Below are 72,089 nucleotides of genomic sequence, written 5' to 3' on the forward strand. Positions count from 1 at the left end.
CAAGGTTGGTAAAATGAGAACCCAGCTCATGGGGGGTGTGTGGGATATGTAGCCTACATATTTAACTTGTAAACCACCCAGAGAGTGTTTTAAGTGTTATAGGGCGGTACATAAGTAGCATGCTTTTGCTTATAGGGTGATAATTCCTAGGGTTTGATCTAGCACCTTTCTCAGAGAAAGGTACTACAATGGCTTCAGCCCATTCTGAAGGGAATTTCCCAAACCTGTGTATAAAGGTAAATAAGGCAGCTAGCATTGAGACCCACCAGTGTGAGTAACTGTGAACTCTGGTGGGGTGCCATTCTTTCCTACCTCCTCACAGGTAACTGGGGCCCAGCAAGGTAATGCTTGGTCATCGCTTGCAAAGATGTACAAAGCATCTCATTAAAAACAAAAAACCAGGGAGCAGTAGTGTAGCTCCCATTCATGTGTGGAGATTGTTAGGTCAGTACAGGATTCGTTGGTGTGCCTTGTAGCTGCCATAAGTTGCCAAAATTTAGATCTGTCATTGCTTTCAAGAGCCTGTGCCAGTCCAGCCCGCGGCTGTCTGGTATACTTGAGCTTCTTTTCACTAATTAACTTTTTACAGTTTCTGCAGCATCATATTGTGCTGCGGTAAAGACACAGTATTGTTTTTCTTCAGGAATTTATGTTGTATTTTAATTTCCTTTTAAAATTGCTTGCAGTTACCACCCTAGGCCCAGCATGCCTTGGAACAGAATGGCTAAGGGAGGGTGAAACAAAGCCAGCAATAGGCAGAGCCAGTTATTTACTATTTTGTCCCCTTAGTAGCAGCTCTGGGCAAATGGGGTATGGCCCCTTTTAAGACGACTCCCACGCAGGTCACCTCCTTACCAGAGGTGAAGGATCAGGATTCTCTTGCTGAACTCCCATCTTCATCCCACTCTGGAGGTAAAGGGAGAGGAATAAAATTAGAATATACATGACACCTGAATGAAGATGTCAATCACCCAGTTTTGAAACCAGACAAAGAGGGAAGTGGAAGCAGCAACCAGAAAGTACATTTCTTGCTGGAAAAATATACCCTACTGGCCAGTATGTATATTTCTCCTCCTCAGCTCAATGGATAATTTGACTGATACCTGCCCACTTGCCTGTGTTTATGTGGATGTTTGCTTGCATGCTTCCATACGTATATGAATTTTCACTTTTACCATCTCATTGTTATCCTACCTTCCCCTTTACCTGCTGTGCTTTCGGCCTCATAAACTACAAAAAAACATAAGCTGCTCCTGTTACTTGTGATGACTCTGCAGTATTGTTCCTTGACATTTAACATCTAATTGATTTGATGTGTGCTTCTTATGTTGGTTCAGTATGTTCATTCTATCATGTATCTGTGGAGGGGAAAACATGCCACCTTATGGATTAGTTATAAGTAAGGGACAACTAGTAAATACAATTGAATCAAGAGGAGGAACTTGACATATAATATTCACTACGTAGCTAGAGAGCCAAAATACAAGGCCACAGCATCTTTATTACTTCGTGGGAAGGCTAATCTACAGACTGATGGCATTTGCCACTTCTTCACAAAACATCTACAGCACATTAAATTGACCTGATGTAACTTTTAGGAGCTTTGCAGACACCATGGATTTCCAGAAAGATAAACAAATAGGTTCTAGATCAAATCAAGTGCGAGCTCTTTGCAGAAGCAAAAAAGATGAAATGGGTTGTCAAACTTCAGGCAGATCATAAGAAGACAAGACTCACTGGAAAAGACAATTATGCTGGGAAAAACTGAAGGCAGCAGGAAAAGAGGAAGACCCAAAATGAGATCGATTGACTCCCTAAAGGAAGCTAAGGCCTTAAATTTACAAGAGCTGAGCAGGGCTGTTAATAATAAGACATTCTGGAGGGCATTCATTCATAGAGTCACCATAAATCCCAGACATCCTGCCCCATAATAACACCTCTCAGCTGCCCCGGAGGACGAGGCCTCCCTTGCCCACTTAAAGTACGGCTTGGGGGGGGGGCTTGGAGGGAGCGAGGGATCTCCCGCCGTGGCCCTGATGCCCGGTGGGCAAGGGATGAAGGGGGAGGAAGAAGCGCAGCGCCGGGCGCCAGGTGGCTCCCAGGCCGTTGCCCATTGGCTGCCGGCTGCCATCACCTGCCCGCGGCAGCCCCGGGCGAGCTCCCTGCGCCCAGCGCGGAGGGACAAAGTCCAAGCCAAGGCGAGGAGCCGCCGCAGGTGGTTCCGGGCCAGCGGCGAGAAAGAAAGAGAGAGACCGACCGAGAGAGAGAGAGAGAGAGAGAGAGAGAGACCCCGCGGAGTGGGCGAGCGGGCGAGGATGCCTCTGGGGCTGAGGGGCAAGAAGAAGAAGAAGCCAGGCAAGGAGAGCTCCACCTTGGTGGAAGGCGAGGCTCCCCCCGCGCGATGGCGAGGCGGCGAGGCGGCGGCGGCGGGGGGCCTCGGGGCTCGCGCCGACGATGCCCTCGCGCGCCCGGGGCCCCCCGTCCGGCCGGTGTTCCACACCCAGCTGGCGCACGGCAGCCCCACCGGGCGCGTGGAGGGCTTCGGCAGCGTCCGGGAGCTGTACGCCAAGATCGCCGACGCCTTCCACATCGCCCCGGACGAGGTGAGCACCGAGCGCGCCAGCCGGGCCGGGTGGGTGGGGGTGGCGGCAGCGGAGGGCGGACTTCCCTCCTCGAAGACCGAGGACGAAGGAAGGGCTGGGGCGAGGAGAGCTCCACCGCCGGCCAGACACAAACGCGGCGATCCCACGGGCTGGAGCCGGAGCCCTGCCTTGCTTGCTCCCTCCGGGTCCCTTAAATGCGCGAGTTTCCCCCTTTGAAGAGGGAGGTAACGTGCGATGCCCTCTTCCTCGACTCCAGAGCCGCGCTGCGCGCCTTTCTAAGGCTGCTTTCCTTTTCCTTGGTGGGCCGGGGTCTCCCTTGCGGGCATTTCATCTGCTGCACCTTCTCGGCCTCCTCTTTTTATCAGAGCTGGCAGGAAAGCTGGTTAAGGCGAGGGCGACCTCTCCCAGTGCAAACATCGAAGGAGTATGGGTTTTAAGGAGCGATCTCTGCGCGTATATAAAAAAGTGCATTTCTTTGTATTCTCCCGCAGTGGTCGTTTTGTTGCCCAGCTCCTAGTGCTCCCCTTAATACGTGTAGTTATGATTGACAAATAAAGAAATAAACAGCTCAGGGCGTTCTTAGCATATGCACAGGTATCACTGGTCAGAATAGTAAAACCAAACTCACCGAAACTCTGCTAGTGCGATTCTAACTGTTCTGCCTAGTTCAAGGGACACCTACTCGTAGGTAAACTTGCTTCAGGCTGTAGCCTTCCTTTCCCTCACTTTTTCGTGATACTGTTTATGTTCAGTGACATTGTTTAAGGCAGCCAGGTGTGTGTGTGTGTGTGTGTGTGTGTGTGTGTGTGTGTGTGTGTGTGTGTGTGTGTGTGTGTGTGTGTGTGTGTGTGTGTGTGTGTGTGTGTGTGTGTGTGTGTGTGTGTTAGAGAGAGAGAGAGAGAGAGAGAGAGAGAGAGAGAGACTTCTGGACTGGACTAAACGTAAGTTGGATGTCATGCTTCTGTATGTCCTCATCTTGTTGTATGTGCTTATGTGAGAAGGAACTATTTAAAAGTGGTTAAAATATGGATGTCTTTGTATTCTTTTAGTATATGTGCATGTATGAAATATGTATTCAAAGTGCACTGGGAATCCTATTCTAAAATGGCAATAATACTGTGTGCATTATTTAAAAGTAGAATTTACACGTTCAGTGGTAATGCAAATGGCATCAAACATGTCAGACCGATAAATAACAGAGCACAGTAGTAAAAGCATAATGTAGCAACACCTTTTCAAAATATAATAATGCTGTTAATGGCACCTTAATATCTCTCTCATGAAATGGGTGCTTTATGATACCTAAAAAATGCAGTTATTTTTTTTAAATGAAGGGAATGTATTTATAACGTTTGATAGAGTTACTTAAACTACTTAGACTTTACTGTTTCGGAAGTACCCTATTTTTCCGTGTATAAGACACCCCCATGTATAAGATCCCCCCCCCCACTTTTCTAACCTAAAATTAAGAAATCTAAGTGGGGCTTAGCAAATGTAGGGTGAAAAAGATTAAAGCCCTGCAAGATCACATTGATCCCTGCTTTCCCCTCCACTTGTTTTTTTTCTCTTCAGCTTACTTCTGTGTGTAAGAAAATCCTCAATTTTTAGTCTAAAGATTTTAGACAAAAGTATAGTCTTATACAAAGGAAAAATATGGTACTTCAGCCAAGGTTGCAAACTTTTCTTCATTTATCTGAGCTGTTGGCTTGTTTGTGTAGTTCTGAGCACTGAAAAAGAAGCAAGTTTGAATACATGTAATTATACTCCTGGGTACAGGGATCGTTTTTCCTTGGCATTGAAGTTTGTCACAATAGTATCTCTTCTTTATTATCATGAAGAACAATAAGACTTTTGAAAGACAGTGAAGTTCTTGCCAGTGACAAAGAACTGCACAATTTATTTCACACCAAACATGGTTGTGAGCATTGCACACTATTGGAGGAACAGCTTTTTGCACACAGCATGGGACAGCTCTTATCATTCCCTTTTCTGCTTAGCACAATTGAATTGGACCAGTAACTGGCAATGTAGTTATTTATGAATTCTGAATAGGCTTGGGTAGTTTTATTAAAATGCATCTAGTTGTTGTGCAACAATAATTCTGTGTTTCATGCCTAAAAGCTAAAGAACAACACTGGAGAAAATTAAATTATAAATATACTAAACTCTTTTTCTAGAGTTCTCACAACATGGACACCACCCTTCAAAAATTGGAACATGTTCAGAGGAGGGTGACAAGGATGATCAGGGGGCTGGAAACCAAGCCTTATGAGGAAAGGCTGAAATAACTGGGCATGTTTAGCCTGGAGAAAAGAAGACTGAGGGGAGATATGATAGCATTTTTGAAATATTTGAAAGGCTGTCATTCAGAGGAGGGACAAGATCTGTTTTCGATCATCCCAGAGTGTGGGACAGGCAACAATGGACTCAAGTTAAAGGAAGCCAGTTTTCAGTTGAATATCAGGAAAAACTTCCTAACTGTTAGAGCAGTATGACAGTGGAACCAGTTACCTTGGGAGTTGATGAGTGCTCCAACGCCAGAGGCATTTAAAAAAAAACATGGACAATCACCTGGCAGATATGCTTTGATTGTATTCCTGCACTGAGCAGGGGGTTGGGCTTGATGGCCTTGTAGGCACCTTCCAACCTCACTTTTCTATGATTCTATGCATGGATTTGACTACTCTGGGTCAAAATTTCTTTCCTTATACCATTGGGTTGGATAATAAAGTTGCGTTAAATAAAGCTCTCTCAATCAGTTATGAAGGAATTAATATCTTTGAGTGACTATGGAAATATATTAACAGAAGCTGGACAAAAATCCCTACCTGATCATTCGTTACTTGGTTTAACTTAAATTAATTGTAGTGTTAAATCATTTTGCTTTTGTTTATAATTAGTACAGTGTTTTCCACATTGTTTCCACATCAGGGGAAAGGAGGGCTTAGTGTCTCTGAAGGAAGAAGCTTGCTAGTGTTATGCATTAATACTTGTGGGTATGTAATATTATAAATTATACTTTTAAAATAAACTAAATAATAAAACTAATAAACTAATAAAACTAATACAATTCTGGTGGCTTGTTTGCTTCTTCTTGATAAAGCAATTGTAACAATTTGTTTAGAATATTTTGAAAGATTGATTGATTGATTGATTGATTGATTGATTGATTGATTGATTTATTTATTTATTTATTTATTTATTTATTTATTTATTTATTTATTTATTTAATATTTATTTATTTAGTATAAGGTAGAGGTTGTGGGTGGCTCTAAGTTCTTTAAATGCCCTTTTCTCTGTATGTGCTGCATTATGCACATAACAATGTTGGTGAATCTTAAAGGAGAATGTGACAAAGGTTACTAAGGGCAAGACAGACTTGAGAATGATAATTCTCTGCAATTATGTGAAGCCACAGAACTGTTCCAGTCATGTAGATGGGGAAGCGGAAGGGTTAGCAGCAAAAGGAGCATTACACAGACTTCTCAGGAGATGTGCATGAGAAATGCAGAACTGATCCCATCATCTATGCTTTGCACTTCAGCCAACAAATAATAATGGGCTATAAGCAAAGGTGTCTGCCAGTAGAAGGGGACCCTGCTGGCTAAATAGCTCAGGGAGCTGAGTGAAGGTTGGGAGATTGATTCCACACTCTGCCTCCAGGAGGAACAGCCGACCTATGTACGTAGTTTTGGGTAGGCTGCCTAGTCCCAGGGCACCGTGAGAACAAGGAGCGGTAAACCACTTCTTGAGTGCTCTGTTCTTGGAAGACTCTGCAAAGAGTTGATACAAGTTAGAACTGACTTGATGGCACATAATTATTGAGGACCCTGCTGGAGAAGGGTTTACCCGTCTTCCTATTGCACACATCCCAGATAACTGATCTTGAATGTTGGAAATGCCTTGAAGCATATTTGAGGGTAGAGGATGATGTGGAAAAGGAGAGGAAGGGGAAGTACTGTTGCATGAATGAAAACCTGCTTGTGTAGTATTGAATGTAGCCTTCTGAAACTATTATCAATTGGGCAAAAAGCCCTTGAGGATAAAGGGCTTTGAGGAGGGTTCAGTCAGCGACAGCATACCTTGCCCCACCCTTTTGAACCTGATGGTGCCAATTCCATATTTGAACACAACATGATTATAACTATCATATCTAATCTAGCGCTGAGAATGTATGTGAAGTATTTGAACACTCCCAACGCAACAGTACTTTCCCTTCCTCTAGTCTAGGAAATTGCTAAAACTATTCTGTTTTACGGTAATATGATGAAGTGTTAGTACCATGGCTGACTTGTATATTTTTGTTCTCTCTGTTTCTCCCTCTCTCCCTCTCTCTCTCTCTCTCTCTCTCTCACTCACTCACTCACTCACTCACTCACTCACTCACTCACTCACACACACACACACACACACACACACACACACACACACACACACACACAAGACAGTCCTTGTAGAAAATAAACACTCTTGCTGTAGCAAGTACCATCCTGCATTTCTAAATATATGAATCATTCCACCAAAATCCTAGCCGAGAGTATGATACACACACTTGGTTTCTTCATGTCTTCTGAAGTTTGGGTCTGCAAAGCAAATGCAATGAGCAAATTACTGTATGTGATGGAATTTTTACAGTTACCTTTCATCATTTAAGAACTGTGAAGTATGATTAAACTGAAAGAGTAACAAATGGCTTACAGATAAGGTGCAAACTTAGAACATTAATCACACAGTAGACCTTTACATGAGAGAGAGAGAAATAAGTCAAAATGATGTGATGTCATAGTACCGAATACTGAAGAGTTGTTTTAATTTAATAATGAGAGGATCTCCAGTTAGACTTATCAGAGATGCTGTCAGCTATTGTACTGTGATTTCAGACAATGGATCTGCTAAATATATAGGTGCTGACAGCTCAGTTTCCAGTAAGAAAAATTATTTATAAAAAACCTTCATACTAACAAATGTTTCTGGTTTTGATTAACAAGAGACCCCTGTTTGGTGCAACTTCAGAATGATTTGTTTCTAATATGGCTTGCATGTGTTTGTAAATCAACTTCTTTCCTGAAGAACAGTGACCTCTTTCCTTCATTTGTGTTTTTATTACAAACCAAAGCACAAGTTATACTAGTCTGATTCCTTATTGCTATAGATGAAGTAAACCTTGCCATTTATTATGTCATTTATGAACATGTCACTAACTCTAAAGGTGAGAGTGGACATATTGTGAAAAACAATCCACCTCGTTACTCAGTTCCATTAGATAATTAAGCAGTATTGTTTCCATTCCTCTACAACACCAGTCGTCACCTTCTCTGTTTCTTGTTGAACTGCTGTCCGTGTCCTTTCACTCTGGTGATTATCTATCTGTATTTCATGGGATTTATTTCTGAATTTGCCACAAAGAGCTTCTGCTGGCTGCACTTCATCCTGTCTCCTGTTTGATCAGCACTTCACTTCTTTTTTTTTTTCTTTTAAGACTAGAAATCATTATTAAAGTGCACAGAATAAAAATGTAAACAAACCCTCTTTTCATTTCACGTCTAAATGTTAAAATCTGATATTATGCTGCAGTTTATATGTGGGTTAGAGGTTTCACAGTGCTTTATAGTACAGTATAGCTAAAATGTATTAATAGACACACAATAAAAGGTGATTTATGCCTATAATCTAAAAATAGTTTGTACCTCCAGTTACAGGTAGGGGAATTGCTTAATCCAAGAGTGTCAACATGATTTTTCTTCATGGGGGCAAAGCTGCATAGTGTTATGATGGCACAATTATTGCATATAGTGGATGCCACCACCATGCATCTGTCTATATACTCTGAAATAATAAATGTAGGATTCACAGGAGTACCATCTATTGTTCCTGCCATGGGCACTGATGCCTTGATCTAGGAATAACTCTTTCTATGCTAATTAGTGTTGATATGCTTTCAGTGATTGGGTCATGGTGAATTTAAATGATTAGTGATCCATTGAGGCAATAGGTTCAGTTCAGAGTCTCATCTTTATATAATAATAAACATTACTTGACTTCTTTCAAACGATGTCATCCAGTTCTGCTAGGTTTGGGGGCTGTCCTCTTCATTTTGCCTAGTGACACCCCTCCTATTTCCCCCCTTCAAAGTCCTCCCTAATAGCTTTGCCATAGTGAACTAGACTTTAGCTATGGGCAAGTAGCAAAAAAGCCAGACCCTTCTTCTTGACAATAATTATTGAAGTAGATCTCTCAAAGATGCTTATTTTTTAAATGATGCTGGGTTTATTATCCCTCCCTGATCAAACTATACCACTTCCGTTTTCACACTCACTGTATCATCCTGAACACCAGTATGTTCCTTGGGGATTCTCTACTAGAGAGAGCAGCAAAGAGAGGGAGCAGTGTAGAGTAAGTAGAAATTCCTTTGGAGGCCTTTCAACAAGGCATGCAATGTGTTCCCATTCCGTCAGTCTTTTGTAATACCAAAAAGAGGATCTAAAAAGGATGCAAATTAAAGATGGAGTTTATTTGTTTTCCATAAAGAGAAGTATGTGACGAGTTCCCCAAAACAGTGCTAGACTTAACCTCTTTAATTCTTTCAACAGGGTTTTGAGACAAGAAAGCATACTGAATTTCATATGAAAAAGAACACTTGCAGAAAATCAGTTGCCCATGATATTACAAAAAGCTGTACCATCCTATGCAAGGACATAATACGAAAGTTAGCTCAATTGGATTGCCTGTGTCATTGGTTTTTGTGGGTTTTTCGGGCTCTTTGGCTGTGTTCTGAAGGTTGTTCTTCCTAACGTTTCACCAGTCTCTGTGGCCAGCATCTTCAGAGGACAGCACTCTGTGCTTTGGTATAGTTGGCTTGGGAGTGCAGTATTATGGCTGTGAGATAGGCTTTTGTCTTTTTCTGTAGATGGGTGATTAGTGTGTCTTGTTGTGGGTGTATTGTTGTGCTAAGGAGAAGAGATTATCTGTCACTGTGGTTGATGGGTGTCATTAGCTGGTTTTTTGTGTATAGTGATCCCCTGTCCCTGTGGCTGGGTGGAGCTCATTGACCTTTTGCACGCTGTATTTTTGAGAGCTGGGAGCCAAGTTTTGTTGAGCTTCACACTTTCCTCTTTTTTGTTGAAGTTTGTTGCTGGTGCTTGTGGATTTCAATGGCTTCCCTGTGCAGTCTAATGTAATAATTGCTGGTGTTGTCCAGTATTTCAGTATTTTGAAATAGAATTTCGTGTCCAGTTTGTTTTAGGGCATGTTCAGCTACTGCAGATTTTTCTGGTTGTTTTAGTCTGCAGTGTCTCTCATGTTCTTTGATTCTGGTGTGGATGCTTCGTTTTGTGGTTCCAATATATACCTGGCCTATGTCATTGTTTCCCAACTCAGTTCAAGGCACCACTGCATACTCTTAAGACCATAAATGATATGAGGTCCATGTATATATGTTTTATGTTGGGAAAATAAAATTTATAATAGTATAGGCATCCTTCAGTCTCAAGAGACTATGGTAACATGCTCTGAATTGAGGAGTGTCCTCTCCAGAGCACGAAGTCTGGGTAAAGTAATATGGAGGATAAGCTGTTACCCAAGCAGCAGATCCCCCCTCTCTACATTGCTGAAATGGTCCAATGGAAAGGCAAGAGCCAATACAACTGGTTCCAGCAACGTCGCAGGAGTTGGCAGAACAACATGAGCTGCCTTTGGGACTCCAGCTCCGGATTTTGCCTCGAGGTTAACTCCTGAAGCCTTTTCCATGAGTGGATATAGCCACAAGGCAGTGGAGGTTTGAAATCGGAGTTTCCCTTCTCCTAGGGAAAATTTATAATAATACACTGCATAAATGGTATGAGGTTACTTGGAATAATTTATCTCATATATTTTCCCCTGTTATGGATCTCGATGTACAACAGCCAGTACAGTCTGAGTCCAATAAGGTTTACGAGGATATTGATGAGGACCAACCCCCACACTCCACATGGGGTTTATTCTATCTTTGCTCAAATTGATTAAACAATCGGGCTAAACTATCTTCTGTGCCACAAATCGCCAGACGAGTTAAAAATTTATACAAGAGTCATGGAGAAAGTACAGCTTTTCTATCCAAGCATCCATCTCCGAACTTGGTCATAATCGATGCAACTCAAAACAGGGCAAAGAATTGGTCTGACACCACACTGAATAATAAGGAAGGCTGGAAACTCTACATCACTGGTATATTCCCTAGCATCCTTCACATACAAAGCATCCTTGCAGCCATGGGTGTGCACCACCGTTTCTTATGGAACAAAGCACTTCTTTCTCTTCAATTGGCTCAGGGCGAATAAAAATCTAGAGGCCTCACCTTTCATCAAGAGGCCATCGCTGTCGCGCACCAGGAGTGCATCACAGCGAGGCATGTAAGGCACATGGCCACAGCCGTTGCTCTTCGAAGACATGCTCAGCTCCACTCAGCCCATATCTCTGATTATTCTCACATGCGGATTGAGAACCTACCATTTGAGATGGTCTTTTCGACACTAAGCCCGATGAGATCCTTGATAATCTCTAAAAAATGAGGAAAACTGCAAGATCTTACAATACTCAACCTTATTACAAGCCTCAGCGCTACCAATGGTGTCGCCCATATCCTTACCAGCAATACAGATCCTTTTCTGATAAACAGAGATACTTACCACAGGCTACATCCACTTTCCAGACTCGCCATGCCGCTCAGCGTCAACATCCCCGTCAGTCCTTTCATTGACCTGACAAGAAACCAAAGCAAAATATTTTCAAGTAACTTTCAAGTAACCCAGTCTTCCCCCTCCACTTACCGCATCCTCATCAAACTTGCCTCGCCACCCATGTTTCATCCTGGGCTGCCATCACCACCGACAAGTGGGTCCTCACTATCATTGCCACCTTTATGCCATAGAATTCGCCATCCTCCCACCACTGAGAGAGTCCTCACCTCACCATCCCATGTTCTCAGCCTAGAATTCCAGTCCCTTCTCTCAAAGGATGCTATTTTACTTGTCACCTCACCAGACACTGACCTTGGGTTTTTCTCCAGATACAGTGGACCCTCTACTTGAGGAATTAATCCGTATTGGAATGGTGGCTGCAAGTCGAAAAGTCTGTAAGTCGAATCTCCATTGACCTACAATGCACTGAAAACCGATTAATCCCATAACCAGTGGTTTTTATTCTATTTTTATTCCATTTTGGTTTTTTTCTGGTCTGTAAGTCGATTCTCTGGCTGCAAGTCGAATCTAAATTTTGCAGGCAGAGAAGTCTGTAACTCGAAAAGTCTGTAAGTCAAGCCGTCTGTAAGTCGAGGGTCCACTGTACTTCATAGTACTCAAGTGAGATGGTGGTTTCTGCCCTATCCTTGACCTACGGGACCTAAATTATTACATCTTTCAGCAATGCTTCTGCATGGTTACTCTAGAATGCATCTTATCTCTTCTCCAGGGTGACATTTGGTTCGCTGTCATCGACCTAACCAACGCCTATTTTCACATCAATATCTGCCAGGATCACAGAAAGTTTCTCAGGTTCTCTTTCCACAATACTGTCTGTGAATTCAAGACCCTTCCCTTCGGCCTTTCTACTGCTCCCCGCATCTTCACGAAGTGCATGGCCCCAGTAGCAGCTTATCTCCACACTCAGGGAACTTCCATCTTCCCATACATCGACGACTGGCTACTGGTAGCCCCCTCCCATCTTCAAGCACTAAGCGACGTGAATTTCACTCTTTCCCTCCTCAAGAACGTGGGATTACAGGTCAACAGGGCCAAATCCACCCTTACACCTTCATAGCAAGTGAACTATATAGGCACAGTTCTAGATTCCCACAAAGTGCGAGCCTACCTTTCCCAAGACAGTGCTACAAAGATTCATGCTGCCCTTCAGTACTTCAAGCCACATGCATTAGTCATTGTGCTTCAGACCCAACGCCTCCTCAGACTCATTGTGTCTACAACATCTGTCATCCAACACGCCCACCTGAAAATGCACTCCCTTCAGCCTTGGTACCTGTCCCTCTTCAATCCCATGTTGGACCCACCTTCCGTGTTATTAAGGGTTACACCCGAACTTGCAGCACAGCTCCAGTGGTGGAAGATGCCAGCCAATTTTTCCATGGGCAGACCCTTTGCACCTCTCCAACTTACCATACAGATAACAACCGACGCAAGCCCGACCGGATGGGGTGCTCACTACAACAGACTGCACGTTCACACTCTATGGTCTCCCTCTGAGAAACTACTTCATATAAACAACCTAGAATTTCTAGCCATCTTCAAGGCTCTCCGCGCATTCGAACTGTTGGTCACCGGCACTGCCATTCAAATTATAACCGATAACACCATGACCCTCTTTTATCTCAACAAACAGGGTGGGACACATTCTCTTCCCTTGCTTTACCTTATGTCCAGGGAGTGGTGTCTCAAGCACTACATATTCCCAATAGCTGTTCATATCTCCACTCACCACAGTCATATAGCAGACTCTCTCAGCAGACTCAGTTCACAGATGCACAAATGGTCTCTCGACGACTCCATCTTTTGTCAACTGACCACTCTATGGTGACAACCACACATGGACATTTTTGCATCAACAGAAAATGCAAAATGCCCTCTCTATTGTTGGCATCCAACCAATGGAAGCAAGATGACCTCTCTATTGTTCCAGGGCAGGGATGGGCCCCCGGCTCCATTGGAAACACTCTAATGACACCATGGACATCAGGTCTAGTTTACCTCTTCCCTCCAATCCCTCTGCTCCTAAGGACTATTGTGAAACTGTGTCAGGAGTGGTCCAATGCAATCCTCATTGCTCCGTGGTGTCCGAGACAACCGTGGTTCAGCATGCTCCGCTCCATTTCCATAGACTTCATCCGTCTTCTCCCCCATACCCCACCTTCTCACCCAGAATCTTCTCGCACTCCACCTCACAGTGTGGAGAATTCACCCTCGATAGATGCCATCCTAGTACAGGCTAGAAAACTTGCTACCATGCAGGTGTGCTCATATAAATGGGCTGCTTTTCTTAAATTTGTAGATCAACGCCACCTCCCTGCTGCGCCTACAACTCTTCACACCATGCTACAGTTCCCTACCTTTTTGGCAAGCATCTGTCCTTGTCTATTATTAATGTCTATCTCTCCACTATAGTAGCTCATCAGCCACGTGACTCTGAAGCCTCTTCACTTTTTTGTCACCCTGAGATAAAACAATTTCTTAAAGGGGTCTCCAATCTACAATCCACCAAACCACACCTCCTTCCGCAATGGTCACTACATACTGTTCTATGATGCCTAATGGCACCGCCTTTTGAACCTCTCACCACAATGCCCCAATCGCCTTCTTGCCTACAAGACCCTCTTCCTTGTGGCCATTACTTCTGCTCGTAGACCCTCAGAACTTGCTATGCTCAGAGTCAACCCTCCTTTTCTCCAATTTTACCCAGACAAGGTCACTCTTTATCCTGATGTTTCTTTTCTTTCAAAGGTTATTTCTGAATTCCACCTTAAGCAACCCTCATTTTACCTACCTTTTTTCCATTGCCTGTTACTGACTTGGAGTGTTCTCTCAACCTCTTAGACGTTAGGCGAGCATTGTCCTTCTATGTTTTAAGGACCGCTTCTTTCTGCAAATCCAAGAGACTTTTTATTTCTCCTCACTTACCACACAGAGGATATTTTATCTCCTCCCAAACCATCTCTAAGTGGCTTGTATCAATCATTCGCCTGGCATATCATCTGGCTAAGAAACCTCTTCCAGTTGGAATTAAGGCTGATTCTACAAGGGCAGTGGCTACTTCTGCAGCATTCCTTAGAGATATTTCTGTCCCTGATATCTGCAGGGCTGCTACGTGGTCCACACTGTCTACCTTTGCCTCTCATTACCACTTGGACTTCTGGGCTAAGTTGGATGCTGCATTTGGATGAGTGGTCTTGTCATCTGTTCTTCCGTGATGTCCCTCCTCTGGACAGGTAACTTTGTTAATCACCCATTAGTGTGCATTCACAGAGACCACGAAGAAGAAAGAGAGGTTAATTACCTGTAACTCTGGTTCTTTGAGTGGTCATCTGTGAATTCACACTTCCCATCCGTCCTCCCCTCTGTCCATCACATCTGTTATATTTTATTCAGCAGTGGGCAGTTTGGGAACTGAGGCACTAACCAGGAAGGGTGGACCATGTGTACTAGGGGGGCGGTCCTGGTGAACGAGCAGCTCTAGAAGATTCCAGAAACTTCTGCACAAGCACAGATTAAACCCATTAGTGTGAATTCACAGATGGCCACTCAAAGAACCAGAGTTACAGGTAAGTAACCTCTCTTTTTCAGCCTGCTCATAAATGACCTGGAGACAGGGATAAGTAGTGAGGTGGCCAAGTTTGCAGATGACACAAAACTTTTCCAGATGGTGAAGACCAGAAGGGATTGTGAAGCGCTCCAGAAGGATCTCTCCAAACTGGGAGAATGGGCAGCAAAATGGCAAATGTGTTTCAATAAAAGCAAATGTAAAGTAATGTACATTGGGGCAAAAAAAAAAAAATCAAAACTTTAGTTATCACCTAATGGGTTCTGATCTGTCTGTTACGGATCAGGAAAGAGATCTTGGTGTGCTAGTGGACAACTTAATGAAGGTGTCAACTCAGTGTGTGGCAGCAGTGAAGAAGAACAATTCCATGTTAGGTATCATTATAAAGGGGATTGAAAATAAAACAGCCGACATTATTATGCCATTGTACAAAACACTGCATACAGCTCTGGTCACCGCACCTTTAAAAAGAGACAGTGGAAGTGGAAAAGGTGCAGAAGCGAGCGACTAAAATGATGACTGGGCTGGGGTGCCTCTTTATTAGGAAAGGCTAAAGCGTTTGGGGCTCTTTAGTCTAGAGAAAAGGTGCCTGAGGGGGGTACATGACTGAGACGTATAAAATCATGCAGGAGATGGATAAAGCGGATAGAGGGGAGCTCTTTTTCCTCTCATGCAATACCAGAACCAGGGGACCTCCACTCAAATTGAGTGTTGGGAGAGTGATAACAGACAAAAAAATCGTTCTTTACCCAGTGTGTTGTTAGTCTGTGGAACCCCTTATCACAGGATGTAGTGATGGCATCTGGCCTAGATACCTTTAAGAGGAGATTTTTGGAGGAAAAGTCCATTGCAGGTTACAAGCTGTGATGAGGGTGTATAATCTCCAGGCTTAAAAGGAAGGTACTTCAAAATGCCAGATGCAGGGGAGGGGTATCTGGAGACAGGTATCTAGTTGTTTCGTGTGCTCCCAGAGGCATCTGGTGGGGCCACTGTGAGATATATGAAGCTGGACTAGATGGGCTATTGGCCTGATCCAGCAGGGCACATCTTATGTTCTTATGTACTAGATGTACTAGGCATGGGATTTTAGGAACAACCCCCCCCCCCCCCCAATTGCAACTAACACACTTAACCAGGAGTTCTCCCAGCCAGAATTCTTGTAGCCAAGAAATCAGAATCTGTAGCAAAAAAGCCTCTAGAACACACAGGCCAAGCATGTTCTTTTCTGTGGTCATTCCAAAGAGAAAGAATAGGTGGGGCTTGCTAAGTTCCATGAGATCTACAAGGGGTTGTGGGGCTTACCGTTTCTCTGCTCATTAGGTAAAGGTAAAGGTTCCCCTTGACAATTTTTGTCCAATTGTGTCCGACTCTAGGGGGCGGCGCTCATCCCGCTCTTCAAGCCATAGAGCCAGCGTTTGTCCGAAGACAATCTTTCCGTGGTCACATGGCCAGTGTGATTTAGACACGTAACGCTGTTTACCTTCCCACCGAGGTGGTCCCTATTTATCTACTTGCATTTGCATGCTTTCGAACCGCTAGGTTGGCGGGAGCTGGGACAAGCGACAGGTGCTCATTCCGTTGCGTGGATTCGATCTTACGACTGCCGGATCTTCTGACCCTGCAGCACAGGCTTCTGCGGTTTAGCCCACAGCGCCACCACCATTAGGTTCTGTACAATGACCCCTTGAAGGTTGCTTATCAAAACCAGGCCTCAAACCCAATAGCAATAGGGGCAAATGACCAGTATCCTTGGGAAATGCTTGAGGTCCATTGTCCTTTGTTCCTTGGGGAAATTCAGACCCAAGGCCAGCAAATAAAGGTTTACCAGGGTGTAAAATAAACTAGGTGCAAGATGTTGAGAGCTAGAGTCCAGAACAGTCCAAGTCAAGCCAGTCCAGAAATCAGAAAAAGGTGGGTCAAAAGGTCACATAACGCAAAGAATCAACAATGTTAGGGTATGAATCAAGATCAGGACACCCCCTCCCCTCCCAAAAAACCCAACAACATTCAGGGAAGGCTTTTTAAAATAGCTGGACTGCTAGAACTCAGATGTAGGTGTTTGGGCGGATGGGGGGGGGAAGAATCATGGGGTTTGGCCCATGGGTCTCCAGGGAGGAAAAGCCTCCTCCTAAGGAGACCATCTATCCCTGGTAGACTCTTTCTCTTGAGGAGCCCTTCCCTCCAGCTGAGCACTTTGCCTTGGGGCTTTGGGCGGGCCTCATGTGGTTTCATGCCAGCAGGGCAAGGCTCCCTTCTCTTTCTCTGACTCAGACCGCCCGCCCCCATCCAAGCTCCTGCTTCCACTGGTTGGATGCCAAACTCACTTAAAAAAGAATTATTCCTTGAGGTCAGTTTTCTTTTTCTTTTTCTGGCTTTGCAAACCTTGTACCCAAATAGATACTAAGAAAGGAGGGAGCCAAATGAATAATCGATGTCCTAGTTTGACTGATATTCTTTCCAGAGGGAGGTGGCATAAAACTGGCTCATGCGGAGGTTGCAGTCTGTTTGTGTTGCCCAGTTGCTGTTCTAAATTGAGCTACATCGTCTCATGTTTCTATATATCACATTTCTTCTCTCTTTCCAGTTTTATCTAATCAAAGGTGTGAAGCCAGTTATGAAATGTTTACTTATGTTGTCAAGGTCAAACTTTTAAAGAATATTTTTTTATAAAAAAATGCCCTTTATTTTATGGAAAGAAACTCCAATGTAGTGATTTTATCAGCAGGAACTGAGCTGAGAAACACCAATATTTGAAGAGCTTCAGTATGGTTAAAGCCTTTAGCCCAGCCTTTATCTCAACCTTGGGTCCCCAGATGTTCTTGGACTACAACTCCCAGAAATCCTAGCCAGCACAGCTAGTGGTCAAGGCTTCTGGAAGTTTTGGGTACCAGTGCTCTAGCCTTTCAGTCACTGGAATGAAACAGTGTTTAATTAAGGCTGGAGAACCATTTACAATTTACGGTTACCAGAATGTGGGTGCAAAGCTTCAGCCACCTGAAAACTTCAACTGATCTACCAATTAAGTAAAGATTAAAATTTCTGAGAAAGAAACATGCATTCCACCTGCAAGCCACACAGAGGTATGCTGGCTTGTACCAAATGAACATGATTTGCAATAACTTTTCGTTCTAGTTTCTGGCTGGTCAGTGTTGGAGGTGAATATTTTGCATTTAAGAATGAAATTACTATGGCTTTGTTCTAGAACAATCTCTTTATTATGACAGGCAAGATATTTACTTGAGAAGAAAAACAACATACTTTTTATTAAAAAGAGCAGTAAAATAATTTCATTTTTAGCTAGCCATTCTTAACCTGGCCACAGTCATTTGAAGTAAACATGTTCGAATTTTAGATCTTCTACAGTAATGGTAACATCTGATAAATTGTTCATGTTTGATGTTATCCATGATTTCCTTTGTCAACTTGATGGGAGATAATATAGGTTACATAATTCCAGTATAATGGAAAATAAAATATCAGATGTGGTCATTCCTTCTAAAAACATTCCTTTAGTTTGATAATTAAATTGGATGTATGTGCTTTTAGAGGAACACTAATATTCTCCTCCCATTCTATCTGTTCTTTTCTGTAATTACACACTGATACAATGCTAAGCAAATTTTCAGCGAATTCTGTCACTGTACATGATGCAAGAGCTGGTGCAATTTGAAAGTAGTGTCAATGCACACTTTTTACAAATCATACCAGGGTTTCCATCGCTTGTCAGTCAGTGTTGGGAGGCTGACTGCATCTGGATCAAATTTAAACATGTAGCAAAAACTGAACTGCTGGAGCTGTCCCTGAGGCAAGACCAGTGGTGTTGCCAAGCCAGTTCTCGAGGGCTCCCCAGCCACCTTGGCACTGGCTGGCTGCTGATGTTCTAGTGGCTGCATTTTTGCAACATGTCAAACAGGTAAGCTGCTCCCCCAATTCCAGTGCAATTGGTAGTGGCAGTCTGGCAACTATTTGATGCCCTACTTTAATATGAGGAATTGCATTAAAGCAAGATGTGCGAAATGGGTGGTTTTGTGCCTGTTTTTAAATAACCTGCAGTAAAAAGCTTACTGTGGGTTATCTGAAATGTGTCGTTCCCTCCAAGGACACTGGTCTTTTGTGTGTAGTGATCACTGGTCCTTGTGGCTGGGTAGAGTTCATCAACCTTTTGCAGGCTGTACTTTTCAGTGCTGGGATCCAAGTTTTGTTGAGTTTTAAACTTTGTTGAGTTTTTAACTGTTGAGGTCAACAAACTCCACCCATCCAAAAGGACCAGTGATCACTACACACAAAAGACCAGCTGACAACACCCATCAATCACAGTGACAAATAATCTCTCCTCATCACAACAATACACCCACAACAAAAACACACTGATCACCATAATCACCCATTTCCTGAAAAGGACAACAACCGATCCCACAGCTATAAATTCTCAACTCCCAAACAAACTGCACCAGAGTACAGAGTGCTACTCCAATCTTCTGAAGATGCCGGCCACAGAGACTGGTGAAACGTTAGGAAGAACAACCTTCAGAACATGGCCAAAGAGCCCGAAAAACCCACAACAACTGCAAAGAGGAATGTTCAGAGCTCTACATTAGAGAAACCAAACAGCTACTAAACAGGAGAATGGCCCAGCACAGGAGGGACATTGGCTCAGGACCACAATCATCAGTGTTTCTTCATTTGAAAGATAAAGGACACTCAATTTGATGACCAAGATGCCATTTTGGACTGAGGAGATAGGTGGTTTGAGAGGAGTCAGGGAGGCCATACATGTGCATATAGAAAATCCCTCACTCAACATGGGTGGAGGCCTTAGATATAATCTGTCTCCTATTTATCATGCTACCCTTTCACCTGTCCCCAGAAAGATCAGGACCACACCCACCAGAAAGGCCACTGTTAACTACCCATGACCTGTGTCCTTCTAACAAAGACCAGGTGGAAATGAGATCAATGTGGAGTATATATCAGGGATCTTCTACCAACTCTCCTCAGACGAAGAAGCTACTTGGATGAGTAGTGAAACATTTCAGCCTAACAAGAAAGAAGTCCAGTTGCCATCACTCAGCTTCCAGATAACCTTACCTGGCTGACTGAAAATCTTCACAAAGAAATGGCAATGTTCAAAAACCAGCATGAAAACAATCCAATCCAACAGTGTTATGTCATTGCCCTTAAAATGGCCATTATACACACAACTATTGAGCTGGAATTTAGAATGTAAGAAGAGATGCACTGGATCAGAAATAAGACCTGTTTGATCTACAGTGGACCCTCTACTTACGGAATTAATCCGTATTGGAATGGTGTCTGCAAGTCGAAAAGTCTGTAGGTCAAATCTCCATTGACCTACAATGCATTGAAAACCGATTAATCCCATAACCAGCGGTTTTTATTCTATTTTTGTTCCATTTTGGTTTTTTTCTGGTCTGTAAGTCGATTCTCCGGCTGCAAGTCGAATCTAAATTTTGCAGGCAGAGAAGTCTGTAACTCGAAAAGTCTGTAAGTCGAGCCGTCTGTAAGTCAAGGGTCCACTGTATCATTATCTTCACACAGTGGCCAGCTGAAAGACCACAAACAAGACTAGAGTGGGCCAGCTTCCTGCCACTTCTGTTTCTCACCAACTATTATACTGGGAACTCCTGGCTTGCAACAGCTTGCTTTACAGCCCCCTATCCAATTTTTACAGCCATTATAAGATTATCTAATCCCCACCTGCACCTGAAGTGAGGGGTGTGTGTGGAAAATCAGAAGACTGTAGATGTTTCATTTATAAGACATGACAATTCTCCAGGAACCATATCCTTTTATAAATATAGCCTAAAGAGAAAAATGTGTTTAAATAAGGATCTAGTTTCTTTATATATATATATCATTACTACTATTAAATCCTCAAGGATCTAGTTTCTGGAGAATTGTCATGCCTTATAAATGTGCCTCCCAGAAGAACCAGCCTGTGTGGCCTTTGGCAAACTGCACAGTCCCAAGATGCTCCCAGAAGAAGTGAATGGTAAACCTCTTCTGAGTACCCTCTACCTAGAAAACCATGAAAGAGGTAGCCATATGTCAGAATTGATTTGATGGGATGCAGTTTTATTCATTATAAGGAGAAAGCAGGATTTGACCTACAATGGTGTGTTTTTACAACTGCTGGCAGAGAATTGAGAGGGTTGCAGAGATGTATACATTGCACCGTGCAATTTTGCATTGGTTTAATAATAATAATGTATAATTTATTGTCATTGTAAGTATAATCAGTACATGGTATACCCATTCAATGAAATTCACATAGGCACCCAGAGACCAGACCCACATGCACACACATAAAAATTTCCCAAACACTCCCCACCCACTAAAAATCCCCCACTAAGAATACAAACATCTACACCACAGGCTAAGTAACACAGTCCAACTAACTGTTCACTACTGGTGGTCTTTAAGCTCATTATTAAGTGCAATTATAGCTCTGGGATAAAAACTGTTCAGAAAACGTGTGGTCCGAGTCTTAATTGTTCTATATCTTCTGCCAGATGGCAACAGATCAAAAAATTGTAAGCAGGATGGGAAGAGTCAGGATGTTGTGTGACTTCCGCAGACAGCGGGATGTGAAGATGTTCATCCAGGGTTGGTAGTTGGAGCCCAATGATATTCTGGGCAATTTTAATGGTTCTCTGTAGAGCTTTTTTGTCCGCTACAGAGCTACTCCCAAACCATGCATGTTTTGCCACTGTGTGCACAGCTTTATTCTCATTTACATTTATTTTCCTTTTTTTTTTAAATAGGAAGAGATTCTTTTGGGTCTGTGAAAGTAAAGTCCAAAGCAAGTCTCACAGTCTTATTTATGGGTTACTCCAGGAAGTACAAAGTTAATTGCAGACTGAAGTTCTTAGTCAAAGAATTTCTTTGAAAGACAAGTTCAAGCTTTGTAGCAGCACTTTTTAGCAGAATTTGGTGACTTCCTTTTAAGAAGAATACATATCATCATATGCTGAAGTGGAAGGTCCCAGAGCATTATCGTATCATTCCTTAACCTTTCCTATTTTCTCTGACTCTTCTACATTCTTCTAATTCCCTGGGGGTTAATGCATACCAGGAGTCAAATTCTTTTCTTAATGTTGGCTTGAACTGAGACTCTTCATCACCATATATGTGTTAATCTGCTAATCTATGCTTGGATGTACTCGTCATCTGCTAATGATTGTTGAATGATTTTCTCTGTCTATAATTAAGAAACTGGTACTTTTGGCATTTCTGTTGTGATCTACACGTAACATCTTTTTGCTTACTGTGGTAATACTCCATGTACCTGGTGAGATGGGTTATAGTCCATGAAAACCTTGGCCAATGTTTATATCTGCATACTAACGATAAATTATCTGCAATGTACGTCTGGATATTAACACTTTTCAATACACACTGAGTTTCATTTAGTACATTCATATATTGGTGTGTGTATGTATTGTATAATTTTTCTAGTCTTCCCACGGTAGAGTTTGTTAGTACGATATGCGATTTTAGTGGTTGAAGGTGTTCCTACAATTACATTGCAGGCATAGCACACACACACACATACCACAAGAGCAGCCGCAATGCCAAATGGTGGCAGGTATTTTGTTATGACAGTAAACAGACGCTACAAGGACTGTAAAGGAAGAAGCTGAAAGAGAGAACTGTGCATCCTTCTTGCATACTAAAATACGGAAGAAATTTGAAATGAATAAGGTCGTACACACAGAGAATAAGGATGTACGTACATGGTTGTATTACTGCTCTGTATTAATGCAAATAATATTGTGAATAATTCATTGCTCAGAAAAAGAATATGAGAGAGGGCGCCTGCTTTAAATGTTTGAGTACAGAACTATGAGCATTTCACAGAAGTTTAATGGAGCACACTGGGGTTTGCCTTCAATAACATTTATTCATTATTTTCAAAAAATTTTGTTAGGGCCATTTGGTGGATTTTTGGTCATTTTTCTACTTTTAAATATTAAAGAGAAGAACTTTGAAAGGTTAGAGAAAGGGTAGCCGCATGAAGATAATACATTACTTCTAAAAGAATGACTAATGGTAATATGGATATTAATAGAGTGCTTGACCCTTTTTGTAGTTCAAAATCCATGTATTACTCCTATGCCCCTCCAACATAACTAAAAAGCATAAGCAGTTAATTATCTCTCTCTCTCTCTCTCTCTCTCTCTCTCTCTCTCTCTCACACACACACACACACACACACACACACACACACACACACACACACACACACACACCCTGCCCCATGTCAGTCTCCTGGGATGCCTCAGGACTCTCCCTGGGTACCATGTGGAGCTGCCACAACAGGAGAGGGGGCTGGCTGGACTGCTGCCATTAGACCAGGGGCTCCTACTCTGTCAACAACAGGGCTCTTGGGGAAGGGCAAGACACCCTTTCCAGACCACTTCCTGGAGATGAATAGCAGTACAGTATTTATTAAATACAGTAGGAACCCTGTATCTGCAGAATCAGTATCCACTGATTCACTTATCCACAGTCTGAAAATATTAAAAGAAATACAGTATTCTAGAAATAGATATTTCTAAAGATGAAGTTACTAGAACTGGCCACTAGAGGTAGGCAGAGGCCATGCTATATTTCGCTATTACAGTAGCATTCATTGTAATCTGTTTTTCAGCATCGGGGGTGGTGGTGGTGGTGGAACTGATCTGCAGATACAGGGGTCCTTCTTTATTTATTTTTTGAATATTGATTGATTAATTGAAATATTTGTTTATTGAAAAAACATCCATGTAGAACCAATGCTGCTCAAACCTGTGCGATTCAAGAGAGAAGCGCAGTTTAAAATAATGGCTACAGGATCTGCCCAGTACCCTTGAAGGACCTCTTCTGGCCAAAATCCTGTTGTTTAGCTTAGTGAATCACATTAGAGTAGGTCCATTGAATCTGTAAGGATTTGATGACTCAACTCTTCCATAAATTCCAATGCTTCAAACTAGTCTACTTTAGCTGTACAGTAAGTTGCAGTTAGGCTCCTTCAAGTTCATGGAGCGTATGGAGGAGTTATCTCACCAAATCTTCATTGATTCAATGGACCTAGTCTAGATTATCTACTATGCTAAGCAACAGGATTTTGGCCGCTGTGTTGACATTTGCTTTAAGGTTTGGGATTTCTGCCGTTTAAACTTCCCACTATCATCTAGATTGTGAGAATGATTGTGGGTCAAATAAGTCCTGAAATGAAACTGGAAAAATACTGCTCTTCTTCTAGATTAATCATTCCCAAACTTGGGTCCCCAGATGTTCTTGGACTATAACTTCCAGAAATCCTGGTTAGCAGAGCTGGTGATGAGGGCATCTTGGAATTTGTCCAGGAACGTTTGGGAATCCAAGGTAGGGAATCATTGTTCTAGCTGTATCTATATCTCTTATCTCCATAAACAGTTGTAGTTGAGCCACTATTTATCGGCCTTTTTCACGTAATTCCTTTGGGGTGAGCAGCTTCTATAAATTGATTCTTCTTTCTATTGTCTAGAGATCACAGATACCAGAATTAATTAAGCCTGTACAGGCCCTCAATTGCCTTTTTTGGGACCCACATTGCTCTACTTAATGCAAAATATATGTTCTTTCAAAGCTAGGCTGTATCATCCATTCTTATTTCCTTGTGATGTTGTTCTTGCAGTAAATTTAGGAGGTCATTGTAAAACATGGCTTCGATGTTTGTTGCATAATTTTGATTTTTTGCTTCTGTGGGTTAGATCCTATATTGGTTGAAACCCTGCTCTGTGTGTTGTGCTGCATAAGGTTGATAACGTCACCAGCCACAGTGGTTTTTCAGAAATACAACATTTCATATTTCCCTCCAAGGTTCAGGGGCTCTCATGGAATCCTTTTAGTTGTGGGGGAGCCTGTGGGGGAGCTGTGAAAGTGTGTGTGTGTAAAAGTCTTTAATTTCTTAAAAATCACTGTTTCTGGTAGAGTCATCCCAGCAGCAGAGATTTTTGAAGATTAAAGACTCCCCCCCATGGCTTCCCTACAATGAGAGAGATTCCATGGGAGTCTCAGGATCTTCATGGAGGGGGGGGGGGATTGGAGGTGTTTCATTTCTGAAATATTCACTGCAGCTGATGATATTCTCAGCCTTACACAAAGCATTTTTGTTGCATGGAGGTGGCACAGCCTTTTGTTTTTCTTCATAAAATGGCTTTTGTAATCAGTCTGTGTTTTGATAAAGGGAGCATGTACTTGAAACAAAAGAAACATTATAGAAAATACTGCGTAAAATACAAGGCACTGTGGCTTCCTTCTTCCACCGTGGGATGAGTGCATGCACCATCTTGCTATGTCAGGAGCATTTCCCCGGGCCTTTTTTTTTTTCTAAAACGTTAATGAAATGCATTTCCTTTTCTTCCCTTGTAGATAATGTTTTGCACTTTAAATACACACAAAATTGATATGGACAAGCTGTTAGGAGTGCAGATTGGTCTTGAAGACTTCATATTTGCTCATATAAAAGGAATAAAAAAGGAGGTAGAAGTTTTCAAGTCTGAAGATTCACTGGGCCTTACAATTACTGATAACGGAAATGGATATGCCTTCATTAAGGTAAGGACAATGGAGTGAACCGAGAAATTAGTGAAACAGCATCAAAAAAGTTGATGACTGAATGTGGGATATTGAAGCCATTTCATGAATGCAGAGTTTCTTGCACCATATTTAAAAGAAATAGGCTAAAACTTTATATGCTAAATCCCTTTTTAGTTTCAGCTAGAATAGACCCATTCCCAGTGTGGTATGGTGGATAGAGTGACGGACTAGGACTCTGGAGAACAATGTTCAAATTCCCATTTAGCCATGGAAACTCATTGGAGGAGTAGAACTGGTAAAATCACTCCTTAAATATCTCACTTACCTTGAAAGCCCTAATGGGGATGCTATGAGTAGGTTCTGACTTGACAGCACAGAACACACACACATAGAGTAAAAAGGTAAAGGTTCCCCTTGACAATTTTTGTCCAGTCGTGTTCGACTCTAGGGGGCGGTGCTCATCCCCGTTTCCAAGCCATAGAGCCAGTGTTTTGTCCGAAGACAATCTTCCGTGGTCACATGGCCAGTGCAACTTAGACACAGAACGCTGTTACCTTCCCACCGAGGTGGTCCCTATTTATCTACTTTCATTTGCATGCTTTCAAACCGCTAGGTTGGCAGGAGCACACATAGAGTAGACCCACTGAAATCAATGGGACCTATGACAAATAGGTTACAATTTTTTCAGTGGATCTCCCCTAATGGGAACTAAAGTTGGATTTTGTTGTTTAGTCGTTTAGTCGTGTCCAACTCTTTGTGACCCCATGGACCAGAGCATGCCAGGCCCTCCTGTCTTCCACTGCCTGCCAGAGTTGGGTCAAATTCATATTGGTAGCTTTGATGACACTGTCCAACCATCTCATCCTCTGTCGTCCCCTTCTCCTCTTGCCGTCACACTTTCCCAACATCAGTGTCTTTTCCAGGGAATCTTCTCTCTGGTAATGTGACTAAAATTTGGATTTAGTCACATGTAATTTGAAAGAGTGCTTCACTCAGCATAGTTACTTAACTTCTTACATGTGATAAATTCATTGCATATTGGATGATACATATTGATAGTATAATTTTGTATTTTATATATTTTTGATTGTCTTATGCTGCAATTTTAAAAATGGGCATTGCAGCATAAGACATATATATGTGTGTGTGTGTGTATGTATATATATATATGTGTGTATGTATGTATGTATATATGTATATGTATATATATATGTATACATGTATATATAAAATTATATATTATATATAAAAATTTAATTTTTAAATATATTAAAATTTATTTAGAATTTAATTAAATTAAAAATTTAATTTTTAAATATATATATATATATATATATATATATATATATATATATATATATATATATATATATATATATATATATATATATATATATATATATATATATATATATATATATATATATATATATATAAAAGCTCAAAATGTGGGCAAAATTTGTGCTCTTATTCAGAAAGCAGACAGGGTAGACTACATGTTTTACTGTTTTATTTCCATATGTTACAGTTGAAAAGAGGGACACTAAAGTGCATTTTTTACTTCTGGTGTAATAGAATAGGAGACTTGGAGGTCGTGTTGTCCACCACTCTGATCCTTATATGATCTTTAACATGAGAGGTGATGTAGCCTCTACTAAAATGCCTTTTGGTGAAGGATAGTTTACCACTTACCTGCACAGTTGTATCCTCTATCATATAGTTATTACCACAGTATGGTGAAAATCTGCTTCTTTGTAGTGTTGAATCTATTAGTGCTCACCATTCCTTTGAGAGCAACACGCACAGATGGTTGAATATTTGGTTGAGGCAACCTCTTTTCCTAGTTCATGAGCCACCCCAGCAAGGAGAGAATAGCTTTTCCCATCTTCAGCATGATAATGTGTCAGATACTTGAAGATAGCTATCATGTTTCATAGGTGACTGGAATGCAAAGTAGAGAATAAAGCAGAACATAAATACTCTATTCCTTTGCACTGGTTATTGTAATACTTCTCTGTGTCTTTATGTGACAATCACTGAAAAACTGCATTCAGGGCTCTGGGCCCTATTTATCACCTTTTACTTTTGCTTCCTGCCCGTCTTTTACAATTTTAGTGTTTCTTCTGTCATCCATCTGACAGTTTTAAATATGGGTGGGTGAAGATTAAGGCAACTCAACTTTTTGTATACTTGACCTGGCTCTAAAAGTGAGATCTCTGTGTTTCCATACTTGGCCCAGCAAATAACCCTGCAGATAAGTCTCTTTCTTCTTGCATTCATTACAACTAACTGTTTTTTTTAATTCAACAGAGAATTAAAGAAGGCAGCCTTATCGACCAAATAAAAGTGATATGTGTTGGTGATCATGTAGAATCTATAAATGGAAAAAGTGTAGTAGGCTGTCGTCATTATGAAGTTGCTAAGCATTTAAAGGACTTGGAGAAGGGCCAGACAATTATGCTAAAATTGGTAGAGCCAATGAAATCATTTGGTGAGTGATACATACCGTATCTATAGTATGTGAATCTGCAGTTTCCTTTTATGTATGATCCCAGATAGAGTAAAATGCAAAAGAAGCTATGCTGCATGAAGCATAAGGCTTAAAACAGGCCTGCCATTCAGTTAATGGCAACTACTAAACATGGTGCAGCGATCTGGGCTCAATAACATCCCCTCCCCTGGCACCAACATATGTGGGTGTTCAAAACTGGTGGGTTATTGAAGATGGCACAGCTGGTAGGATGTGGTTCTAGGCAACTTGGTTTAAAATAAAGTAGAAAAAAAAAACACCAAGAACATAGTGCATAAATGACAGGGAACAATATTTTTAAATAGTTTTTCTTCTCATAGGCTTGTTTTTCATCTGTCATCTGGGGTTTTCTAATTCATACGACAAAACTTGTAGACCAAAGACTATGTGATAGGTCTTGCTACAGTGCTGTGAAATGCAACTTCTTAATGTTTGTTTGTTTGCCTACAAGTTTCCACTCTCCCCTATGCTTCTTGCACTTGCCCACAAAATCTTGTATGATATACAGTGGTGCCTCACTTAACGACGTTAATTCGTTCCAGCGAAATCGCTGTAGAGCGAAAACATCATAAAGCGAAATAAAAAAGCCCATTGAAACACATTGAAAACCGTTCAATGCATTCCAATGGGCTGAAAAACTCACTGTCCAGCGATGATGCTCCATAGGGGCGGCCATTTTTTGTGCCTGTAGAGCGAGGAATCCATCTAAAAACACAGCAGGGAGCCATTTTGAGCACCCGGTGGCCATTTTGAAAACCCGACGATCAGCTGTTTTGATCGTCATAATGGGAAGAATCAGTTCCCGAAGCAGGGAACTGATCTTCGCAAAGCGAAGCGGAAAAAAAACCCATTTAAATCGTGAAGCGGATTCGTCGTTATACGGAGTAATCGTTAAACAGGGCACGACTGTACATTCGTGAATAGCTGGGACTTCTTGTGAAAAGATCTGACAGTCAAGATTAACATCTTCATGTATAGTAGAACCCCATGTACAGTAGCACATGATCAGTTCCACACACCCCAAGGATGCCAAAACCGATGAATGGTAAATCTTATACATAGCATGATCTCTGGCTTCCTTTAGTGGACAGTTCTGGTAATTACATCATAGAACTATGTATTTCTGGTTTTTTTTTTTAATATTTTTAATATTTTCAGATGAGGATAAGTAAAACCATGGATACTGATCCCACAGATATAAGAGTTTTGCTATAACAATTGGAGTGTAAGTGCTGTACATAACAGCAGCAGTCACTGAAGCACTTAGGGCCCAGAGTCTCACCTCATATTCTTAATTCTGTTTTGCCTTGACAGAATGTGTGAGTTTGCAGCATTCCTCAACACTTTGACTATGAGCTCATTTACATGTGCAATACGGAGATTTAAGTGCCTTTGTTATAACAATTATTTATTTCAGTCTTTTAAAGAAAGCAGTAAATGGATCAATATACCTTTTGTGACTAAGTTTACAACTGTGGTGACCCAGAGTGACACAAAGTACTCAGTTCAGCTATTCTAGAAATGTATAACCCTACAAGGTAACATGTTAGGCCAAAGCAAAAGACTTCAGCAGCCCCCGATGGCAAAAGCAGTCCCAAGAATAAATCCGGGTTAAGATGTTCTTGTTGTCAGATTGCCAAATGCTGTCATATTGCACAATGAACCCTAGTTTTGACTTTCCTTTCAACAATATCTCAAACAAAAATAATCATATTTGGATTAAAACTCCCAATTATGTAAGTGCTATGTCTATTACAGAAATGATTGAACCAAGGTCAAAAGTTGGAAGTCTTACAGAAGAAAGTTTTACAGAAGGAAAAATTTCCAGAGGGAGAGAGACTCTTCGACTGAGATCCAAGGGCCCTGCTACTATAGAGGAAATGGTGAGTTTCTGCTATAGGATTCTGCCTCATTGAGATAAGGGATAGAACTTTTGGGATGGATGAATTCTTTAAAGCAGCTTCAAGGCTTAAGATTCAGATATCATGGCTAGCAGCTTGGAAGGATCAATGTCCACTATAGCTGCTTTCATATCTTCCCCCAAGGATAGTCCAAACATGCAGGAACATGGATTGATCCATACCAAGAAAGGAAGAAGTCTTTTGTAAAGTTAGTGGCTCATAATTGCCCACTGGAGAACAAAGGACTTTCAAATTCGTTGCATCAGGGACAGCTTGCAACAATACACCATTCCTAGGAAAATCAGTTTCTCCCCCAGCTACTGTGAGGACTGCATTAAAATTCAAAAGAAACAGGAATGGATGGGGAGGAGTGCCAGTGATAATGTCATAGTCCTTGTTAACTCTGAAAGTTCCAGGGGCGTTGATCCTGTGAGCTTTTGCTCCACTACACCACTGATCATGGGAACAGTTTTATGAATCACAAAAACATGACATGTAGTGTGGTTTAAAAAACTAGTATTGAGAAACTGCAATAAAGGTGACCTTGACAAGAAAGGGACAGGTAAATGGCCACACTGTTCATTTCCAGACCTGTGAAAAATGCCATATTTGACCCAGTTCAGTTGCATTAGTAAATGTTAATGTATAAGGATAGAAAACTGGGACAAATCAATACAGCAGGACCCCCTTATCCATGGGATCAGTATCCAATGAGTCACTTATTCATGGTATGCAAATATTAAAAATACTAAAAGAAGCCCAATATATATGAAGTTTCCAGAACTGGCTACTAGTATAGCATTCACTATTATAATAGTGTTCTCTATTATCCATGTTTTTCAGCATCTTCCGGGGGTGGGGCTTTGAATCAATCCTCCATGGATATGGGGGTCCTGCTGTATTACAAACGGGGCTATTTGCATTTCTGTAGTTATATAGAAAAGCTTCCTGGTATGATAGTTACAATTCCAAATACAGTCAGAGGTGAAATGAAGATTTGGGATAACAATCTAGGCATTTTAAGTATTCCTTATATGGTGTTGGATAACTACAGTGGTGCCTCGCTTAAGAACGATAATCCGTTCCAGGAAAATCACCGTTAAGCCAAAACATCATAAAGCGAAATAAAAAAAACCATTGAAACGCATTGAAACCCGTTCAAAGTGTTCCAGTGGGGTAAAAACTCACCGTCCAGCGAAGATCCTCCATATGGCAGCCATTTTCACTGCCTGTATAGCGAGAAATCCGTCCCTAAAAACAGCGGGGAGCCATTTTAATTACCCGGTGGCCATTTTGAAACCGCAGACTAGCTGTTAGAAAAGCATCATTTTGTGAAGAATTGGTTCCCGAAGCAGGAAACCGATCATCGCAAAGCAAAATTCCCCCATTTAGACTATCGTTTTGCGATCACAATTGCAATCGCAAAAAGATCGTCGTAAAGCAGATTCATCATAATGCAGGGCAGTCGTAAAGCGAGGCACCACTGTAATTGGGTTAGCCTGCTATAAAGTGAAGAAAACGTGTAGGGCATGCACAGAATGGATAAATGAGAGAAAAAGAAACACAGTAGTGTCCCAGATACTATGTAGAATAGAATCAATAACTGGACTAATTCTAGTAAGAAAATCAGTGATACACTCTACATTGAGGAGGGGAAAATAGAACCTGTGGGTCCCCAGGCCTTCTCAGACCATCTCAATCTTTATCCCAGTCACCAGGGGAGAAAGGCTTAAAACAGGAGGAAGCAAAATTGTGTTTAAATCACAAATTAAAGCTGCAGTCTAGAGGCTCTTTGAGTACAATTTACATTTTTTGGGGGGGATACTTTTTCCTCCAGGGTGTTAAGGAATGCAGTATTGAAATGCATTTAATTAAAAGTGGATTTAATTTACAACATTGCACATAAATTACAGTGGTGCCCCGCATAGCGAGCGCCCCGTTTAACAACAAATCCACATAGTGATGCTTTTTTTGCGATCGCATTGCGATGTTCTCAATGGCCAAAAATCGCATTGCGATGATCGGTAAGCGTTTCGCTTACCGATCTTCGCATTGCGATGTTTTAAAAACAGCTGATCGGCGGTTCCAAAATGGCCACCAAAAAAATGGCCACCCGCAGCGTTTTCGCGTGGTTTCCCTTGCATACCGGGCAGCGAAAATGGTGGCCGTATGGAGGATTTCCACATAGTGGTGAGTTTCCCCCCATAGGAACGCATTAAACGTGTTTTAATGCGTTCCTATGGGGTTTTTAGTCCCACATAGTGACGAATCCGGATAGTGACGATTTTTTCAGAACGGATTATTGTCGCTTTGCGGGGCACCGCTGTACCTTGTTGTAAGGTAATTTATGTGCAATATTGTAAATGTAATAAATGTCTGTTTTCTTTTATTTTTTTACATACAATTATTTTCAGATGACCTTTAAGTGCAGTAGTCTCCTAACCTAGTATATTCAGAAGCAAGGCATACTGACTTCATTGAGATGTATTCCCAAATAAATGTATATAGCATTGCAGCTTTAAATGTTTGGATTTTAGCTGATATTTTCACTAGATTAAAACTTTGCATAGGTTGAAATGTAAAATGTCCAGAAAAGGTCACATTTTAGACATTTGGATATACTAGGCAAAAAAATGAACAATCTGAAATCATAGGGGGATGTAGACTTAATTAATTACATTTATGGTATAACAGTTTAATGTATGCAATGGAGCTACTGCCTAAACCCTGCTGAGCAAGGACCAAAATAAAAATTATACATAACCTGTCACTAGAACGCTTAAGGGCTGATGGTGTGTGATGATCAGAGCAAGCGCTTTTCTCTCCTCTGTAATTTGCTTAAAATAAAACTTAGTTTATTTTATGATTGACATATAGGTCATAAGCCTTCCTCCTTTGCAAATCTGGTCTCCCAGATACAAGACTATCTCAGTCACAATTCTTGAATACTAATATGGTTTAACTTCTAATGATAGGTTATCTCTAAGGTGTAGGCCGAAATCCTGTTTCGCAGGTGCATGGACAGTGTCAGTTTTAGACATGAATTACCATTAATTAAGAAATCTCTGTAGGCATTACTTGTTTCCCACTGAATTGCCTTGCTCAGTATGCAACTGATAATGTCTACAGAGCTTTCTTAACACAGCAGTTCACATCTAAAAGTAGCACGGTTTGTGTAACTGCGCCTGAGGATTTCACCTGTAGTGTGGCCAGACTGTATAGTAGACGGGGACTTCTTATTACTCCTTTTTTTGGTCATTTTCCTACCCTCCCGGCCCAATCTCCTACCCTTATTGCGGACAGTAATCACTATTATGAAATTTACGATTATCAGTCCCAGGCCTTCTCTGAGGGGCCTGAGATGGGAAGAAAAAAGTTAACTTTTTAAACTTTTTTTTTTAAACTTTTTTTTTTTGTAGTGGTGTTGTCCAGTTTTACCTTGGGGAAGAGCACCTCATTTCGTTGCACCCACTTGTGAGTGCAATGACAAATAAATTTCTTATGTCTTATGTCTTATGTACGTCCCTCAGCTTCCCTAAAGACCCTACCAAAAGACGACATTTCCTCCTTTCCCATAGGACATCTGTGCTCACAAAGCTTTCCCCAGGCAAATATAGGAACCCTCACATGCTAATAGAAGTATAAAACGACAGACAACCTCTGAGCATCCAAGGGCTATTTCTGCACTCCCCTATTATTCAAGTTCTAGTTAAAAGGCTTTTTTTAAAAAAAATCCATGTGTTTCTTTCTTTTGGTGAAGCCTTCAGATGTTGAAGAAAAAGCTATTAAAAAAGTGGATGATCTTCTTGAAATGTACATGGGAATAAGAGACCTCGAATTAGGTGAGCATTCATATAATTAAGTCTTGTTCCTAGTTGCATTCAAATTCTGCTCATAACCTGAGTATGGACATCTTTTGCAAGGGGGACAAAAAATTCTGCCCCTTTTGGTGGTCAGGATATGGGGGAGGGAAAGAATTTTAAGTGTGTGTGTGTGTGTGTGTGTGTGTGTGTGTGTGTGTGAGAGAGAGAGAGAGAGAGAGAGAGAGAGAGAGAGAGAGAGAGAGAGAGAGAGAGAGAGAGAGAGAGAGAGAGAGAGATTAAATGCCTTATTAAATATTTGGTATATTTGGAATGTACTCAGTCAGCTAAAATGCAGTTGTGGTTGCTATGTATTGTTAGCTAGTTTCTGACTAGAGATGGGCATGAGCCACAGTTTGGTGATTTGGCCAAGTTCACCACTGCAACTACACAGGTGTTATGCGGGTGCCACACATTCCCCTCTCCTGCCTCCTCTGCATACTTTCCCATTCCTTGGTCAATGTGTGCCTCCATCCCTGCCTCCCCAAGCATGACTGCCCACTCCACGGATTGCAGTGCATGCTTCTCTCCTATGCCTCCTCTGATGGTTGCCCACTCAGATGAGGAGATGGGGCAGGGAAGCCCACAGTATGTCCTTTGAGTGGGCAGCTGCTGGAGGAGGCAGAGGAGAGAAGCACATGATACAATCTGTGAGTGGGCAGTTATGCTTGAGAGGCAAGGAAGGAAGCATGCATCTCCCAGAGAAGAGGCAAGTGCAAAGAGGAGGCAGGAAAGTGCAGTGTGTGTAGCATTATCATAACACCTGTGTGGGTGCTGCACCGAACTCGGCCAAACCGTCAAACTGTGGTTCATGCCCATCTCTATTTCTGATTCATGCCATGAGACCCTATGAATGGAAAACTCCTAAAAGGTCCTGTAATAATGAATAGCCTGCCTAGGCCTTGCAGCCTACAGGTTGTGACTTCCTTTCTTGAATCAATCTATCTCATGGTTTGCATTTCTGATTTCCTACTGCCTTTCAATTCTCCTAGCATTTTTAGTCCCGTTCCCCCCTCGCAAGTCTTATCAATTTTCATTTGGACTGCTAAAAAAATGACTAGAAAACTAATTTCAGCTTACAGCCCTGTTTCCCAAACAAGCTAAATACCATATGAAGGTACCTTTTGCAAACCAGCAAAGGGAGATGAGCAAGGGAATCTTTCATCCTGTTTCCGTTTCCATATGCACTAAACATAGAGCTTAGACTAAATGCATTTTAAAATTAATTGTGCTAAACTTTAATTTTTACCCTAATGTCAGCAAAATGCAATGAGAATGGTGACTTAATTTAATTAGATCCCAATTAATTTAAAATTCAAGGTTAAGAATTAAAATATAAAGGCATGGAGAAAGGTTGAGCATCAGGGATAGAGAAGAGGCACAGCTGAGCATGGCAACAGCAGCAGTGAGGATGGGGCACAGATTGCAAAATACAGTGGTGCCTCGCACAACAAGGTTAATCCGTTCCGGATTAACCCTCGCTGTGTGAAAACATTGCTGTACGGATCAAAAAAAGCCATTGGAACGCATTAAACTTAGTTTAATGCGTTCCAATAGCAGCTTTACTCACCATAAAGCGATGTTTCTCCGATGGCCGGCAGCCATTTTCGCGCCCTCCCCTCGCTTAACGAGGGCATGAAAACGCTGCGCGCGGCCATTTTGTGGCTTCCGGTGGCCATTTTGAAGCCGCCTAACAGCTGATCGGCGGGTCGCAAAGCGAAGGTCGGTAAGCGAACCGCTTACCGACCTTCGCTCTGCGATTTTCGCCCTACGCAGGCACCGTTTTGTGATCGCATTTGCGATTGCAAAACCGGCCTCGTAGAGCGAATTCATCGCTCTATGAGGTGCCCGTTGTGCGAGGCACCACAGTACATGCATGTGTGTGTAAAAGAGGGAGAGACAAAGGATGTAGCTTAATTGGTGACAGCCCAGTCTTCCCCAGCAATAGAACCAAGGGGATACACAAGTATGGGCCAATTGGAATAGCGTACAATTGTCCGTTGATTTGGAGATGCCTGGAATTATAGTTTTGGGTCTCAGCACAACAATATAGGGATCCTCGTGGAACAGTGGTTAAACTGCAGTACTGCACTGAAGATTCTGCTCATGAGCTGAGTTTGATCCTGGGCTGGCTTGAGGTTCACTCAGCCTTCCGTATTTGTGAGGTCAGTAAATTGAGTATCCTCAATAGTAGCTTGCTAGTGGAAGGGAATGTGTAGCCTGCATAATTAAATTGTAAACCATCCAGAGAGACCTTTAAACATTATGGGGTGGTTTATAAGCAGCATGCTTTGCTTTTTTTGCTTTGGCATTTGTAAGTAAAATATGTGTCCTATTATTCATCTTTAGAGACCACTCGTCGTGATTCTGGTTGGGTGGAGAGACAGAGGATGCAGTTTTTCAGTAGTGCACAGAAATATTTTGCTTATGCTGCAAAAATTTCTGATTTAAATATTCTCTCCACCTTTGACTAATCTTTAAAACCACTTATTGTTGCACTTCAGTCTTATATGGGTGCAGGGTCTCCTAACTCAAATGAAGATTTTCAAGTCCAGACAAACGATCTAGTACTTGACGGGTGAGTAAACAACTTAATTATTGCTGGCCCTGGAGATGGGGTAAGAAAAGGTAAGGGAGATGCAAATCAGCAATGAATTGAGATCAGCACATTATAGGGCAGCTGTCTCCAGCCCGGCCCTTTCCTGATACACTGGAGCACAAATTGTACTATTCCTGGCATGCAGCTGAATCAAGGGACTGAACTCCAAGGCATTTGGGAAATGCCAGGGTGGGGAAGCCAACTTAAACTTCAGAAAAGAGAGAGAGGCAACTGGAAGGCGTAAACAACAAAATGCCACTTGGGGAAACAGTCTCAACTACAAGAGATGTCATTTTCTTTTTTAAATTACTGACTTGACATTTAGTGTCATCTTTTACTTGTTTAATTAAAAATTTTTACCCACTAATGTGAATCAAAATTCAATTAGGTTTTGCATCCTCTAATTAAAATGTTAATCACTTAGGCCTTTTGCAGAAATTTGCCAAGCTTGGACAAAACAGTGGTGTACTGTGTTAAAATCTGCAGCATGTTAATTTAATTTAATGTGTGACAGATGATGGCAGGATTCACTCATAGGTATGTATCGTTCATAGATGGCTCATTCGGTTAGATTTGTAAACATAAACTGTTGGGGTGGGATTGGGTTTGACCAGACTGAGGTTCAGTCCTGTCTACTCAGAATTAAGTTCCATTGAGTCAAATGGGATTTATGTAAGGCTGAGTGGTTACAGGATTGTACCCCAAATCTATGCCTCTCTTCTTGTCCTTCCATGGACTGGCACTGGGAGAGCTGACTCCATTGAGAACACCCATGGTGGCTATGTGCAAACATGCTGAACTGAGGACAATGCACATGCTTACCACTATTGCACATCCATTTCACAGCCATTTTCTTCTTTTGTTAGGACCAATTATCTAAGCACCATCTAAACATGCTGTGAATGGAACCAGTCCATTATTTCCACATAACCAAGATTATAAAGCAGGGCAGCAAAATGAGCATATTTTGTTACAGATAAGAAGTCTTCAGTCTCCCATCTCAGAGATGTAAATGAGATGGAGACTTATTTGTTACTTAGCATGATTTCAATTACGATGTAATGTCATACCATGATTCCAGTTGTGATCAATCACCCATGAAAATGAAATGTGAAAAATCAATTCATTCTGATATGTCCAATTACTGTTTGGTTAGGAATTTCATTTTTATTACTCATGCTAGATTAGCCTAATCATCATGAGTGAGAGGTGCACTCAGCAGAGAGGAGATGAACATGGCCCCCCTCCCACAGGATTCTGTTCAGAAAAGGGTTTCACTCTTAGATAACGTAGCACATTAACACTGATAACTTCCATAACATCAGTTCCTGCAAAGTAATTTTAAGTCTAGATGTTTAACACATAACTAACAAATGAGTGATGACTCTTTAATATTTGAGTAGCTCAGTTCACATGAGAATGAAGCATGAATCAAATTAAGAATATGATTTGGGTATTACATTGATTACCGTAAGTGGCTGCAAATGATTAAAATTAATTGCAATGTTACTTGAACTGATTAGTTTGATGGACTAGACTTTAAACAGCCCAAGGGCTATAAGAAACCTAGTTTCTCTGACTTCCAAAATAATTTCCTGGCTGAGATTTAAAGTGACATGGGTAACTTCCTGGTTGTCCACCTGAATGTTACTACCAAGTCACCCCCTCCACCATCAGCAGGGAGGTGACAGTACAGAGAGACAAGAAAGAAAAACCACCATCGAACAATCTTATCAGACATCAGTAGGGGAATGGGGGTGGCAGCACAACTGTACTCTTCCAAATTGCTTTGTTGAATGACGTTGGTGCAGGCAAGGCAGATCCAAATGTCCTTGCTTGCGAACCTTATTATCGCATTGACTAAACAGGGACAACCCAGTCCAGCTAGGAACTCTCTGGCTGGGGTGGGGGCAAACATAATTAATTACAAAGAATTCTAGTCCCAGAAGACGTCTCAGTAACCATCCTGACTTACCTCATCCAGTTCACCTTCTGCCTAGGCCAAATCTCAAAGCCAAACAAATATCCGAAAAAAACCTCAGAAGCAGAGGATCTCTGCTGAACCCTCAGAACTCACGGGCCATACAAAGATGTCCCTCCAGCCAAGAAGTGAGCACCCCAGCAAGTGCCATTTGGCACCCACCACCCCTACACCAGGCTACCAGCTGATCAGTGCCACCCCTAGTGCTCATGGAGCAAAAGTAGGGTGCCAGCACTCGCTCACCTAACAAGAATCAAATCAAGCCGATGAGGAAAAAGAAAAACACAACAGCACCTGCACATAACACAGAGAGCACAAAAGCAAGGAAGAATTCTGCCCCCACCCTGACAGCCCCACTGAAGGATACGGAGACAGAACACACTCAAAGATAAAATATTTCTTAAAGAAAATCACGTTTTAAAAGGGAATTAACTACTACAAGTATACAAATAATTACCAGCCAAATAAAAGATTGAATGTAAGCAACAGATCTGGAAAGAACCTCCTTCCCTTAAAATAATTTCAATCAGGAAAAAACAAACCACCAGTAATATAGCAAAATAATTAAAGCAATCCAACTTGAAACAGGCAAGCAGCTAAATGGTCAGAGGATCCTCAAGCATTTAGATCACGAGAATCCCAAATTATTCAACAGGAGAAAATTAAAAAGCAATAAGGCAAGAGCAAGAAATACAGTCAAATATTATAAAATCTCACACACCAAACCCCTAACCCCTAGCCTAGAATATGGGACTGAGGATTTTACACCCCACCATTACGTGGGTGAATGATGATGTTGACAGTGTCAGTGATGCCACAGTCCAGCAGCAAAATGTCCACAGTAAGTGAAAAACTGAGCAACGTACAGGACAAAAATGGAATGGGAGAAAGTTCCCCTGAAAAAAATAAAATGGGCCAAAAATGAAAGTTACAGTTATCAGAAACAGGCAAACAAACAAACAAACAATAAAGGGATAAATCCAATTCCAAACTGAACATGAGGCAAAGCAGGCATTGATGAGCAGAGAGGAAAAAGAATACTTGAACAAGGTAATTGTAATCCATAAATGGAGGAGAGGTAGCAGGATAGTTGCATGAAGCTCAGTTGGAAAGCCAAGCCTAGGAATTCAGTGAGCAGCAAAATCCCACAAGGAACTACCAGCAGCAAAGAGCACCCAGCCTTGTTTTGCAAAATCCTTTAACAATTCAAACGTCCCTCCCCCTTCCCCCAATCCTCCAGGATCCTCCGAGGGGCGTCTTGACAGCCCCTGTCCCAAGAATCATGACATTACTGGTTAGAACAGCCAGTGAGGTGGCTGTGCATGCAGAGGGTGAAATGAAGGTGACAAATGACAGAAAACACAGATGGTGATCTGCATGCATCTCATTTGTCGTAATGGATCATTCATTTTTAAGAGCCTCTCTTCCTGAAAGCAACGGAAGATGGTGAAAATGAATTGAGAGCTGCCTCTTCTGTGTTTGTTTTCATTCATCCTCTCCTGAAAGTCCCATCCGCCACCAATTGTATTTCTAGTTAAACTGCATCGCATTTCAACGTTAGTAAAGTACATTCAAGTTAAACGGCTGCTGCATGGAGGCCATCAAAAGTTTTTCATCTGTTGTATAAATGCAGCAGTAAAACAGGAAGACCAGTTATGAGATGAACTGACTCCATGAAGGAAGCCACAGGGTTGAGTTTCCAAAATCTGAGCAGGTCTATTGAGGACAGGACATTTTGGAGGTCCTTCATTCATTGGGTCATCGTAAGTCAGAGGTGATTTGATGGCATGTAACAACGACATAAGTGCATGTAGTGTTCATATCCCTATTGTAACAGAGGTGGAAATGTTTTTCACTGGTGTAGAGATGCTGCATGCATTTGAGTGGATGGATAGAATAGGTTTTTATAAAAAGATTGCAGTCATTTTATGGAGTGTTTACAGGCAATAATATTTTTTAAAACAACAAAATTAAGTCAGTCTCCAACTATGTGAGATATAACGAACTTATTTAAAGGGTTTTCTATATATTGAAATATATAAACCAGTGTTTGTTCTTATGATGTGTGTGTACCATAATAATGTAACTTGGAAAAGATATTCGTTTAACTAAAACCTTCTAAAACATAGTAGCCATCAAAACATATCGCAATTTTTGAAAATAACCACTAGAGGACAGTATCTGACCATTGTATATCAGCATAATTGCTGGGATCAACCTTTTGTGTTATAAAATATAAGGGCACAATTTAAGGTCTGTGACTGAGATGTATCTTAATAAGGGCATATTTTATACTTTCTTTAGAAAGGTTTACTCATAAATGTGCAATTTTTCTGAGATGTTGGACTGCCGTCTTCTTAACAGAAATGAGTGCCCTATGTCCAAGTCAAATACCTTACATTAACAATGTTATTGCTGGCATGGTTTGAACGTTATATTTGAATATTAGATATACTGCATTAATTTTCTTTATGGCATAGTTCATTCTCTCTTGTACACACTGAGGTGGATCTGAAGAACCATAAGCAGAAGGCAAAAATATTAGTGGTGTTCTATGAAGTCTTATGGGACGGCTAATAAAAGGCACCTGGTCAATTACCTGACAGCTCTGTTACAGCCTGAGAAGCGTCTTGCCTGCAGTAGATGCATGTTGTGACATATAATATCTCTTTCTTACATGACATCAAGTCACTTCCAAATTACAGCCATCCGAGCCCAATACTCTATTCATTACATCACCCTCGCTCTCTATATAAGCTGTTCTAGATTTTGTTCCCACCTCATTTTATGACCTGCTAGAGGACAGATATAATGATGAAGATGATGATGATGATGAAGAAGAAGAAGAAGAAGAAGAAGAAGAATTGGGAAAACTTAACAAAAACTAGAGACCTGGCAATCAAAATATCTTGCTTGTGGATTAAATACACTTCAGTGGTCCCCGTAGTCATCGGAGCTTCAGGAACAATATCAAAAAATTTCATGCAGTATTATAAGCAGTTGTACATCTCAGAAATAACACCATCAGACCCACAAAAATGGCAGTTTAGGAATAGCATTCATGCTGTGCCAATATTTAACAGCTACTTAGGTTTTTGATTAAAATTTGTATCTGTTATATAATACCAGTCCATATTTTTATAAGTTTGATTAACTGTGCCTGGTGTTTTTACCCCAAAAACCCAGAGGCCGTGGATCACTGCAAACACTAGAGGTAGTAGAGAAGGAAAATAGAAGCCTAAATTAATATATGAGTACAAGCAGAGAAAAAATTCTTAAGGAAAATGGAGAATATTTTGAAAATGACCAAAACAAAGGCTCAATATAAGAAACAACAATTTGAAAATAAATTAATTAGCTGGAAAAATAAACCACTACATGGAGAATGCCCAAGAAATATTGCTGGAAAGCGTAATCATAATTCATAATGCACACAGCTAAAACTGGGAACTCTTAAGAAAGAATCTGAAGGCTTGATTTTTGCTGCATAAGTACTGTACAAGCACTGCAAACCAACGTGATGAAAGCTAGGATCCAAGGAATTAGCGCTAACAGCAAATGTCAACTCTGCCAAGAAAAAGATGAAACCATGCCACACTGCATCTGTGAATGTTCAAAGATTGCATAAACAGATTACAAAGGTAGATATGATAGAGTGGCAAAATGAGTGCACTGGTCATTATGCAAAAAATATAACTTGCCAGCCTCCAAAAACCCATGGGAACATCAGGTAGAAAAGGTGTCAGAAAATGAGGAAGTCAAGATCTTGTGGGACTTCCGGATCCAAATGGATAGGCATCTTGAACATAACACAGCAGACATAGTAGTAATAGGATGAAGAAATGTCTGGATCATTGACATTGCAATTCCGGGTGTGCCAGAATTTAAAATAAAGAATTGGAAAAACTACCAGAGACCTGGCAATTGAAACATCTTGCCTCTGAAAGAAACACACTTCAGTGGTCCCCCGTAGTCATTGGGAACAATATCAAGAAATTATACACTGTACTATAAGCAGTTGCAGATCTCAGAAATCACACCATACAAAAACTGGCATACATACTGCCTTGATATTTAACAGATACCTAGGTTTTTGGTTAAAACATGTATCTGTTATATAATACCAGTCAATGTTTTTAAAAACATTGTGTTTCTGAATAATAATAATAATAATAATAATAATAATAATAATAATAATAATAATAATAATAATAATAATAATAATAATAATAATAATAATAATAATAATAATAATAATAATAATAATAATAATAATAATAATAATAATAATAATAATAATAATATATCATTACTTAATTGAAAACTCCCTATACCCAACTGAACAGATAGGGAACAAGAGTCACGAAAGATCAGCTGCTTGTAGGTCAAATTATACTGAAGAATACAAAAAAGACAAAAAACAAACCTTAACATGGATAAACTATAAAAAGGGATTTAACTTATTGCCGCACAGCTGGATTAACACCTGCCTAAAATGTTTCGGATTTGTAAAAACATTCAGAAGTTCCTCAAGAAAAAACATGAAAAAATGGAAAACTCTCCTAATGGCCTATGGTGAAGAAAGTTGGCAAGTTAGCATCAAAAGAGGAATATTTCAAGGGGATGCTTTGTCACCACTGCTGTTTAACATCTCACTTAATCCCCCATGTCAATAATTTTAAAACTTGATAGGTCTACCATATTTCAGAACAAGCAGGAAAAAATCAATCATCTCTTTATACATGGATGACCTAAAACTATATGCAAAAAGTTCCACAGAGATAGAATCACTGCTAAACACAGTGCTAATATTTAGTGAAGATTTCCAAATGAAATTTGGAATTGACAAATGTGCAACTCTGTCTGTACACCGTGGCAAGATCCAAAAACTAGATGGAATAGAGTTTTAAAAATGGCTATTTTATAAAATCATTCTCAAGTGATGAAAATCATACATACCTTGGAATACCAGAAGCAGATAACATCGTGCACACAAAAATTAAAGAACTGACAGAAAGGGAATATATCAAAAGACTGTGGAAAAATCTTAAAATCAAAATTAAATGGGGAAAATACAATCAAAGCCATAAACACATGGGTAGTTCCAATGATTAGATACTCAGCTGGAATAATAGATTGGATTCAAATTGAATTAGAAGAACTGAATTGAAAAACATGGAAACTAATGAACATGCGTCACACCCTACATCCAAAAAGTGATGTGGACAGATTATATTTACCACCACCACCACTACAACAACAACAATATACTGTTGTATATAGCTGGCAATTCTGACTTTATAGTGACCTTTTTTTCAGAGTTCCATGTACAAAATAGAAGTGGTTTGTCCTTCCCTTTTTCTGGAGATATCCTGGGACTGTGCAGCTTGCCCAAGGCCACACAGGCTGGCCATTTTCCCAGGAGACACAGTGGAGCATCAAACTCTCAACTTCCAGCTCCACAGCCTGATACCCAAACCACTGAGCTATCCAGCCACTAGCATATACCTAGGGGACCATTTAAAAAAAAAAAAAAGAGAGAGAGAGAGAGAGAGAGCAAAATCTAGTACAGTTTGCTTATGTTGGTGGAAAAGCATCTTTTGATTTGGACTAACTTTTTTCACATAGTGCTGTTTCACTAGGCTAAGCACAATGCGTTTGCGAATGAAAGAGGCTTTTTAACTGGCAGGGTAACTTGAGATCCAAACTTTATTCTATGTTATCAAGCTCACCAGCTGCAAACAGTATAAAAAGAAGTAGGTGACTGGCATAGGTGGCTTCCATGCTGTGTGCATGTGATTTCTTGTCTTTTGTGGAAAATAAAGAATGCTTTACAGCTTGCTTTTGCTATTTACCCTAATTTGTTGAAGACTGATTTAGCATTTGTGGTAGAAACAAATTAAGTTCCACAGTTTAATTAGCATAGCAACCCTATATGGTGAGACAAAGAGATAAATGTTGCTGATATGAAAATGGTGACAGAGACCACATTAACCTGATTTCCCACAAATCAGACAAGAAACACTGTGCTTACTTGGATATATCAGTAAATCAGACTTCTTTTGAATTCCCCCTACAAATAAGAACAACTGAACAAATCATTAGCTTTTCATCCATGTTTTTTTGTTGTGAGGTCCAGAACACACTCTCTGGTGTGTGTCTCCCTTGACAAGACAGAGTAATTGACCAGGAACCAGTGTGATAAGACAGAATTCTGAGTAATTCTAGGGTACTGCTTCCATGCTGTCAGTGTTGGGTATTAACAACGTTTTACCCTACTTTTGGCTTTCCTGTGTCAGAGGATGGAAATCTACTAGGATACCTGAAAGCCAAGTTCACTTTTGCCCTTCAGCGAGAGCCAGCAGATGGACTCTGGCCAATTTATGGGACTGTATCAGCAATGGACAACTGGTTTTGAATTTTTGAACACTTTCAGGGGTCTTGGGTTGTTTCATTTGTATAAAGGGAATCTGTTGCCACATCTGGTCATACAAATGTTCCATGGACCTTCACTACAATGTATGTTTAGAAGTCATTAGCAACTTTATGAATATTTCCCCCTTAGTTTTTATAATTTACACTTAGGCCAGATGCACATTTTCCAATAGATGAAATACAAGTACAGTCTAAATAACCTCTAGGTTTCACACTGGAGCCTCTGAAATGTACCAGTTAACTTCTCTTCTTTTTCTTCTTCTACTTCTAGCTGCAACCATGGTAGAAGCCGGAAAAGGCAAGAATAATCCTGATGAGTTTGCAATTGCCCTCGATGAAGCTTTAGGAGACTTTGCATTTCCAGATGAGTTTGTCTTTGATGTGTGGGGAGCCATAGGAGATGCAATGCAAGGACGCTTTTAAAGAGAATGTCAGCTGGAAGTAGAACAGAACAGCTATCGACATGGCATGGGATTTCAGACTTGTCTACCAAGCAGAAGGTTTTGAATATTCAGAAGCTTGGGTAAATAATGATATTTGTTTGCTGGCAATGCAAAGACTTTCAAAATAAAGCTGGCTTCAGGAACATACTTGTGAAGCTTTCAGGCTCATGTAGCACTTAACTGAAAATATTCCCTTGAAATATTTGTAAAACTGCATTATTTGGGTACATATCTAGCATATTTAACATGTAGAGGTTATGTTGACAGCCCCATGAAAACATACTGTATGTCTTGATCATGAAGGCAATACTTTCAGGAGCTGATAAAGCCGAGAAAAAAATCACTGAAAAATTATATTGCTTTTTCATCCTCTCCCCAGAATTACTGTGGTGTTTATGGTATTCTGTTTTCAGCACTTCCTTCCTTTGAAACAGTACTTTGTGTTTAGGATTTTGTCAGGATTAAGAAAGCCATAGTTAAGAGGTGAGGTCATAGATCTTCAGTGTTAGAGATTGAATATGCTTTGAATACATGAAAGTCTTTGGTACGGTCATTCCTTGATCTTAGGAAAAGGTGGGGGTGTATAAGATGCTGTAATCTGCAGCCAATCACTTTGCAGAGATAAAATAAATATTAGCTTAAATTGGTATGCCTTGGCAACATCTTATTTTTATATTGGTATCTTAATTGTGTAGCACTCAAGAGAAATTCTGAGTTGTCTTTTATGGTGAAGTTATTATGCCTAAGAGTCCTAGAATGTTGGCATTTTTTCCATGTGTTTCTTAAATCAGATTTTGCATTTCTCAGTTCTACAAATTAAATAAATATATATGTATGGGGGGGGTTATGAATACATCTGCAATTTTAAACTGACTTTTAATTTTTGTGTTAATGCCATTTCATGTGACACATTCCAAGCAATGGGCTGTTTGTACTGTCAGTAGGATATTAAAATTCTTTTTGGTGGTACTGGAGAGGGCAAGTGGGCTTAGATGATCCTATTTATACAAAATGCTCAGGTTTAAATCCAGCATTGTACTGGTGTGGTTGTGTCAGTATGACAGAACATTACCACTTCCTTTCCTTTCCCCGTTGCAGCTCTCAGTGTTGCTTGCAAACCAGCTCTCAAGGGCTTCCCAATCCTTCAGTGCATGTTTTTGAGATCTTCCCTCCTAATGCCAGTAATGGAAACAGTGTTGTGGGATGGGCTTCCCTGGACTCTAGCCTCAGTCTACAGAATCTCTAAATTTAATTTAAAGTCAATCTCTAAATTTTGCTACTTGTCTAAATCTCAGAAAAGGCCAAAATTCTCTTGACATTTCCCATGCATGTAAATTCAATTTGTAGAAGTGTCTTTTGTGTGTCCTGGGCTGGCTCTGGTGCGATTGGTTGCACAACCAGATGTGTGCTCAATTGCACAACTGGAGGAAGAGCAGCTGTGAAGCAAGCAACTTCGGGAACAGCTATTGCTGCTTGCATGACTGCCCTTGCACGATCTTCTGGCCTCACACATTTTTTCAACCTTTTATATGAATTTCTGTGCAGTGAAGATTAGAATAGAAATATCTGAGTCAGGTGTTGCATTTGCCACCAGAAACTATTTCTGTGTTAGCAAGAGTTGAATGAAAAAGCTTAGTTTTATGCTACTGCTATTTTGTGAATATTCTAATAGAGAAGTTCCCAGGAAATGCGTGGGGGTTTGCTGTAGATGCTGTGGCTTAGGAGAGTCCCATCTACTGTGGGAATATGTGCAGGGCACTTTAAAGAGGCAGATGTTATTTGTAACTATTTCCTTCTGTGTTGAAGTCACAAAAACACTGTAAATATGCCCAGGTTTTTGCATTTGATTTTTTTTTAAAAAATGCCGATTTTATAAATCTTGGAATACTGAATCTCATGTGCCAATTATTTAAAAAAAACCATGGAGAAATTAGGTTAATGAAATAGTTCCCAATTACATAACTTTCCCTTTGAGATTGCAAACGTTTCAACAACAAGCATTTTTTCATTTGACAGAATGGAAAAGGTCACAATTTACAGTAGGAAAGGCCAAACCCCTGTTTGTTTTTGTTTTTTGTTTTTGTTCTGTTTGCATAAGTGAGTCTTCACTATTCCATTATGCAAGGAGAAATCAATGTTGCTTTCAACAGAGTGAATTTCAGCTTATACAGTTGCACACTGGGAGATCATGCAGAATGCTTTGCCCGCGGAGAGCAATATGCTCTGTGATCTCCAACAGGTTCTGTCCATAAAGAGCAAATAATTTTGTTCATAATGGCTATATGTAGTTTCTACAAAGATGGGTCTTCAAATAAAATTGTAAAGCCAGTGTATCAACTTCTTGCAATGTTTGTAAAACATACTGGGAACTGTGAGTCAACTTTTACTACTCAACACTGACAACTAAACTAGATGAACACCTTGTTTTTATTTAAAATAATAAAGGAAATCTAGCTATTCTAGTGTGACCTTGCCTGCCTCCATGTTTTGCACATTAACTTGTTTTGTTTTTTGATTGGTAATTGAGAGGTAAACATGTGCTTCATTTGCAAACCCAATTGTGTTTTAAAGGAACGGAGTGCCCGAAGGGAAAGTAAAAGGAGTAAATACACATGTAATTTGGCAGAGTGCTTTTTTAAGGTTTTCTACCTTTGACACCACAGAAAAGAACAGAACTGCAGTTACTGAACATGTAAGATTGGGTGTATAATTAGGGCGCATTATGCGTGATATATTTGTATTATTTTATTGATGAGGGAAGGATGAACATGTTTATTGTGGGAAAAGAAATGGTATCATGGGACATGTTTCTTTGTTATGTCTTTTTGGCTCACATTTACAATGTTTATGGACCAGTTGCACATCACCTGAAGTCACAGCATTTGCCACGTTGTGCTCAGGCTTCAAAGACACGTGTGTGTGTGTGTGTGTGTGTGTGTGTGTGTGTGTGTGTGTGTGTGAGATGATTGCTTAAACCTATTAAAAAGGTAAGGGCTCTAAAATATGGGATACCAGAATAATTTGTACAATGTGCCTTTTATCATAATTGGCCGTGAAGGATAGAAAAAGACATCTATTTAATCTAATTTAGACATTCCAGGGTGTTTGTGTACAAGAAAACGAACCATTTGTTTTGGCTCTGTAGCTGTCTTAATTAGATGCACACAATACTATGGTGGAGAAGGTCATCTGAATACATGTTAAAGACTGGAAAATGTCAATGCAAAATTATAGCTCAGTAGATCTGACACGAGGTGAATATTCAATTTAAGTCATTCTGTTTAAAAATGATATGGAGGTAAAGTTCAAAGCACTTAGCTTTTAAAATATCTGTTTAAATGGGTAAGTGCTGCCACATTTTATTTCAATTTTCTCTCAGATGTGTATTTAATTTGCTAAAAAAATGTACATTTCACATTTCTGAAACAATGTTAAGTATAGTATTAAATTCTGTTGAATTATTTTGAATTTATTTTGTGTGATTTGTTCTATGACTTTGCACTGTTCTTTGCTTAGAGTGGCTGAAATCCTATTGTGGAAAGTTACACTGCATAAGGCTGATGATGTCATTAGCTTTGGCAGTCTTTCAGACATAAAGATTTTCTGATTGCCATCCTCTAAATGGTCCAAAACTTTGCAGTTGTTCCTTTTGTCATGAGGAAGCTGTCAGGAGGCTGTGAGATGTCTTTAATTTCCAAAATGTTTTGCTGCCAATAAAATCATCCTGGTGACAGGAAATTAAAGACTTTCTCCTGTCCTGTGATGCTCAAGGGCTTCCTCACAATGGATATGATGACCAGGGAGCCTCATAACCTTTGGGAGATGGGAATAAGACATTTTTTAATTTTTAAAAAAGGTACCTCTGATGACAACATCAGCCTTACATGGCAAAACTTTCTGTAACGGGATTTTTTGCCATTGCATTGGGTTTTAAACAATACAGAATCACGACTTGGAGCCCCATGTAACAAATGGAGCTTATTTCACAAACACTGATTTCTAAGCCAAATGGGTCACTAGAGAAAAACTTTAGAATGGTTTAAACTGATTTGTGCAAATGCTGTTGTCTTTACAATGCTCTTTTGTATGTGGATGCTAACAAAAATAAAAGAAATGATATTTTAAAAATTATGTTGAAGGCTTGCTTTTCATCAACTGAATTTTGTAAGAATCCTTGGGTACAAACTGGATTTTGTAAGAATTCTTGGGTACACAAAAAAAGTGAGTCTATCCCAGTTACAAACTGGGACCCGTATGGTCCTGTCCATGTAGGACAGCATTTTGAAATAGCTGTCGTGTCACTGGTCATATGTTGTAAACACTGGCCTTGATCCAAGAAGGGAGAACATGTCTACAGCAGTAACAAGAGGTTAAAAGAATGATCCCAGTTCTGGTCACTGCAAACTTTGGATGACTTCCTGTGTTTTAAAATCTTGTTTCTCCTTCCTCATCTTGGCCAGGAATTCTGTTCGTCTGCCACATTTATGTTTAATACGCTATAATGCTGTCACAAATTCACTTCCCATTACTGTGTTCTCTCTTTCCACTTCTCCCACATACTGTATCTGCTGTGGCAATTCTTGAAGAGGTAGCTGTGTTAGTCTGTTTCAGTGATCATTTGGTTTCCAGGAGGCGGTGACTGTTGATGTTTATGTAATTAGCACTCTGACTGATTGTTACTGGTGTTAACAATGCCATGGTCATTTTGGAAGTCCATTGCAAATGTAATTGTCCCCTACTTTTCCCCATCACATTTGACCCCCATGCCTCTACTGTGTCCTCTGTGTTATGTAAACTTGTGGCCTAGCTATTATGTTTCTTGTGTCTGAGGAAGTGGGTTATAATCCACAACAGCTCTCACTGAAATAAATCTGCTGGTCTTTAAGGCACCACAGGTCTTTTTATTTTCTTTTTGTTGCACATACATATTGTGAAACCCTTGGTTCCTTCTTGCAAAATCCACATTGGATTAAAAAGGAATTACTTTCATTGTTGCTGGATTCAGCTGTCAATTATTTTGGTTAGCTGAAGTGAATTAACTGCTTTGTGTTAATTGACCATGGCATGTCTGTTGTGAAGTTATTATGGGAAGAGGATGGGAATAAATGCGAGCTTTCTACATTGTGGTCTGCCTGCAAGTGAAAGAAATTGGACTTCTTGTCATTTATTAAACAAGTTCTTATTGATCTGCATTAGACAGACCAAGGTTCCTTTGTAACATGTCTTACTGAACTTAACAGCTTGAAAGAAAGGAAGGAAAAGGACAGGATAATTTACTACATTTTAAAATGATGGCAACTATTCTGACTAAGAAAGAAATAATAAAGAACATGTAAGACGGCTGGATTTAAAAGGAACAGTAGATACAGTTGGTTGGATCTTTATTGGTACTTCGACTTGTTTTCTTCGAAAACAACCCTCTGCTCTATCCCCACAATGACAAGAAATGTACTGCTATGTTCCTTGTTTCTAGTCATAAGCTGACCTATAACTTACAGGCTAACCTACATTTTGTCTGTTCCCTCCTTCCCTCATTCTGTGAACATGTTGCTGTTACCTGCTGTCAAGTCAGAACTGACATATAGCAACTCTAATAGGGTTTTCAATGTAAGTGAGGTATTTATGGAATGGTTTTACCAGCTTCACAACCCCAGTGAGTTCCCATGGCCGAGAAGGGATTAGAACCTCTTCTCCAAAGCCCTAGTCTGTCATTTTATCCACTACTCCACACCTGTGAAGATAATGCTTCACAGATAATGAAGATTATTTACTACTTTATATACTGGATTTGGGTTTTTGTTGTCTTATGTATGTATGGATGTACACATACATACCAGGCCTGGATCCCCTTCTCAGCCTCTCAGCCTCTCTTCATTAAATTATGTCCATTAATTTTTCCTTGTTTTGTTTTAAATTCCTTATAAGATGTATTTGTCGTCATGTTTTGGCTTCTATTGCACAGGTTGCCACCATCCGCTGCCAGCAAATGACCTCACTTAATGGTTGCTGACACTGTTGCTGCGCAATATTTAAAGCTGAGATGAGAAAACATTGTGACCTTCATAAGGTCTGTGACTCAGGAGATCTTAAAATGCTTCTGTTTAAAATGTCACTCTCCTCAGAGTTTTTTTAAAAACTGATTGTCTCTTGTAGGCCACTTTTTGTTGTTGAAAAAAATATAGTGCTAAGGCAGGAGCAGCTGGCTGGATAGTTCAGTGGTGTAGGTATCTGGCGGTGGAGCTAGAGGTTGAGAATTCGATTCCCCACGGGGCCTCCTGAGAGTAGAGCCAGCCTGTGTGACCTTGGGCAAGCTGCACAATCCTGGGGTGTACACAGAAGAAGGGAAATTGTAAACCACTTCTGACTATTCTTGACCAGGAAAACCCTGAAATGGGTCTCTATAAGTTGGAATTGATTTGATGGCACACAATTGTTATTACAAAGGCAGAGAGGGAAACCCAGTGTGGCAAGGTGTGTAGAATGAAGGACTAGGACTAAGGAGACCTGTTTGAATTCCTGCTCAGCCATTTGGAAACTCACTGGGGGTGTGGAACTGGGAAAACCATTCCATAAATATCTCATTTACCTTGGAAGCCCTGTTAGGGTAGCTGTAAGTCAGTTCTGACTTAAAGGTACATAACAACAACAGGGCAGGATCATTTCATTTTCCAAGGTATTCTCCAACCAAAATATTGTATATGAATATTCAAAAAGAGTTAAAACTATAATACTAGATGGTGCCACATATAGTGCCAGTTTAGGGGGATCTCTATGTGCATGCAAATATATATGAAGGAGTTTATTGTTGTCCATTATAGCATCAGTCAGGATCGTGATACCCTGCATGACCATGTAAAGGCGATGGTGCAAGCAATCATAGCTGTGTCTAGTGTTTCTCTTCATTGCACAGCCAACTGTGTAACTGGCCTTATGCCCAAGCAACCCACATTCAGCTTGAGACATACAAAAAACAGTTGTGTACAGAAAATGTCAGTAGGGTTTTGGCTAGTGTGTTACTGTTTATATTTTGGAAAACAAATAATCAGTACTTTTAAAAAAAATCAGAAACTTTGGGGTGAAAACAAAATAAAATAAAAAAGACAAAAACGTGGTGGCACCTTAAAGACTAACTTTTATATATTTTTTTAATGTAAGATTTCATGGACAAGTGCAGTTTATGACATAAGAGCAGGAAGGTAAAGAAACTCTTTGCTTTACCTTTTTACATATGGTTAGGATTCCTGCTGGGGAAGAAGGTGGAGGCCTTCCCCTGGACATTGAGGGGTTAGAATGGTCTCGTGTCCTCAAATGAAATTGCTTTGATCCAGACATAGTCCTATTTGGGGTAGATAAATTGAAACCAATGGGACAAGTTAGCCATACGTACTGATTTCACTGCAATTCTGGTTTGGATCTAACCCAGTGTGTGGCACAGGTTTAGGATGGCACCAGTTCTCCTACTACCCGAATCCAGAAGAGGAGTGCTGCTCCCCATTGCATAGGAGTGGATATAGCTACTTGCAGGACAATGCTCAATCAGAGAGAGGGAGGAGAAGCAGTAGAGGAAGGGATGGTAGTGTTGACAGTACTGGCAATTATTCCTTGAGTGATGTCAAAAACAAGAACAGAGAGGCAGTGCAGAGGACTCTTACTACTCTTGCTGCCTCCCTAGCTTGGTTGCTTTCAGCTGTCTATTGATAATGATTGACTCTGAGGGAGGTCCTTGGGGCAAAGTCATTGTGGGAAGAGGGCCCTTCCCCAAATTTCAATGGCTCTATGAGTGACTCTCCAGTGATTGGTGGGTAGCCCCCCCTCCATCCCTAAATCTATGGATTTGACACTGGAATATGCAAACAAATTCTGTTTATTAGAATCTGTAATGAGTGATTAATATAAAACAACTCAACTGACTATCCAGCCTTGTGGCCAGTTAATGCCACTAGCCCTGCTTTCACCTCCTTTTCTCTGTTTCGCCAAGCTAAGTTCACTGGGGAAGTAGAGTCAAGAATTCACCTCAGCAATAGGTGCCATGATCCTCTGAGTCATGGGACCCATGGAAGTAAAGGTCTATATTTTTGCACATAGGGCAGGGGATGTGTTGAATCTGGGGTCTCATCGGAAGGTGTTCAAGTTTCCCTGTGGGCCTCTGCTATTCCTGTTCACAATTAAATTGAGTTGTCTGCTATTTCTGCCTTCAGCATCTCCACCGTGTAGGAGTAGGTCCTCCTTCTCTGGCTGGGCATCGTGCTTGGTATCTTGGTTCCTGTCAGTCCCCTGGTATGAGGGACATGGAGGGGGTATATGATACTGGTGCTTGATTCCCTCGCCTCCATTGACCCTCACCTCTACACACTTGTCAGTTTAGGGGTCCTCTTTAACCACAATGTCCCACTCTTCTCAAAGGTCTAGTTGAGATCCGTCCACCCCTTTGGGTTTTATAACTTCCTCCAGTTCTTCTTGCCCCCCCCCCCAATCCCTCATCTTCTTCCACTATTACATCTGCATCTCCTACAGCTTCTTCCTGCTTGATTTGTCCCTCTATCCATTCTAAGGCCTCCTTTATATCCTCTGTCTCCAAACTCCCCCCTGCTCTTTCTCCTCCCCAAGAAGCGGTCACCAAGAAGAGTGCTGGGTTTAATTCCTGTGTCTTTCCCCACCAATTCTAGGTTGAAGACAATATAATATGATGTTGTGAGGTCAACAAATGCTGTTTCAGTTACTTTATATGCTTCAAAGCCATCTTCTATATGCTGGGTTAGATTTAAGATTTCAGCCATACATCTCTTGCCAAGTCTAAAGTTTGCCAGTTTTGGAATTAGAAGAAGTTCATATTTAGGGGCTAGACAGTTTAATATCATTCATTCAAACACTTTGCCTAAGTAACATCGTCAAGAGATTGACTTGTAGCCTTTGGGGTCTGGTAGTTCTTCCCCTGGTTCCGGCATAACAATAACTTTCGTCTTCCACCATATGTTTGGAATTTGCCTGTCCAGCAGTTGGAGACGTTGGCAAGTCCTTGGGTCCAAGTCCCAAGTCTGAGTCCAAGTCTTTGAGTCTGAGTCCCGAGTCCCAAGCCTTGATTTCAATCTCTAAGTCCCCATTTAAAAGCTTTTAATAAGCTTTTAATTTTAAAAGTTTTTTTAAAAAATAAAAAGCTTTTAAATCACACAGCAAAGCAAAGCGTGCTGCTTATACACCGCCCCATAGCGCTTCAAGCACTCTCTGGGCAGTTTACAAGTTAATTATGCAGGCTACACATTGCCCCTCCCAGCGAGCTGGGTACTCATTTTGCCAGCCTCGGAAGGATAGAAGGCTGAGTCAACCTTGAGCCGGCTACCTGGGATTGAACCCCAGGTCGTGAACACAGTTTTGGCTGCAGTACAGCAGTTTATCCACTGCACCACGAGGCTCAGTGGTTAAACCGCTATACTGCAGCGGTCTAACCACTGCTTCTTTTCTCTCTCTCCCTTCTTTTATCCTTCCAGGGGGAGCCCAAAGGACCTACTTTACCCCAAGGGATGAGGAGTCAAAGGATAAAGGTGGGTCCTTCACCTGCAAAGCTCTGGCACAGCAACACTCACATCCCGAAGCATGGTCGATCTTGTGAGAGGAGGGGAGGAGCTTGATTCCATGAGACTGAGTGTGCTTTAGCCTCCTGAAGTGCAGGTCTCCATTGAAATAATAGGACTTGAAAATGCAGAATGGGTCCGAGTCACAAGTCGAGTCTGAGTCTTTAAACAACAACAACAACCCCAAGCTGAGTTCGAGCCAAGTTGTCAGTACGGCTTAAGTCAGACTTGACAGTGAATCGCAAGTCACCATCCCTGTCAGCAGTTCTTAAAGTTGAAGGAGCCATTCCTTTGTGTTTTGCCCAAAATGTTTAATTTGCTTGATTTGGAAGGAGCCTCCTCAAAGAGTGGGAAAGCATTGCCAGTACACTTGGGTGTCCCCTGGGCAAAGGCGTAAACTGTAATGTTGCCGATTAAAGGGCTAAACAAGATGCAGAGGAATACATGCAGTATTCGGTAGATATTTTGGACATGCATTGAAAATGCAGAAGGTTGGTTCCTTCTGGCATTCAGCTCAAATGCACACTCTTCTGTGCATAAACTGAGTCACTTATTGCCTCTTTCAGTTCACTGTAGAGGTGCTACCATTGCCCAGAGTTGAGTTATTTGCAATTGTAATATATCAATAACATTGCCCAGAAGGAAGGGTTAAGAGAGATGCAGGACTTTTGTGTATTAGCCAATCAAAACAATATGGCCCCAAACAGAGCAAAACATGTCATGTTAATGCATGCTAATGAAAGATAAAAAATTGCTTCATTGTAAGACATCCTCAATAATCAGCCTGGCTTTTAAAATCTCCCCTGTGCCCACAAAACCCAGATTTTACTTCATTATTCAGAAGAAACGAAGCTGCTGTTCTAGGGGAATTAATTTTAACTCTCTGTTTTGTGTGTAGATTTCTTGAAAGAATTGCTTGCAGAATGTTTCAAAGGCAGCAAATTCTTTACTAGAACTTGGCAGAGAGGGAATTGATTTGCATCTGGAAGACAGAAAGAAGGATGCTGCTGAACTTGATTTCCCTCACCTTTAGTGACCCTCACCTCTACACACTTGTCAGTTTAGGGTCTTTAGGCCATTCTGGCCTTTAAAAAAAAGTTTTTAACAATTACTAATTGTTACAATTACTATGTGATCAGTTCTGCAACAACCTCCACCTGTGCTGAGTGTGCAAACAAGTGATTTGGTAGGATAATTAGCATGTTAGGTAAATGACCTACAATTTAATTGACAATTTAAAGCTAAAGCCACAGAAATGCTATTCCAGAGAATGGGGCTACTTAAAGAAGGGTGAGAATTCCAATGTAGGCAGTGTGCTCTTAGTCACTGGCAAACCACAAAGGTTTTCCAATCCCTTTGGATGGGCTTCCCGAAACTGTCAGTGATACAGTGGAGAGGTGAGTCTTGCTCTGAAGTAATGAAAGAAAATCAAAGGTACAAAGAGAAACTTGAGAAGTACTCAGTGGAAAAAGAACAAGACTGTCAAGTGTGTGGAGTTAAAACCCCCTGAAAATGAAGAGCAGGCCTGGATAAAGCAAGTAGAGAAAAAGCTATATGTACTGCAACAATCTGCCAGACAATCATATGTACATGATGATCACTGTCATCATTAGAATGCCATAAATATTGAAGAAATGCTCAAAATACTTACACCGAAAATTGTACCTGCATGTTTAAACTGCTTGAACATTCTCATGGTAAAGCCATAATGGCATCGTGGCAACTTTAGGTACAAGACCACCCTGCAAGTGATCGATGCGAACATTTTGCTACTTCCTGAGTGTCATCTTTTTGGATATATGCACAGATTAATTAAGATAACATCTAAATTATGGATAATGCAATGATCCCTCCTGGATCTTCTAGCGATTAGAAATTAGATGTATCGGCCATGAAAAAAATGCTCCATTTTTTTCAGTCCTTGAAAGAATTCTCAGAATGATTTACTGATGACAAGCTATAGCCCATACATAATAAAATCAATGACAACAGAACAGAATGGAGCAACAGTATATCAGCACAGGCATTTGCAAAACCCAAGGACTCTCATTTATTGAACTAAATTAAGCAAGATTTCATTATCCAAGAGATCGTGTGAGAAAATGTCAAAACTGGGGCATCACAAGGGGAAAAGCTCTTATTCATCACCAGCTCAATCATGACTCAAGCCTTTTTCAAGCATTCAGATGAATTCAGATGAACCTCACCTTTCTTCCAGAACTGGAACCAAGGTGGCCTACAATACAGGTGAAAAACAGTAGCATTAAAATACGATAATGTTACAAATACAAAAGTCAAATTAAACTCATATTATTGAACTGCAATTAAAATTAATACACTTTAAAATCTCACTAATTTCTTACTAGTTTCTCTTTAAAACACAGAGAGAAAACCAGCACATCAGCTAAAATGCTGTTGTTTGAGGCTATTAATCAAGTTCTACCTAAATTTTTTTAAAACAACCTTTGCTTGCCAGTAGCAAAGAGGCCTGGAATCTGGAAGTGACCATAGAGGAGGCCCCCACTCTGTTCCCACCAAACAGGACTCTGAAGGTGGTGGGACGCTGAAAAGGGCCTTTCCAGCAGGTCTCAAAACTCAGTCAAGCTTGTCCGGGAGAACACAGTGTTTCAAATAGTTTGGATGCAAGCTATAAAGGGTACATAGGTCATAACCAACATTTTGAATTGTGCCCAGAAATGAACTGTCAAGTTGTTGGAAGAAGAGGCATGGGCTCTATAGTCCTTATAACTGATCCCTTCCGGGGAGAACTGAAGTGTCCTGTACAGGTTTGAGGGCCACGGTTTATGTGGGCTTCCCTCACAAGAGGCAAGTGAAACAAGACAAAGAAAACACTCACTGTATTCCAACCAATCCAGGCTCTTTTGCAAATTCAAAATTCCCACTCTCCCTTCTTGGGCTTTCTGACTGGCTAATGACAACAGACCTTGCCATAGTATTTAATGGAAGATGTCTTGGGTGCTTTAACAGACACTGGATGAAAGAAAGCTCAAATGAAAGTAGGTGGTAAACAACAACAAAATGTTCATGTACCCCTCTTTCACTGAAGCAAATCAGTCAGTTTTAAGAGGCTCTTTTGTGGAGACTGATGGAAAGAAAATAGAACCTGTGTGCTCTCTATGCATTTTCAAATGAAAATCTCACCCCTAATCACAGTGTTCCTTAGTTTAACTGGTCGGCACCCATCCTAAATACAACAGTACAGAATGCTGCCGAGGGGGGAAAAAACCTTAATAGTAATGAACAAACGAGTCTTTTTTTTTTTTTTTAAAAAGCAATATTTCAGCTCTGATCTTAAAAACAGCTTGTGCACAAGGTGCAGCTGGGGATCTGTTATATGGATGGGGGACAAAAGAGAGAATAAAATAGAAATAGTACTTGAGGCACTGAAAAATGCCTAGCATTATCTGCTATTTATTGCTAACGCTTGCTGGGGCAAAATCATGAAGCTATTACTGTACTTAACAGCTGTGAACAGCTAAGACAAGGCTGAAATATGTACCTTTTGGCTTGTCTGGGGTATTATCTGAGTGTTAGGGACGACTCCGATGATAGTTTTGATGCAGACTCTCCTTCCCTACAGGAAAAGTAGAACATCTGTTCTAAGGAAATGCATTTTTACAGAGCTTGAACAGTAAAACGTTTGTTTTATTTTATTTTATTAATTTGTCCTTTGTGTGTGATTGTTTAATTTTAGCTTGTCAGCCACCTAGAATAGTGCATTGCACTAATGGGGCGATGACTAAATGGGTCATCAAGTCTATTTTTATAAACTTTTAATTTTTTAAACTTATAAATTTTATAAACCCATTAGTCATTGCCCCATTAGTGCAATGCACTATTCTAGGTGGCTGACAAGCTAAAATTAAACAATTTGAAACAAACAAACAAACAAATAAATAAAAATAAATAAATAATAAAAGTTTATGACTTGCTCATGGGTTCAAAAATAGGCTGCAGAGAAAATATGAAATGCCATAGAAATCCTGCCCCTAGTTGTGAGCAACCCTTGCCTTAATACATAAAATTTGGATAAGTGGCTGAAAGGGCAATAAGCTGGCTTCTCATCCCTAAATATTCTTTTGCAAACTGATTTGCATATTTTTTCTTTTTTCTTGTTAAAAAGAAAGTTGTGTTCTGCAGGAAGTTCTTGTCATTTTCCATTGGAAATTAAAAAAAAGATTTTGGGAATTCCTCTGTGAGACCTGAAAAGACTGGCAAAAGTCAGTTAATGATGTATTTGCAGGGTTTAAATCCCATAACACATTGACACATTTCCAGCATGGTTATTCTTGGAGTTCTCATGGTGTTCCAGGCAGGAAATAAGCCATGTCTCTGAGGGAGAAAAAAATCCCCCTCAAAATTAATACATCCCAGGACAGTACAATGAATGAAATCTTAGGCTGGGCTTCAGTAGACTTCAGTTTATGGCCCTCTGCATCACCATAAATGTGATAAATGTACTTGGATGGTTTATTATATCTGTGATTCACATTTGTAAAGCAGAATGATAAAAAAAATACTGAACTGTTTGCTTGTTGCTTGTGACTAAGAGTAATGACTGTAAAGCAGGGCTTGGCAAAGGGTGGCCCTCCAGATGTTGTTATATAGCAGCTCCCCTCTGTCCTAGTGAGCTTAGCCATGGCTGAGGAATGCTGGGAGTTTCATTCCAGTGGTTTATGCATCTGGCTGTGAGCCAGAGATTGAGAGTTCGATTCCCCACTGTGCCTCCTTGACAGGGGTGGGACTCAATGATCCATAGGGTCAATGCAATTGTAAGACATGATGATGATTTTTATTATTATTATCTGGAAGCTTGAACTTTGCTTCCTTTGTATGGAGTTGCCATTGCCTCTTCTCTTCTGGGATGGTGTGTGTGTGTGTGTGTGTGTGTGTGTGTGTGTGTGTGTGTGTGTGTGTGTGTGTGTGTGTGTGTGTGTGTGTGTGTGTGTGTGTGTGTGTGTGTGTGTGTGTGTGTGTGTGTGTGTGTGTGTGTGTGTGTGTGTAGGGAGCGGCAGGGTGGTTGATTGGCTGGCTTGCTGTGTACATATATGTGTGGGCAGGGAGGTGAATGTTTTGCACAATATGTGTGGGGATGGTATTTTGTTTCCCAGCTCAGCTGGAAAGATGAGCTTCTCCTGTGTTTGTGTGACTGGGGAATTGCATGGAATTACCTGTTTGGCTCTGCCTATCTTTGGCTCCAGTTACCATTGGCATTCATCCTTAATGTGGTCACATCCAAGAGAATGCAAATGATTTGCTGTGTTTCCATGTTGGCTAGGGAAGAAGAGATGCAGAAAGTTGGGGAAAGTAGCACATTGTGTGTTCTGATGCCAAATTCCCTTTTTATATATATTACACCCTCCTTTTAAACCCTCCTGTCAGCCCACCAGATATCTATGGTTCAACTGGATTAACCCCAGAAAAGAAGAAAATTTTTTAATAAACTTTTCAAAGCCAAAGTAGAAATTATATTTATTCAAGAGACCCATATCAAAGAAGTACAGTGGACCCTTGACTTACAGAAGGCTTGACTTACAGACTTTTTGAGTTACAGACTTCTCTGGCCACAAAATTTAGGTTTGACTTGCAGCCTGAGAATTGACTTACAGACCAGAAAAAAACCAAAATGGAACAAAAACGGCCTGTTACGGGATTAATCAGTTTTCAATGCACTGTAGGTCAATGGAGACTTGACCTACAGACTTTTTGACTTGAGAACCGCCTTCCAATATGGATTAAGTTCTCAAGTCAAGACCCCACTGTAGACAAAAAGTTGTTAGAAAACCCTAAACTGGAAAAAGTCTTTATAGCTTCAAATCAACAAAAGAAGAAAGGAGTAGCAATGTAGATAAAAAAAGAGCTAGAATCGAAATTAGTATATGCTTCAACAGATGGAAGAATATTAATGGTGGAAGTTTTTAAAGACAGAGAAGAAATATTGTTGGTGATCATCTATGCACCAAATGAAGTGCTCATGCAGGCATGTGTGCATGCTCTATCTCTCTCGGGTGCATGCACAAAGTGGTGGAGGAGCACGCGCATGCCAGCACCACCATGAGTGCTCTCCCACCCCCTCATGCATGTGCAGGAGCACCTGCATGCCTGCACGCCTGCCCACCTGCATGCCCACTCACCCCTTCACGCAAGCACTAAGGTGCTCAGATGCATGTGTGAAGGGGTGGGGAGTGGTCATGCTGGCGCTGGCATGAGTGCACGTGTGCAAAGCAGCTGTGGGGAGGGGAGTGCATGCGGGGGGCCCTGGGAGGTCTGTCTCCACAGCCCGGTCCAGCTCAGGCCATGGACTGGCACTGGGCCGCAGACTGGGGGTTGATGACCTCTCATTTAGAGGATGAGAGGGTGAAGGAGATGATGGTAAAATGGGCACAAAACTTTGAATATAATATTGATGAATGGACAAAAATGTGGGAAGATACTTACAAAATGATCAAGCCAGTCAATCTTAGAGAAAAATATCCTTAAAATGTTTCATAGATGGCATTTTACTCTGGTGAGATTGGCAAAAATGTCAGAAGGGATCAGTACTGTTTGTTGGAAATGTAAAAAATAAAATAAAATCCAGGGACTTATTATCTTATGTGGTGGTCATGTGAAAAAGAAAAAAAAACTTACAGGTTTGGGAAATGTCACAAGACATTATTCAGCAGAAATTATTGATAAGAAAACAAAATATAGACTATTGTATATATTTACTGCAGCTAGGTTACTCTGTGCCCAAAAATGGAAGAATGGAGAGACACCGGTGATGGAAAAGCTTTTAAAGAAGCTATTGGACATTGCAGAACTAGATATGCTTTCAGAGACACTACAGGATCAACCAGGAGATATTGTAAAGGGAAGCTGGAAGCTGGCATATAATTGGGCCCAGAAAAAGAGGGGAATCTAGGGGAAAAATTAGTTTATAGTGAATCAGTGCTCACTGGAATCCTTTGAAGATACTCAGATGACCAGATGATGGTGAAATTTCTGATCTAGAGGGGTAGCACGGATGTTTAGTTTTGACTTGTTTTGTTATTATTGTTAGGTTTTTAGTGTTTTTTGTTTTGTATGTTGGGTATGTATGAATAAAATAAATAACATTTAAAAAAATAGAAATGGAGACCAATAATAAGTGTAAGCCCTTACAGCATCTTCAAGGAGGCAACTAACGTGACTGTTTTTAATGCTACACATTTTGTCATACCGTTCTGTCATTTGTTTTCAAACCTGTGAATTCTAAAGTCTAGAGATTCCCTGTGCTTGTCCCTGGCTTAATGCAGAGTGGCAGACATTGCTTGCCAAATCAAGATCTTTGTTGTATGTCTTTGTCAGGATCTCTGTTGCCTCAGAAAGGCAAATAAACAATATGAAATTGTGGAAGCCTTCCTCTGAATTTTGAGTAAAGTTCTGCCTTTTTGTGCAAACATCTTCTTATTGCTTCTTTGCATGTAGGACAATAGGGAGGCTGAAAATTCTTATCTTCATACTTGTAAAATATCCATATGGACTTTAGTCAATCCTTTTGTTAATGCCTTGAAAAACAGTGTTCATCGGTAGCAGTAATAATAATAATTTTACACAGTCCACTAATGTTGAAATATCACCATTATTTGGAATAAACAGCAGATCCTTCAAGACTTGATTTCTTACCGAGCATTGCTTTTGTAAACTGGAACACAAATGCCTCATCCTATGTATAAGACATAAATTAAATTACTGCCTGTTTAGTTTTTCTTATTATGCATTCAGCACTGGAGGTAGTAGAAATGTGGATTTGTGAACATTATTACTTATATCTCCTGTGGGAGATTTTGCTTCTATTACAGTAAAGGAAAAACTTAAGAAAAATTACTTTTTTTTTTGAACTCTCAAAAGCATCATGATCAGGACAAGGAAAATTGTGTTTCTGTATTTCTCCCTGTCTAGCATTTTTCCATGAGAAGATCTTCATTAAAAAACTGTACAGTTATTGGCTGAAATCCTGTTGCTCAGTTCTGCATGTGAAATAATGATGATATCATCAGTAGGGGGAGGATTTTTAATGACATTTCACATTTTCTCTTCAACCTATATTTGAACCCATAAACAGGGTCAAATATGTTCATGCATAATCTGGCCTTTCTCAACAGATTACTTATAAACATATTCAAACCCACTCATAACTAAAACAGAAGTGGCAGAAAAAAAAGATATGTCACGTGCACTCTGACGTTGTCATTAATCAATACTGCTGCTGATGTCATCTCCATTATGCACATGGAGCTATGTAACAGGATTTTAGCCATTGTATGGAATCTATTCCCTAAAGGACACAACTGTTGTTGCAAAGAAAACATTCCGCCCTTTGAAATGGCAATATTTTGTTGTTAGATAATAAATGCTGTAGAGCATATGGTCCTATAAAATTGTAGACAACCACAGAATAAACCTCATGATATCTTTCATAGTATGTTTCCAAAGAGTAATAATATTGTTGAAACAAAACAGCAAAGATTGTTGTACTACCTTATGGACTAGTAAGGACTATTTGGCCTGAGTGTTTGTGGCCTGCAGCTTGCATTTGACACAGTGAGGTGCATAATGTTGAGTAGGGGTGCATCATCGAATAGGGGGCTATTGTTGAAATGTCTACAGGTCAAGCAAAAAAATTCAATTAAACATCTTGGCAAACAAAGCACTTAGAAGCATGGTCAATCTGAGTCATAAAGAGTTCCAAGAAGTCAGGTGAGAGTCAGTTTAAATGGTTGTCTTCCATAGCTAACTCAGAAAGCAGAATTTATAGCTCTTAGTTTGCTTTTGTCAGGCCTCCAGCTGTTTGCAATTAGATATTGGGAGCCTATTTGACTTTCTGATATCATCCTTGTTTCTGCTCTAACAGCTGGAGCTGTCATTGCTCTTTTGGGCAAGCAGTCTGCACATCTGCCAAGCTCTCTGCATCCACAGGTCCTCCTTGGCAGGACTGACTTCTGTCCTCCTCTTCTCAACTTCTGAAAGGGTGCGGCCAGCTAGGCTTTCAAATTCCCTTTGTGCATGTGCTTCCTCCCCTTGTGAAAATGACTCAGCTGGCTGAGGCACGACAGGTTGTAGTCCATGAAAGTTTAGGAAAAATAAAAGTCACCAGCCACGATGCTACAACATTCTTTTGGCTTCATATAATAAGATATATCTACTCCTCATACCTTGTGTTGTGTAGCATTTATGATTATCTTAATTCTTTGCAGACTAGAACAGAGATGTAGTTTATGTAGATGTAGAACAGAACCGTGTGGTTAATGGTCCACCTACAAACTGAGGGGCACTTTTTTTTGCACTCTTCTTCCTTGGCTACTCCAAAATTCAATTAACAAATAAATAAAATTGTATTTTGCTAAACAAAATATCTGTCTTTCAGCTCCTGAATGCTTTACACATATTTTTCCATTAGAGGCTTTGAGAGGATGTTCTTGAGACGTCACCTCCCATTTACAAAGACAAACATGGAAGGGCTGATCCTATCTTACATTTTTTTTCTTTTATAAAAAAACCCCACACAATCTGAAGTGGTTGTTTTGGGTCTGATGTGGTCTCTGGTGGAGACTGAGGGCAAACATTGTTGCTCAAGCCTCTCCAATGTTTCTTACTCCTGGATTACAGTATTCGTTTGTAGTGCCAGTTACCTGCAGGAATACACGCCTCGCCCCTGAGGAAAAATGATCTAGAGTAGGAAATCTGTGCTTCCCACCACCTATCACTTCAGGAAATTTGTTTTGCTATTTAAAAACAAAACAAAACTGATGAGTAAGTGAGCTACAATTAGGGATGTAACCTTTGTTTCATTTTTTTGGAGGGTGCCTCTTGCATGTATGTGTGTGCATTGCTCCTTTCATTTACGCAAAACAGGTGCCTCTTCCGGATCCTTTCAGTTCATTTTCCCCCATCCAGATAGGAAAGAGTAGAGCTGGCTGGGAAAGGATATGCATGGCGGCAGCAGTAGCGGGAAGCACGGGAAAGAGCAGTGGGGTTGACTGGGCAAGGTAAGGAAGTGCATGGCGATGAGAGCAGGAACAGAGGACAGAGTGGTGGGGCAAGGGGGGGAGCACATATAGGCAGTGGTGGGAAGGAGGAGAAAGAGCAGTGGGGCTAACTGGCCAATGAGGTACGCAGTAGTGGCTAGGCAAGCGGAGGAAGGGGAAGGGGAATGGCATGCACCTACTTGAATATCAATGTGAGGTGATTTTACATGGTGAATGAAGGCAACAAATGAGGGAAACATAGATTAATGTAGAAGATCCATGTCATTCTCATTCACCTAAATGGATCATTAGTATTTCTAAGACTTTTTTTAGAATCTAATGGAAGAAGCCCAAAATGAATCAAAGACCGTCTTCTGCATCGATGCAATTCATCGTAACTGTAAGTGCTACCGTGTAACCATATTTGGCATAGATCACCTTTCTTAATGATGGTCTCCTCCTTCTCTCTAATGTCGCAGTGCACACCTGATTTAATGTGGAAACAGTGAATATACAGTCAGCTATTCCCTGAAAAAAAATTCTAGAACTGCCAGTTGACCCCTGAACTGCAGCCTGGCTTTGTGTTTTCCCAAGATGGAGAGACAGCTGTTTATTTATTTTTTATACCAACCCTACTTGGTGGAGTCTGGTTCCTGGACACCTACAGGTGATTCATTCCCTCTGAGATTTCCTTCTTCAAATTGAGTTGAATGGCCTGCTTCTATTTGCACCTGACAAATTAGCTCACTTTTGCTTTTGCTTTTTATTTGATCACCAGGAGATAAATAGGGCTTCACCTGCCATGTACCTCAGGCATGTACCTCTGAAAGGGATAAGAGTGCAAGAGGGGACATGTGTCTTTCCTTTAACATGTGATCTGACCCTCAGAAAGCGCAGATTTTGGACTTGGGAACCTTAATGGTCAAGACTGCTCTTGTATGCTTTGTACCACTGGGCTACAAACAGGCTTCTCCCATTCACACCTGTGCTTTGCTTCTTCCTGCCATGCATGCCTCAGTCATTTGTGGTCATTTTTCACCAGTCAGGCACTATTGAGTAAGACCCTCGTTGTTTCATATGATTCTGCTTCTGAATGTGAGTCCAGAAGTTGCCTTACACAACTGATGGGGCCAAAAAGCAGCTACCTTGAGATGTAGGAGTGGGCGGAAAGAGAAATCCAAGTCTCTTCAAAAATGGAGTACATATAAGTGGTTCCTGATCCGTCACAGACTCCATTCACCTTGAAGGAGAAATACTTGTTAAACTACTTTTCTGCCTGATCTCTTGAAGCTGTCAATACTCTGACAGCACAGTTGAGAGAAAAGCATGCCTAAGGGAGGGAAAATCAATTGTACTGTTTATATGCTTTCTCTGGCTTGTAAGGGGGAGTCAGTTATAATATCAAAAAAGTGTCATGCTTTTCCCCCAGAAATGATTCACCAAGTCGCCATAAGTGTCATCTGAGCTCAGAGCGTTAAGCACTTAAGACAGAACATTAGAGAGGTGTGAACCAAAGAAGGGCGTAAGAAACTGTCTGTTCTTCTAAAGAAAGAAAAACCCCACCACACTAATTTGTTGCCAGCGTCTGCAAAAATGGAATTATGTTTGTTCAGGGGGAAAAAAATAGCCCAGGAGATTGTAGTACATCATGAAAAAACATAGATCCATTGTTTAGGAAGAGCTATCACCAGCTGTGCTAAAGATAAAAGGGGAGATAGAGAGTTACGTATGCTGTCTACAGATCGCCATAAGAAAGGCAGGAAACAAATCTAAGAAATAAATGTTGGCTCAAGGAAATCATATTGCCTCCTTTCAAGTTAGCTAAGTAGATGATATCTGTTTCACAGACTGCGGTTGTGTTTATTCAGAAACATGGGCCATGGGCTATAGGCATCTGTTTTTGTTTCATCTACATAAAATAATAATAATAGAACAAATAAAAAAGTACAAAAATGAGGTGGCACCTCAAAGACTAACTGTTTTAGCAAAAGAAGTGATCAAAAGTGTCACAAAACGGCAGGAGCACAGCAATGTGAGTGACCATATCCATAGAAGTTGGATGTTCTCTCTGTCTCTCCTGTTGGATGGGGACTGTAATGTCCAGACTAATTTCCATGGCAAAGGATCTTTCACAAGCTTTGCATGCAACATGTATCCAAACACATATGTTATGCTGACTTTTTCTGAACTAGAGCAGCGGATAACAAAACCATGGTGTATCACATGTATTCCTAACAGGGACCATCAAAGTGACACGCTGGAGTATATGGGTTGCCTGGCCCTTCATAGGGTGACATTTTCCTCAACAGACACTGACCCAAATCACGCTGAGACTTTATGAACACCAGAGGAAGTCATGTGCTGTAAGTTGCCATGGTCAATTGTAGCATGTTGATATGGTGCCTGGGGGGGGGGGGAAATATACTCACTGGATATACTGTTGGGAGCAAAATTGGAGATCCAGCTAGGCTGTTGGCTGGCATCCACTTGGTGCTGCTTCATTTTGTGGCAGCACATGTACATGTAAAACACCAACAGCATTTGGGCCACTTTTTGTTATTGGGGTAGGACTGTTCACACAAGGCTCGCTTGGAAATAAGCTGCTTTCCTCTACAATTTATTTTTGTTTGTTTTTTTCATTTTGGAGGGCTCTAAAATCAGGTTTCATTGTTTTGTACTGGAAAAAACAGTTGTAATATCCTATATCTATCTATCTATCTATCTATCTATCTATCTATCTATCTATCTATCTATCTATCTATCTATCTATCTATCTATCTATCTATCTATCTATCTATCTATCTATCTATCTATCTATCTATCTATCTATCTATCTATCTATCTATCTATCTATCTATCTATCTATCTATCTATCTATCTATCTATCTACAGTGGTGCCTCGCATAGCGAGGTTAATCCGTTCCGGATTAACCTTCGCTATAGCGAAACATCGCTAAACGGAATTTAAAAAGCCATAGAAACGCATTGAACTTTGTTCAATGCGTTCCTATGGCTTGAAAACTCACCGTTAAGCGATGTTTCTTCATAGCGCCGCCATTTTCGCGCCCTCGGTAAGCGAGGGCAGGGCGCGAAAATGCGGCGCGGACCTTCCATTTTGGAACCGCCGATCAGCTGTTCTCCCCGGCTTCGTTGTGCGAAAATCGCTAAGCGAATCGCTTAGCGATCATCGCACAGTGAAAAAACGCCATAGGGGCCATCGCTGAGCGAATGCTCCAGCGATGGCCCAGAGTGCCTCGTTAAGCGATTTCATCGCTCAGCGAGGCACTCGTTAAGCGAGGCACCACTGTATCTATCTGTCTGTCTGTCTGTCTGTCTGTCTGTCTGTCTGTCTGTCTGTCTGTCTGTCTGTCTGTCTATCTATCTATCTATCTATCTATCTATCTATCTATCTATCTATCTATCTATCTATCTATCTATCTATCTATCTATCTATCTATCTATCTATCTATCTATCTATCTATCTATCTATCTATCTATCTATCTATCTATCTATCTATCGTGTTGTTTACACTTCTTTTTCCTCCTAAAAGGAGACGACCTTCTTTCCCCGAAAATAAGACCTAGTATGATTTTTTCAGGATGTTTGTAATATAAGCCCTACCCCCCAAATAAGCCCCAGTTAAATGAAACCCTGACCTCCACCATTGTGTAGCAATCAGAAGAAGATGCTGTGACAAACCCAGACCTACTGGGATATGTCACACAGTTACACTAAGCTGCCACCAACCATTCCCTGTAAGAAGTCACACAGACCAGGGATGGATTTTTCAAACAATAAAAAGAATAAGGTTTATTTAAATACACACAGGGAAAAATAAACAATCAGGTGAATAGGATAAAGTAACGTGGCTTATTCTCACTCATACAAGCATACAGTTTGGTTCACCCAGAACCCTTAACTTGAAGCACAGACCCTGAACCTCTCACCTTTTTGAAGTTTCCTACTCAGGTAGGACACTGGATGCTGGTCACCATTCTCATCCTCCTGGCACAGAACTGCTCCTACCCCGCTGTTAGATGCATCGGTGTAGATGATGAACTCCCGGTCGAAGTCTGGAGCACGCAGGACAGGATAGTTGATTAACGCCTCCTTCAACCTCTGGAACGCCGCCTCACAGTCGCTGGTCCACGGGATGCGGTCATCAGCCTTCTTCCTCGTCAGATCGGTCAGCGGAGCCGCAATCTCGCTAAACCTCGGGATGAACTTTCTGTAGTAGCCCACCAACCCAAGAAATGATTTGACCTTTTTCTTGGTGTTGGGTCTAGGCCAATCACGAACAGCTTCTATTTTGGCCTCCAGGGGTTTTATCATTCCTCCCCCTACCATGTGACCCAAGTATTTTATTTCTGGGCTACCCAGCTGACACTTGCTGGCCTTTACCGTTAGCCCTGCTGCACTTAACCTCTGCAGCACTAACTCCAGGTGTATCAGGTGATCTTCCCAGGTATTACTGAAGATCCCTATGTCGTCAATGTAGGCCACTGTAAAGTCACTGAGCCCTGCCAAGGTCTGGTCCATCAGCCTTTGGAATGTGGCTGGTGCATTTCTGAGACCAAAGCTCAGGACTCGAAACTCATAGAGACCAAAAGGGCTGCAAAAGGCAGTCTTTTCTTGATCCCTGGGATCAATTCTTAACTGCCAATATCCCTTTACCAGGTCCAATGATGAAATGAACCGACAACCCCCTATGGTTTCAATCAGGTTGTCTAGCCTGGGCATTGGGTAGGCATCAGGAGTGGTTACACGGTTTAACTTCCTGTAATCGACACAAAACCTAATGCTCCCATCAGGCTTGTCCACAAGGACTATCGGAGAGGACCAAGGACTAGAAGAGGGGACGATTATGTTCTCCCTCAGCATTTCGTCTAGCTCCTTCCGCACCTTGTCCCTATAGGGTCCCGTTACTCGGTATGGGGATACTGCCTGCGGGGGTGCATCCCCTGTGTGGATCCGATGCATCACTCCCTTCACTATCCCCGGCTTGTTGGAAAACACCTGGTGATATTTACTAAGCAGCATTTTTAGTTCTTGCTGCTGGTCTTGGGTGAGTGCAGGACTGATCTTTACCTCCTCTGGGTTGTATTTTACTTCCCCTCTACCCTCCCAGAAGGGTAATTCAGCTTCCTCACTCTCAGCTGCTTTTATCGCGAATAAAACCCTCTGTTCCCCTCTGTAGTAGGGTTTTAGGGCATTCACATGAACCACCCTCCTTGCTTGGTTCTCCTCCTGCTCTATAAGGTAGTTCAGGTCTGACATCTTGGAAATGACCCTATATGGTCCTGCCCATTTGAGCTGCAGTTTATTCTCTCTGCAGGGCCTAAGCCAAAGCACTTCCTCCCCTGGGTCAAAGTGCCTCTCTCTAGCTTTGTGGTCATACCATGTTTTCTGTCTGACCTTCTGAGCTTGCAGGTTTTCTGCTGCCAGCTCTAGATTTCTCCTTAGGTCATTCATCAAGGTGTCTATGTATGTCACAACGTCTTGTGGGTCGTCCTGGGTGATCTGCTCCCAATTTTGTTTGATCAAATCAAGGGGCCCTTTCACCCTTCTCCCAAATAAAAGTTCAAATGGACTAAACCCGGTGCTGGCTTGTGGCACTGATCGATAAGCAAACAAAAGGGATTGCAGCTTCTGGTCCCAATTGTTTGGATTCTCTGCCAAGTAAGCCCTAATCATGCGCATTAGAGTCCCATTGAACTTCTCAGTTAACCCATTACTTTCAGGATGATAAGCAGTAGTTTCCTTGTGCTTAATTCCACAGATTTGCCATAAGCGTTTCATGAGCTTTGATGTGAACGATGCGCCCAAATCTGTGATTATCTCTGAGGCAAATCCCATCCTGGACATATACCCCACCAAAGCATCGGCCACTGTGTTAGTTTCAATGTTAGTCAAGGGTATGGCTTCAGGATATCTTGTGGCATGGTCCACAATTGTTAGAATGAACCTGTTCCCCCTCTTTGTGGCCTTGGGCAAAGGTCCCACAATATCCACCCCTATGCATTTGAACGGAGTGTCAATCACAGGCAAAGGGCACAACTTTGCTTTGGTCCTGTCGCGGTTATTCCCCTGCCTTTGACACACATCACATTGTTTACAGAACTCCCTGATCTGCTTCCCTATGTCAGGCCAGTAGAAATTCTGTGTGATTCTCTGCTGTGTTTTGTTCACCCCTAAGTGTGCAGCAAACATGTCAGAGTGACCCCTTTGTAAGATCATGGGGCGATACTTTTCAGGTACCACCAGCTGACTTCTGATCCCATCTCCCCCTTTTGAGATATTCCTCAGGGTTTCTCTATATAAAATCCCCTTTTTCTCCAGAAATCTCACTGGGGTTTCAGGTGTTAGCTGGGCGTCAGTCACCTGTTCAAAACACTTTTGGAGAGTGGCGTCTGCCTTTTGCTCCTGTCCAAATCTGCTGTCTGTGGTTAAGGTTTCCACCACAGCTTCTGAACTCCCCTCTGCTTCCGCCTCTGGCTCATCATTACCCCCCTGAACTGTCCCTGTGGTGGCTTGTGAGCGTGTAATCACTAGCACCCGTTTCACATGTTCAGCCAGGTCATTTCCCACGAGCACGGCTGCTGGCAGAGTCGATGAAATCGCTAGCCGCCAATCTCCCCTCCAGCCTTGAAAGTTGACAGGTACCTCTGCTACTGGCAGAGAGATTACCTGCCCCTCAATCCCTGCCACCTTCATGCTCTCATTTGGGATTATAAACTCCCTGGGAATAATATCTGGATGGCACAGGGTTACCTGGGAACAAGTGTCCCGCAGCCCCCTATACTGACGGTCAAGTATTCCTACGTCCACCCCTGCTGTCTCAAACAACTGAGAATCTGTTTTTATCAGCAAGCAGCGCTTTACCTCCACAAGAGGACCCTTTTCCTCAGCCTGATCAGCAGCGGTAGCTGTTCCAGACTGCGTAGCCATGGCAACAGGCTCCCTCAGTGAGACTGAGCCTTGCTCTTTCTGGACACAGAACACAGCTTTTGGCTTGGTCCCACTAGAATTCTGAGGCACCATTCCTTTTAGCTGCTTTAATTTCTCACACTCTGAGATTAGATGACCCTTTCCCTGACAGAAATAACATTTTCTGGTGTATTTTGATTCTCTCTCATCTTGTTTTGGTTTTCCCTCCAAAATCTGAGGTCTTAGTTTCATGTCTGAGGGCTTCCCTTCACCATGGGCCCCTCCCCCTTGCTGGCTTTTCCCTGGCCCCTGAGAGTACTTGCTGTAGGTTTCTTTGGGTTTA

At 41.1% G+C, this 72,089-nt stretch overlaps 1 protein-coding gene across 1 annotated transcript; it reads left to right on the top strand.

Annotated features, from left to right (window-relative positions):
- Positions 1-2,007: 2,007 nt before the first annotated feature.
- Positions 2,008-49,367, top strand: GIPC2 (GIPC PDZ domain containing family member 2). The gene is made up of 6 exons (XM_072997829.2): positions 2,008-2,603; positions 25,323-25,508; positions 27,801-27,981; positions 29,779-29,903; positions 33,682-33,763; positions 45,068-49,367. The coding sequence occupies exons 1-6, from the start codon at positions 2,037-2,039 to the stop codon at positions 45,217-45,219; spliced, it is 1,293 nt and encodes a 430-aa protein (XP_072853930.2). The 5' UTR covers positions 2,008-2,036; the 3' UTR covers positions 45,220-49,367.
- Positions 49,368-72,089: the final 22,722 nt, after the last annotated feature.

Source organism: Pogona vitticeps, chromosome 4 (genome assembly GCF_051106095.1).
Source record: "Pogona vitticeps strain Pit_001003342236 chromosome 4, PviZW2.1, whole genome shotgun sequence".
Lineage (NCBI taxonomy): Eukaryota > Metazoa > Chordata > Lepidosauria > Squamata > Agamidae > Pogona > Pogona vitticeps.

What these genes read in the sequence shown, in the direction of transcription:
- GIPC2 (XM_072997829.2), top strand. Translation starts at nt 2,037, where the DNA reads ATGCCCGGTGGGCAAGGGATGAAGGGGGAGGAAGAAGCGCAGCGCCGG. An exon ending in TCCACATCGCCCCGGACGAG is followed by an intron (nt 2,604 to 25,322) that starts GTGAGCACCGAG and finishes CTTCCCTTGTAG; the next exon opens with ATAATGTTTTGCACTTTAAA. An exon ending in CTGCTACTATAGAGGAAATG is followed by an intron (nt 29,904 to 33,681) that starts GTGAGTTTCTGC and finishes CTTTTGGTGAAG; the next exon opens with CCTTCAGATGTTGAAGAAAA.